This window comes from Petromyzon marinus, chromosome 15 (genome assembly GCF_048934315.1).
Source record: "Petromyzon marinus isolate PM22_M1 ecotype Great Lakes invasive population chromosome 15, UKy_Petmar_22M1.pri1.0, whole genome shotgun sequence".
Lineage (NCBI taxonomy): Eukaryota > Metazoa > Chordata > Hyperoartia > Petromyzontiformes > Petromyzontidae > Petromyzon > Petromyzon marinus.
The window spans coordinates 12,942,544-13,014,632 of record NC_133681.1 but is presented as its reverse complement, the minus strand read 5'-3'; the positions used below and the strand labels follow the sequence as shown (position 1 = coordinate 13,014,632).

Sequence of the window (72,089 nt, the reverse complement as noted above, 5' to 3'; positions counted from 1 at the left end):
AATTGCCATGACTCACGCGCTAGATGCGCTCGACAAACGCACGGGGCTTACGGCAGACGTGCAATTTTAAATACCACAGACACGATAGAGTAGCACATTTTTGTACAGTGTGCGCTGGATATAAGCAGAGATTATATAAGCACACATTATTTGGTGACGCTGCTGTGTTGGCAGTGCTGCACAAGCACAAATAACAAAACCTAAACACCCTCGTCAATAACATTGTGGCCTTGAAAGAAATAAAAAGTACAGGGGCTCCTCTAGCTACGAACATTCGACATGCAAACTTTCACAGATACGAACAAACCTGTCCGTATGTCCAGTTGCCTGTTCGTACCGAGAGTCGAAAGTTAAAACCACCGCGCAATAGATGGCGGTGGTGGTGGCATCTACATCTGCAGAACGTGAAGAACCACCGGCATCTACAACTAAAGCCATTCACCGTGTTTAGTGTACACGCCGTACAAAATGTTTGGAATCGACAGGAGTAAAGTTAGACTTACGAACAAATCGACTTACGAAACAGACCTCTGTAACCTATCCCGTTCGTAAGTAGAGGCGTCCCTGTATATAATAGGTGACGTTTCGGGCAATGACTCTTCTTCATAGCACATACAGAGGCCAGAGGGATTGAGTCGGTAAGAGTTGGAGTGCACCCTACACCATGGGGCCTGATAAGAATTAGCTTCAAAACGATCCCAGATGAATTCTAACGATTTATATGCCAAGTAAAAAAAAAACTTCATCAGGAAACATGCTTGTAATTAAATCGCATCAGGCCACATGGTGTAAAGTGTCCAACCTTTATGCACTCTGTCTCTCTGGCCTCTCTAATTACGTCCGATGAATAAGGGCCACTGCCTAAAATGTTGCCTATTATAAATTGTTTTCGTCTTCAAGGCAACAGTGCTATTGACGAATGTGCCGAGTGTTCTGATATATACGCACAGCGCTGATGTCCGCAACACAAGCTTACGCTACACTGGTGGTGGGAAGGCATTGCTCCCAAGTGGTGTGCTTTTATCCAGCCTCTACTGCAATATAAATTAGTAAAATGCAGATTTTTTTTTTCAATCCACTGCTGCATGAAGGGTTCTCCATGCCGTGTCGGTCATGGGGGTCATTTGGGCCATACTTCACCGCGCTGATCAGTATGGGTGGGTACAAACGTGTATTTAACGATGTGCTTATTTGTTGAACATTAACAACGTGTGCGGTAATTTACATTGAATGTGAAGCACCGTGCCGCTTTAATCCGCAGTTCGAAGGGCATGCGGCTGTATTGAGTGGCAGTGCGATGGTTACAGAGGAGACTGCTGGAGCAAGCGCCCCTGGAGGGATCCGATGTGTGCCAAGACATCGCGGGCGTGGGTGGCGCGGTCAGCACCGTGCCCAGCCCCCCTTACAAAATGTTCACACAGCACAATAGGCGCTTACTCCTAAACTTTACCAAGTTCAGGAGTCCAGGAGAGGTTGAAGGACAGCTTTCCACTGATGTTATTCGTGGCCCGGAATTTAAACTGAATCACCGGATTTGTAGCGTGGCGTGCTAACCACTTGCGCCACCGCTCCCCACTCGGGCACACTACTCGCACTCCCGCTCCTGCTCTACCGTCTTCTCTCGTACGGCGAGGTGACACTTGTGACGTCAGAAGCGATTGTTGGGGTGATTAAGCCATTCAGTAGCCAATGTGGAGGATTGGCAGGAAGCAAGAGACACTCCTGTTAGAAGTGTCTCTTGATCAAGACAACGCACAATCTGACAACACATCGGCTACCGGACATCGACCCATCGTCGTACGTTCAGTATGAATAGCACGGCATACATGTGCACACAACCAAGGGAGGGCTTTGCCTGCCACAATGAATCCAAGCGTCCTGACAGAATCACTCACAGGTATCGCAGATTCTCCAGCTCGTCAAACACCTTCCGTGGTATTCGCCGAAGCTCATTGTTGTTCAGCAGTCTGAAAACGCACGCAATAGTCGTGAATTGTTAAAAACAAAGGAGTCAAATGTTCAACATATACGATACAAGAATAAAACATAATTGAATCAACGAAACCATGTTTATTTTTTATTTTGTCAGCAAAATCCCACTGAGCCATGGAGCTCTTTTTCCGAAGCGGCCTGGCCACAAATGACAGCTCAACAAAGTCGCGTATCACGTGGACATTTTCAGCAGCCAAATACTCTAAACGGCTGTTGATTCTAAATGTGGAGGGAAAAACTGTAAAACCCGGAGAAAAACCCACGCGACCACGGGGAGGACGCGAAAACTCCAAATACACAGGCGTCAGGGTCGGGATCGAACCAGGCGTGGTATTTAATATTTCGCCATCGTATTTTAATTAAAAACCATGCTCAAATAAGCATTTGTCACTTCTTGTCTCCATTCCTATGGCAGGGACCAGCCTATCCATTGTACAGCCACTGCAGACTTCCCCCAAGGTGGGTGAAGCCTCACCAGGTGGTACAAATTTTACCCACCCCACACGGACGATGGAATTCGTTATCAAAGTAATGGGGCCCAAGATGACCGTGGCCTGGATGTGAACTCGCATTCTCACGACTCGCAAGGCTCTACTGCTCCAGCCGACGGTGCCAACTTGTGCGACCGTTGAAGCAGTCGGCAAAAATCAAAAATACGTCAAAGAAAAAGTCCCCGAAGCCCTGCCAAAAAAGTGGGGTAAAGCATTTGTGGGGTGAAGCTGGAATTGCAGCCACTGCCTACATTCGTGGTGTACGTGGTGGGAATTTAGGTTTTTTTTGGAATTCAACAGGCGTGCTGTTGTCATCTCTGCGGCAGGCAGCTGCGCGCATTTGTCACGTTTCCTGCCGATGAGCGTCGAGCGAGAGGCGGGCCAGGAATGTCTTGTGCCCTCACTTGCCGTTTGCTTTGTGGCCTCGTCGTCTGCCACCGTGAAGGGACACCTTGTCCGAGATGCAACCACCGGACCGCATTTTTTAACACAGACGCGTAGCCTATGCATTTGGCAGCAGCATGATTGAACAAAAATAGATAAATAAATATATGAGTTTAAAACCACTTAAGTGTAATTACATGGGCCGGATACTACCCACGGCTTCATTTCATACGGCCCGTCGCCACATTGATGCCTTCCACATTGATATGGCCCGCAAACAATACTTATCCACCGCTGCGATCACCTTAGATGTCTGACCGTGTACGAGAGGAGGATATTTTCAAGCTAGCAACTCTGTGCTCATAATTTGAATGCAGTCACGTATGAATATTTGCCTTAATTATTATTTTCTTGTTGTATTTGCCTCCGTACAGTTTAACGTTCTCTATGTGCTATGTGCGTGATGTCCCCCTATGTGCTCCCTCACTATTTGTTTAACACCTGATGATGATCGCTTGTGTTGCGTTCGAAACGTCGTGATTTATTATTTTAATATAATTTTCAACATACGTGACTTTACCGAAAAAAAACAATGAGTATAGTAATTTATGCAGTCACGAAAGCTTCAATTCTATATCATTAAAAGTATTTTGGGTGGGGCAGAGCAGTGCAGTGGTGACACTTGTGCCTCACAGCAAGCAAGGCCTGCATACAATTCCCGACTATGGCACCGTTTTCCGTGGAGTTTGAATGTTTACCCCCTGTTCTGCATGGGTTTTGTGCAGGTTATCTGGCTTCCACACATAGATAAAATGAAACAACAAAAATCCGACAATGTAACTGCTTTTGGCCCAACATCTCAATGCTAAAATATTTCCATGCAAATTGCTTAATTCAAACTACAAATTGCCACATCGTCTACACTGCGAAAACTTGGCAGGACCCTCCTCAAAAAATAATCTTGAGACTCAGTGAGGCTTTCCTGGGTAAACAAGCGTAATCGTAAACAATAATAATGGTATTCGGTAGTGGGTAAGGGAAATATTCCACTCCCCCTGAATGAAGCCAAAATTTCAAAAAAATTAATACAAGACAAACACAAGTAATACAAACATATCTAACACGGCACCACGAAAGAAAAAATGCCACGGCAGCATCAATTCCACGGGGATTTGAGACAAAGCCGTAAATACTTACGGCATAAAGCCGCCACAAATAACCGCATTGGAATTATCCCAGCAGCCCCTTGCGGTCCCTGGCCCGTCCGCTTGCCCCTGTGAACGGCCACAGCTCATGACCCTACATTCCTGCCAGGGCCACCGCTAAAGATTATTAATGAACCAGGCAAGCGGCCTGCAGCCAACACGGGGTCAGAGGAGAGGGAAGTGCGGTGCTCCCCGTCTTCTGTTGTCCTCGTGCGAAATCCACTCCTGCGAAAGAGCCCCCATTCGCGCGTCTGTATGTGTACGCTGCAGTGTTCAGTTAGTCCGCAATTTTTATGTTTATTCGTAGCCGTAGTCTACGACAACCCGTGGGATTTGAGTCAGTTCTCATTATCTCAGTCAACGAAAGCAGTCAAACGTTCAGTTGACTCAGTTGTGAAAATGTTGGTGTGAATAGTATCAGCTCAGCCTATCAGTGAACTCAGTAAGATGTTTTCATATGGATAATATATTTGGGAATGGCCATGTTTGGTGTTCCACGGTGCACTGCAATCTCTGATAACGTTTCTAAATGATCTTCGTGACCGTGTCTCCATTCAGACTCGTTAATTTCGTCTCAGCATGGTCGTTTGCGCTTTTGTCTCCGGCTGCCGTGACTGGTCGTAGTCACCATCGCGCTAAATTATTTTCATCCACTCACGGTCGTCGCGAACTAAAATTAAAACATTTCATTGTTCACTAGGAATATACGCACGTCACTTGACGAACGTTTGCGTAAATTACTTTTGTCAGCAAAGCAGCCGTGCGCGTGGCCAACGCGGCCGTGCGAGGCAGTCGCTCGATGCTTGGCGGCTCCACAATTCCCGTGGTGGGGAGCTGATCTCATCACAGCAAGGACAACGTTAACTTCCCACGTCGTACTCATTTTGTTTATTAGCGACGGAGGAATGGTGAGCTGAGTTGGCGATCATCGGGGATTAAATGTTCACTCCGGATTTGAAGCTCTCGTGACTGCAGGAATCCCTACTCTTTGGTTCTTCCGGTAAAGTCACGTTGATTCAAAATTATTAATAGATCACGACGTTTCGATCACAACACAAGCGACCGTCTACATAAGACCTCGTTCCAGCAGCTTTCTCTCTCTCACCTGAAGACGGTCGCCTGTGTTGCGATCGAAACGTCGTGATCTATTAATTATTTTCTATCTACGCGACTTTACCGAAAGAACCAAATAGTATAAATGTTCAATCTTCATATTGCGGGGATGGGGCACTTGCTACAACGCTCCCGGACCTGGCCTCATAGATACACAGAAAATCACAGAAATGCAACCACGTCTCAAGATAGTGTGCAGACACCGTGGGCGTATGTCAGAGATAGAGAGAGAGGTCAGCCTCGAGCAAGCCCTGAGCCTGGACTTGAAGAAGAGCAGGGAGCCAACAGCACGGGTGGCTGGTGGAATGGCGTTTCAGTTGACGGGGGGCGGCAGCAGAGGAGGATGAGCGACCTCCCACTGAGCAAAAGTTGCGTGGGGGTTTCGACAGAAAGCCTTAGTGTTGGGAAAAGCAAGAGTCTACGGATCGATGTTGAACTTCGTTCGCACCGCACGTAGCCAACCGTGATCATGATTATCGGAGTGCGTGCCGGGAGCCAGGAGAGTGTAGATGAGGGGGGAGAGCTAAGCAGGGGGGAGGGTCCTGGAGGGTCTTGTAGGCGGTGAGTGCGATCTTTACAATGTATTCGGGGTTGGTATCGGGAGCCATTGGGCGGGATGTGCGTGAGCGGAGGGATTCTACGTTGGAGCAACGTGGCCTCGTTCATGGGTGTGGGTGAGGAGTCTTGGCGGCGACATTTTGGAACAATTGGCGTTTGGAGGTGAGGGATTTGCGATAGACCACAGAGCAGAGAGTTCCGCTCGTTGAATCAGGATGCGACGGAGGCACGGATGAAAGCCAACATTTGTAGAAATGACGGAAAACATCATGTGGGTTTCACAACGTGTCGGTGAATTTGCAAGAATTCCTCGTACGCATTGAAAAAAAATGTGAAAAGGCAAGCTGTCCAATGAAGCAAACCACCGTTCGCAGTCCACGCGTATTGGTGAACGTTTTCACAGAATAACATCCACCCGTGAGCACGACGGTGGAAGACGGTCTCGCCGCACTGCGCGCTTTCAGATGCGCTTCTGCGGCCGTCTGGAACGCTCTTCCTTCCGACACTAGGAATCCACTGGAGCTATGCACAATTGAAATAATCTAGGTTGAAAACTCATTTTATTCAGAACTGCTTGTTGCTGTGTTCAGTTTGATGTCCGTTGCCCCCGCATCCCCGATGAGCACGGTTGGCTACGTACGGTGACGAAAGAAGTCCCACGTACGTACGTACAGTGATACAGAGAAGAAACTCGCATTCCAAGTTTGAAACTGCCACAGCAGAAGGCGAGCAGTATTAATGCGAAATGGTTCTGTGCTGCTGAATCTTAATGAGCAGTGTCGTGTGCTTTGGCTGGCTCTCCTGCTACGAGCATTTTTGAGAACGCTGAAGGAATGTCTGTCGGTGTGTGTGTCTGGGTTTGTGTGTCCATGTGCCCACGTGTCCGTTTGTGTGTGTGTCAGCATGTGCATTTAACGGTGTGGGGAGCGGTAGTGTAGCAGTCAGCGCGCTGCGCTACGAACCCAGCGACCCGGGTTTGATTCCCGCTCACGGCCAACACTGGTGACGATTATCTGAACCGGTCCTAAGCCTCCCGTCGGTCGACTCAGCCTCAAATGAGTACCTGGTGCGGTGTGTAAACATCGCCACTGGGGAGACAAAGGCGGTCGGGCGTCGTACTGGCCACCCATAGGGTGGCCAGTTGCCCCAACAATCTGTTCAAGGTTATAAATCATAACACCCGTAACACCTGCATCTGTCCCGTGACCTCCTGCCAGTGAGCCTCTGACATTTCAGGTGGCGTCAAGACGTACCTAGCCTGGCACAATTGCTGCAGTGGTGTCAACGTCACTTACTTGCTAGTGCCAAATGTTGTTGTTGTGCATTTAGCATAGCCTTAGTAAGCAAAGTCAGAAGTCAAAGTTATTTCTTTCTCAAACGAATAGTGGGACATTGCTCATTTGCAGCTCTGATACAACCACTGTTGACTTCTCCACAAAGTGGTACTCACTTTATCGACCCCAAAAATGATGATGGGCTGAGTCAACCCCCAACCAATGTTTGAACGTGCAACCATGCGATTGCAAGCGATTGCTCTCCTACTGAACAACGAGGCCAGTTAGCATATCCTGCCCAGGACTCAACCTTGCAATAATAAACGGGCGCTATCTCGAGTCCATTACAGTTACGGACCTGAGTCTGTTTAAATAAACGCATCAGCTCGAGCTTATCAGCAGGACGCATGCATCGTCGTGGCTGATTATGTCCTCTGCGCAACGCAGGCATCGTTGGTGAAGAGCGGTAGGAGGCAGGGACGCACAGGGTGGTGAGGTTCTTGAGGCCACGGAAAGTCCCCGTGGGCAGCTCCCTGATTCGGTTGAACCTCAGGTCTCTGGAAGCGGAGGCATGGGGGGGGGGGGGGGGGGGCAACAGAGCATGGCAAATGTTTACTCCACAGCAACGGGGAAAATTAGACACGAGCACGAGCTATGGACACACACACAAAAAAAAACACGAATAACAACACGACCGCAGGATCGGCCCCGAGGCCTCCACCACGGTGTGTGACGGTGTCAGCAACGGACGCTTCGCTTTGCAAAAAAACGCAAGGTCTCTCTTCAATGTCTCGGAAACTTTTGCATTGTTCCCATGCCGTTTGTGTTATCCACGGGCTTCTTTTGCGCCGATGTTGCTGAACTAATGACCACGTTTAGTGTACGTGACAAAACTTACTAATTGGCTGTGTCGGGTGTTGGCGGATTTAACGACACATTTATATTAACGAGATCTAATAAACCCCCCCCAAAAAACCCCTCTATAATTCATAATATTTGTCACGAAATCCTACTACGTGTTGAGCTGGTATTGTAGTGGTTGGCGCACTACCCTGTGAACCCGCCAGCCTGACTCTGAATCCCGGTCACGGCTAACAGCAATAGCAAAGCGACATCAAACCCAAACTGACCAGCGCGGTGAAGTATCATCGAACCTCTCCGAGTGAAACGGCATAAGAATGGCTTTCATGCAGCAGTGGATTGGTAAAGGGCTTTTAAATGATTCTAGATTTGAAGCTTGCATGACTGCAAGGATTCATACTTTTTATTTTTTTCGGTAAAGTCACGTAGGTAAAATAAAATTAAAATTAAAAAATCACGACGTTTCGGAGGCAACACAAGCTTCCGTCTTCAGCTGGAACAGTCACAGCAGAATATCTGTGTCAAGTGCACAGTTCCGAGATGACTTGGATTATATATAGGTCAGGGGGGGGGGAGCCAGAAAAGGACGTGGGTGGGTGGGAGGGCTGAGTTAAGCCGCCTTTGAAAACCTGAAAACAGTACTGGCTAAAGGACTAAATTTTGCTGTCACCCCTAAACATATACCAGTAGAGGATATCATCTCTCAGGTTGATGTAGCCCTCAAAGGTATAGGACACATCCAAGCAGACGTTGCATGAGCTGAGATAGCCACTATTCTTAAAATGCTAAGAAACCCACTAGCAACATCAGTAAAAATGAGTGATCTGAACTCGTGAATTTAAAAAAAGAGAGATGATATAGTCATCCTCTCGGCCGACAAAGGCAATGCCACTGTCATTATGGATAAGAACTCATACAACAACAAAATCCAGTACCTACTCAATGATGGGAGTTACTCAAAAATGAAAAATGATCCTACTAACAGCCTAACGATAAAAACCAACAAGATCATCACTAGTTCGACTTCCCTAATCGAACCAACCAAACGTCCCTCCCTAAAACTCTCCGCTGCAAGACCTCCCAGATTCTACGGTCTTCCCAAGATCCATAAAGAAGGTACCCCACTACGACCCATCGTGTCCACGATCAACTCCCCTTCCTAAAATCTAGCCCGCTTTCTGTCAGATACTCTGCTTCCCTTCACTGGCAAGACCACCTCAGCAGTACTTAACTCAACCCAATTGGTTTCTATGGTCAAAGACATTGTCCTATCTCCTGACGATATCCTCGTCAGCTTTGATGTGGTCTCTCTTTTCACCAAGATCCCAGTACCTGATACCATAACAATAATTGAAGATTTGGTCCAACATGGACTGAACCCAGAGGTACCTGCGCTGGCTAGGCACTGCCTCACCAACACCTACTTTACTTGGAATGGCACCTTCTACAAACAAAATGAGGGTACCCCTATGGGCTCTCCCTTGTCACCAGTGATAGCCAATGTTTTCATGGAGAAATTTGAATCAGATGCCATCCAAACATCCACCCTTCGCCCTTCCCTATGGAAGAGATATGTGGATGACACTTTCGTTATTTGGCCACATGGCCTCCCAGCATTGAACCATTTCCTAGACCACATTAATTCCAGACACCCATCCATCAAATTCACCATGGAAGTGGAGAAAGATGGCAAGCTGCCATTCTTGGATGTTCTGTTTGAGAGGAGAACTGATGGATCTTTGGGACATTCTGTTTACAGGAAGTCTACCCACACAGACTCCTACTTGAAGCCTGAGTCCCACCACCAACTGACTCAAAATAACTCTTTCATCAAAACGTTATACCAAATGGCCCATTGCATTTCGGACCAACACCACTTGGCCAGTGAATTAAAACATGTACATCTGGCCCTCAAGATGAACGGATGCTCTGACCGTACCATCTGCCAAGCTGTTTCTCCCACCATACAGAAACAACTACTCGTGACCCCGATCAAAATCATCACGTTACCATACATAGCAGGCGTTACTAAAGAGATTTCTAAAATTCTTAACAAACACAAGATCCAGGTCCGGTTCAATACAGTACACAAAATCCGTGATCTGATCCCATCCATGAAGGATGTCATCTCTGACTTACAGTACCCCGGTGTTTACAATTGAGTTGTACCTGCGGTGACTGCTATATCGGGGAGACGAAACAACATATATCTGACCGAATCCGCGAGCACAAATCAGATTTGAAACACGGCAGAACGAATTCTTCGGCCGTGGCTGATCATTGCTTCAACACAGTGGGTTCTCATGACATTGTGTTCTCTGATACCAAAGTTCTCTGAAAACCTCCCGGTTATCACCAAAGATTTGTCCATGAGGCCATCCAGATATACAAACATAGACACAACTTCAACCGAGAGGATGGTTTCAAATTGAGCAACCACTGGAAAGATGTTATAAATCAAGTCAAACGTTAGCTGCCTTTTAATTGTACAGCCATTTCCACTTCTCAATGGTTGTATGTCAACCTTTAGCTACCTTATAATTTTACAGCCATTTTCTTAGCTTCCATTTTAGGTTTCCAAAAAAAAATTGGTCTGTACCTGATGTCTTGCATCGCCTCCCCCCGGAAAAACCCCGCCGCCAGAAAACCAAAAGCGTTGTCTACCCGCTTTTGTGCAGATTAACAAAAGGCGACTTAACTCAGCCCTCCCACCCACCCACGTCCCTTTCTGGCTCCCCCCCCCCGACCTATATATAATCCAAGTCGTCTCGGAACTGTGCACTTGACACAGATATTCTGCTGTGACTGTTCCACCTGAAGACGGAAGCTTGTGTTGCCTCCGAAACGTCGTGATTTTTATTTTATTTTACCTACGTGACTTTACCGAAAAAAACAAAAAGTCGGCTTTCAAATGGTTAATTACAGCATGTTGCATTATATTTTGTTAGTGCCACCCATTGCGAATGACAGGTCTCACTCGCAAAGGTTCTCATTGCTTTCGCTGGGCACTGGCTGAGTTTATAAACCAAAGGAGACTCGCCAAAGAGGAAACGGCTCCTTGCCGCCACAACCCGCCCTGAACAGAGTTGATGAAGAATTAATCAAATAGCTCCCCCCGCTCTCCACGACCCCAGCGCGACCGCGACGAGGCTCTCGTCCAGCATGGTGCAACACGACGCGTAACGGCGTAACGCAAAGGAAACGCTCCTTTGCGTTGTGAGTTGATCGCTCGTCACACGGGTGGGCAGGTCACACACATTGAGTTCCGCGCGAGTGACCTCCCCCGGAGTGAGTATGTGAGTGTGTGCACATGGGGAGCGATAGTGTAGCGGTTAGCGCACTGCGCTATGAACCCGGCGACCCGGGTTCGATTCCCGCTCACGGCCAACACCAGTGACGATTATCTGAACCGGTTCCGGGCCTCCCCTAGGTCGACTCAGCCTCAAATGAGTACCTGGTGCGGTGTGTAAACATCGCCACTAGGGAGACAAAGGCGGTCGGGCGTGGTGCTGGCCACCCACCCCCTCGTGTACCGTTCCGGCCTTCATAGGTGCTCGCTAACAGCACTTGCCCCTACAGTCTGTTACGGCTATATGGGGGATCTTTGTCTTTGTGTGCACATGGCCTGGCACAAGCGTCGTGGTGACGTCACCGCCACTTAGTGGCGATGGCGGTTGATGTTGTTGTTGTGTGAGTGTGCGTCGTGAACACAGCACACGCCGCTGGGCGCACCTCCGATTAGCACGGCTGGGGCTACGTAAGGTGCGAATTAATAATCATTTAGATTGTTTTTCTGCTCTACATTTCCACGTGATAAGCCACTTTGATGAGCTATCATTTGTGGGACACTTCAATGGGTTTAACCCGGTAAGATATAAACATTGTTTAGCTTTATTCGTGTATATATTTGTTTTAATGTGATTTGTTTACCTTTCCTATACTGTGCACTCCTATCGTGTTGTCGTACTGTTTGTTGTTGTAACGTTCTGACCCGCCCCTACTGGACATCTGTGAAAAAAAGAGCTTTATAGCTCATCGGATTTTTCCTGCAGTATAAATAAATATCCCTATTTCTGATTCTGACTTGTCTTGACAACCAACAGATGTCGTATCTAACCTGTGTACGACCTCTAATCCACGTCTTTTTTTTCCAGTCTCACCGTGACAAGAAAAATAATATGAAAAAGGGTATTGATAATGCGTCACTTTGTTAAAATTCTGTATAAATATTCTGATTCTGAAATAAGTTCAACAGACGTACATACAGGTGGATATGTGAAGACGTCTTACCACCAATGGGTGCTCCTCAACTTTCCCCGGTACAAGGACTCAGAGATCACCCTCCCGCTCGCCACGCCATGCTATAACCCTCTATACCCAGGGCCAGATTATCCTAGTAGCAAAAGTACCTACATATGCTACGGGACCCGCACTTTCAAGCTATCAATTCCGGTCCAGTGATTCTGCATTTGCTCTATCGCTATAGTACCTTCAACTCTTATGAACGACTGGGTGTTTCAGTTTAGCGATATGTCGTCTTATCTGGCTGTATAGTAAATTAAAACATACAATTACTTTACTATGCAAGTTACAAATTTCTGTTTTAATTTTTGTGGGTTTTTTTAATTTAGTGCCCCTTTATAACATATGTTACAGGCCCCGCACTAGCTTCATCCGGCACTGTCTACACCTCACATGTCCCTGTTGTTTTGTTTTCAGAGGCGAGGGCGACCATACAAAGTGCGGGTGATGGCAAATTACTCAAAAGCGCACGTAAGAAGACCCTTAATTTACCCATGGCTTATCAAACTATTCAACTAAACTATTATTTTGTTTACCAGGTAAAGCCCCCTCAGCTATATAACTCTTTTTCAGAAGCGACCTGGCCACATATGATAGCCCAACGAAGTGGCCCATCATATGTGGAAATTTACAGGAGCCAAATGTTTTTCACGAATGTTTATACATTTGTGGGGGGGGGGGGAATGGGAGGGCCCGAAGAAAATCCAAGCTCCAAATATACAGCAGCAGGCGTCGAGGTCGGAATCGGGATCGTGATCGAACCGACGACCTCCTGCATACCATGCGAGGTAGTTAACATCTCACCACCGTGACACCCATGGAATAATTTCTGGTCGACACTCTCTCCCACCTCTCCAGTCGCTGAGACTGGCCAGGACGTAGGGATATATCTTCCGGAGCTCAACCCTGGACAGCTCCAGTTGAATTGAAGCCCTACCCCTGTGCGGGGGGGGGGGGGCTGTGGGGATGTTTGTGTTTTTGTTTCACTCGCCCACCTCAGAGCGTGAATCGAGGAAGCTCTCAGCTACCCTCGTTTGTACGTGTGCATGTTGAACTTCTTTCGCACCGTACGTCACCAACCGTGCTCTCCGGAGGTGCGCGTGGGCTGTCCCCTTCGTGTCCTCTTTGTGCAGTTTTATTTTCAAGTGCTCGTATAAAGGCCTACCGGCTAAAACAAAAACACATTTTTTTTAAATACCCTTTTCCAACTACTACGAAGTTCTTCCCCGGTTCTCGGTGGAAATTTTTGTTTGAAGCAGCCTCAAATGTTGTACAGTACTGCTAAGCAATGCTGACCCCCCCCACCTCACCACCACCCTGTTTGCTTACAGCTGTTTGTCACCGAAAGTTTCCCACGAGATTTGTCGCAAGCCGCGCCGATTCAAAGCGGGGGCGCCGCGTAATTGACACGGGCGGCGGGGGGGGGGCACGGGAGACCCCGCCACCTCCACCCTCCGCGGGTTCCTCCTTGAACGTGGGACCTCGTTACACGGGTGACGAGGTGTGTGTGGCCGCCGATGAAAGATTCGGAGCCTTGCAGGCGGTCAAGAGTGGCCTCCATCCCACCTCTCTCTCTCTGTGTCACGCGCGCCTGGCGCCTCTGCGATTCGTCACTTGGAGCCACCGCCAATAAACCGTCAAAGAGCAAAATGTCCCCCGTGTGGCATTTAACAGACTCCTATTCATTGTTTCTTTCGGTAAAGTCACGTACGTAGAAAAAAATATTAAAATAAATGTAATCAACTAAGACGTTTCGATCACAAAACAAGCGTTCGGCATCAGGAGGATCGTCATTCATCGGGAGGATGATGACGATCGCTCGTGTTGTGATCGAAACGTCGTCATTTATTTTATTTTATTTACTTTTATTATTTTTTTCTATCTACGTGACTCGACCGAGAGAATAAAAGAATATGAATGTCTGCAGGCACGAAAGTGCCGTTCGCGAGGTGCACTGCACCCAGCACCGGTTCAGACTTCAGACAATGCGTCACTGGTGATGGCCGTGAGCAGGAATCGAACTCGGCTGGCCGGGGTCGGAACGCACCGCGCGCTAACCGCGACTCCAGCACGCGACCGCTCCCCCGCTATCAGTAAACAGCCCTCCCACAAAAATACAAAGATCCCCCGCGTAGCCTTAACAGACTGTTGGGGCAAGTGCTGTTGGCGAACGCACGAAGGGGTGGGTGGCCAGCACCACGCGCGGCCGCATTTGTTTCCCTAGTGGCGATATTTTTACACACCGCACCAGGTACTCATTTGAGGCTGAGTCGACCAAGGGGAGGCCCAGGTACCGGTTCAGATAATCGTCACCGGTGGTTGGCCGTGGAGCGGGAATCGAACTTGTTGTCGCCAGGTCCGTAGCGCAGGGCGCTACACCGCTACACCGCCGCTCCCTGCCACGCACACAAACAGCCGACGCCGCACATCTGCTAGCGATACACACAACTAGCTAAGGTAGACGCAACGCAACCTCTGTGCACACACGCCCCCCCCCCCCCCCCACCCCCAAGTGGTGTTTTCAGAACACGAGGAAATCCACAAACCCTCTGTGAGAAGGGGTGGCGGTTTCGTGAGTTCAGCCTCCCTCCTCCAGTGGGCAGTGACAACCCCTTGTATGTTGAACTTCTTTCGCACCGTACGTGGCCAACCCGTGATAATCGGAGGTACGGGCTGAACCCTTGCGCCGCCAAATGAAGCCCTCGGCGAGATTTATGTTTTCGTTGCTTGCACTTTATTTTATTTGCATCTCCTTTTGTCATTTATTTTGGTGACCCAGGTCACACTGAAAATGAGACTCATCCTGGTCTCCTGAGGTCCCGCCTGGTTAAATAAAACATAATCTTGAAACTCAGCGTGATGGTTGAAGGTTTTACCACTGTACTGCTCAATTGATAAACTTCGTTCTGGTTCTGGATGTGTACACGTGAGACCCTGGGTCACCCTTGAAACCGAGACTCCTGGTCTCGATTTATTCTCTCTGAAAATATCAATCGTAATAATAACAACGACGACTTACTTCCCTCTGTAAATCCACTGCTGGATGAATGACGCAGCGTGCCTTCTCAGCAAGATGTGTCATTTTGACCATACCTCAAATGAAGAACGTCAGGGTGTAGAGAGTGCCCAGCATCCGTTCACATATCACTCGCACGTTCATCGCGCAGAGTCAGCGAAGGACCGCTGCGCCAAACGTGTGTGACCTCTTGCGAGAGGGCATTTGCATAAACCGCTCTTGGCTGCCGTACAACGGCGTCTCGAGTGATTTGTTTGATTCTCGTGTCACGGGGGGGGTGGGGGGTGGTGACCACGGTGGCTGTGCTACTCCTTTGAGGGTCGCAGTCCTCAATTCGAACGTCGACCGCCACCTGGAGCGAGCGCGATCTGCTGCTGGGGGTTTGCGCATCGAGACGGGGCGACGAGCCCACAGAGTGACAGCAGCCGTCTCCCTAGAACCAAGCTACAAATCACTCGCCACTGGCGTTAGCCACATCGGGAATTCAACTTCATGTCGCCACGTTCACAGCGCGATGCACTCCGCTCAGCTCAGCTCCTCCCCAATAATCACTGAATGATAATTATACATTAAGACACGTCCTCATTTCCGTTTCAGCACGTGCACGTGAGATAGAGACGTAGAGTCTCTTGCCTGATGAGAAATGAAGCTATTTGTCCGGCAAATGAAGGTGGAGCTCAAATCTTACGATGATGAAGAAGAAAATGACTGGTGCCAGGTCTGGTATAGTTCGTACAAGCAACCGATAAGGCAAAACGCACGCTCGGAGTTTGAATTATGTGCAGCGAAACGTGGGCGTAAATATTCGCCCTTGGCATGCCATCATTGCGTTTGAAGGGACCCACAAAGCCCAACATAAAATCCACATCTCAAGTTACCAGCGTCGACCGATATAAAGTGAACGCTCACTCGTGCCGTGTATGGAGCACACAACCAATCTGTGGCCAATAGAAACAGGCACGCACAGAGACACACATCTCCCGTAAAGCGGTTTGCAGACTCTCGGGGCCAAGTGCAGTTAGCGAACATTTATTGAACCCAGAGCAGCACACAAGAGCGGGGGGTGTAGGTTTGGCAACTTTGTCGATGTTTACACACTACACAATATAGTAATTTCAGTCTGAGTTAACCTAGAAGAGGCCCTGGACAAGTTAAGATATTCGCCACTGATGTTTACCAGGAATCTAAACACAGGTCGCTGGGTTCTAACCAAGTATTCTAAACACAGCAATTCCACTCTCCACACACATTCACAAAGACAAAGATCCCCCGTGTAGCCTTAACAGACTGTAGGGGCAAGTGCTGTTAACGAGCACCTATGAAGGCCGGAACGGCGCACGAGGGGGTGGGTAGCCAGCACCACGCCCGGCCGCCTTTGTCTCCCCAGTAGCGATGTTTACACACCGCACCAGATACTCATTTGAGGCTGAGTCGACCTAGGGGAGGCCCAGGTACCGGTTCAAATAATCGTCACCGGTGTTGGTCGTGAGCGGGAATCGAGCTCGGGTTGCCGGGTTCGTGGCGCAGCGCACTAACCGCTGCGCCTTCACTCCCCACACACAGACACTCACACACACACAGTGACACACACACACAGTGATACACACACAGTGACACACACACACAGAAGCATTCAAGTGTACACACGCGTGTGCCAAGCGACACGGATAACTTTCGCCAAAGTAGAGCCGTGTGCCGATTGTCTTGCGGTTTCTTTGCTTCCGGTCCAAATTGAGTTGTTTGTGGGTCACGGCCGTCTTCGTGGATGAATCGTATTTTAATTATACAAACGGATAAAACGAGAGAAAGGACAACATTTTGTTTCAAAGGCACCCCGATGTGGCCCGTCCCGACCTCAGCTACGAAACGATGGTCTGGAGGAATCGAACAGCCTGTATCAAACTTGTTCCTCCTAGGCACAAACGTTCATGCCCCTGGGAAACCAATGTTCAATAATAATCAGTAATATTGGTTCGGCTTCTGAATGTTTGTTTATTATTATTGTAAAATGTTATAATAAAATTGTATTTATTTGCGAACAGGTCTATATCCATGCATTTTCAACTAAAACCCTGACTTTCAGAGCACTTGGCAAACGTATCTGTAAAACAGATGATCTACATGCTTGTGCATTACAATGGACCCACATGAACATGCCACCTAAATGCTAATCGATCCCTGTACTGGCAGGACAGCAAACAGGTTTAACTGACCGATGTTGTTATGTAATTGTAGGCAGCACCGCCCTTGTGTGCAAGAGGTTTCTCTCATCACTCCGCCTTCACCCCACATGGATGTTCAATCACCAAGGAACTAACCGAATGTCCCAATGTATGACCCCCCCCCCCCCCCCCAATGACCAAAAAAACCTCCCCAGTTTGGACTCAGAGATGATTTCCTTGTTTAATAAAAAGGACAACTTATTTATTTATAAAATTATGGGTACATCCTGTCCTGGCACATTCGATCTGAAATCACGCACACATTGCTTCCATCTGGCAGTCGCAGAGGAGTAACATCAAAACACGCAAAACTCTTTAAAAGTAAAAAAAACTTGTAAAAGATTATACCCGAGCAGATCTCAGAAAACCCACGGCGTTCAATAAGAGGACGAGACCCCTTACATGTGCGGTGCAGTTGGGGAGCGCAGATCTTAGATGATCCAGAGACATCCGCACGGCTTGATTAAACCATAATGTGGCGGCGTGTGATTTTATTTTCCTGTGTAATTTATAGCTCCAATAAGCGAGTCATCGCTTGGACGTGGTGGTAGTGGTGGCGGGGGAGGGTCGCCTTGCGTTTCCAGGGAGACGTCAGACACAAACATGCGCAGAGGGGCTGATCTGTTTGGAAATTAAATACGGGACGGAGAAGACTCCTCCGACTCCGACGCTCGTACCACAGTGACAGCGGCGAAGCCTCAAGGGAGCAAGGCGTCTCATCTTCGCCGCTGGGCCTACACATCCCTTCCGGCCCTGTCAGAGAGCGCTCGGAGGAGCGGAGGAGCTGACAGATGAGCGCTCAAATCTTGCGCGTTCATCTCAAGCGTCGAGTTCGGCGAAGGCGGCTCCCTCGTGTCCCCCTTTGTAGGAAAAGACAATTATGAAATCCCTAACAAATCAGCCACTTCAGCTTGCACGATGTTGAAAGTGGCATTACTTGAAAACTAGATTCTGTTTCTGTGCTTAGTAACAGCTTACGAGTGTCAACTCTGTTTACACAAACATTATTACGTAACGCAACAGAGCGTTTGTGTATACAGGGCAGTATAAACACGCATTTTTTTTCTCAAAATCCACCGCCGCATCGCTTTGGCTCGAGGTTCCAGCACCATTGGTAACACGTTCGAACGCTTAATTCCATAGAATTTCCAACTTGACACAATAGGTTGCATTTCTTTGATGGGAGGTTCCGACGGTACTGTGCTCTCTCTGTAGCGCTTTTAATCGAAAAGCAAACATGAGAAGCTTTGATGATGGTGGTGGCGGGTTTGTTTGTGTGTGTGTTCGTGTCTCCCTCGGGAAGGGTTACCGTCGAACACCAGAATTTCGGCGAACATCGATTATGGCCGAACCCCGGTCCGCTTGCCGCTTGCCATTGTGCTGCCAAACATTAATGCTCCGAGTTATACGACTCCGACTGGGCGAACCACGTGTTTGTTTTACGATAACGTCGGCAAAGCCAATGCGCAGAGTGGTCTGCCTGGACTTGGCTCATTACGTGTTGTGTATTTCCGTGCCACAGTGTAGCGTCAACGCGGTAATACGGCGTGTAATTTCAAATTCTGGCACGTTTTTTTTTTCCCCTTCAGATATGTTTTTTTTATTGCCAGCCTTTAGGGCTCGAGATTGTGCACGGAGTTGGATGCTGACGCTTTAACGCGTGCGTCAGCTCGCGCTCTGCGAACAGACGAGGCAGTAACTTCTACGTGTGCTGTGTTCTAGACGCACAACACACACGACAACAACTATCCCTGGCGGCCCACAAGTCCACTCCGATGAGCCGATTGGAAACTGTAGAGTGCTACAGAACATTAGCAGGAACATTGTGTCATGGGCCAAAACGGAAAATCAGCCAGGCTAATAGATGTTGCATGTTTTACCATAAAATAATTATTTACACAGAGCAGCCTCCAGAACTCTTTTCGTTTCTGGAGAGCCAACTGCGAGACTTTTTTTTGTGAGCTCATTACCGAATATTTCTGCCTATGGGAAGAAACGTGAGCATACATATAAGGATATACTTTTTTAAAATGTCCACTTACAAGCTATCAACAACCTATTTTCTGGGCTACCTCTCACAGGTAAAGTATACATTGTGATTAATGAGACAATGTAATTATTTTAGAAATTAGACGTATATGTACTCATGAGAATGTAATTCACGTGTTGGAAGTGGGGAGTGGTGACAACGTGGTTAGTGCAATACGGTTATGAACCCCATTATCCAAAGTTCGATTCCTGGCAACTGCTAGCATCAGTGGCACTTGATATCTGAACCGTTCCTGGGTCACTAACCCGCACTGACCAGCGTGGTTTATAGCATGGCCCAACAACCCACATGCATGAGCGACACTTGCGCGGAGGGGAAGCCTTCATCCAGCAGCGGATTGAAAGAAAGAGCTGTAAAGTATTATGATTGTACAGTGAAGAACACTGCTAAAACACTGCCTTTTGTCCATAGCTAGCGAAAAAATAACACTAAAAGAAACTGAAAGCGTTTAATCGTAATTGCTGTAAGTTAATATCGGCACATAATACAGCCTTCCAAGCCAAGATTAGTCCCTTATTTTTCAAGCTGTAAAAGCCATTTTAAAGCCGAGGGCAGATTAGCCTTTTTAATTTGAAGTAACGTGGAAATTCAAGACACAATTTGGCAAGATTTATAGCGGGCTTATGAAACGTAAAAGGCAGAATCGCTTAGAGACTCATGATAAATGCTGTAAACATGGGTTCTGGGAACCAGCCTCGTTTGAAAACATATTAAAATGAATTACAGTGATAAATGACAACCCCTTGTCATTCCACTGCTACATGAAATCCTCCCCATGTGTGTTGGTCAAGGGGGTTGTTTGGCTATTGGTCACTGCGCTGCTGGTCAGTGCAGCTTGGTAAGGCGGGGGGGGGGGCATGTAACATTCCAAAGTTGGAAAAAAATAAGAGTTTGAATGATTGCGTGTGTTACCTACTGTGGCAAATCGATCCGAAACATAGACATTGACAAAGCTGGAACAAGCTGAGAAATGTGCAAAGAAGGGTGCGGAGAGGTTCGTGTTTGAAATAACACCGAGAGATGGAAAGAGGACCACTCGGGCAGCAGGGTGTCACAGGGCCTAGGTTGGATTCCACTCGTGGGTGCCATACGTGGAGTTTGTATGGCCTCGTCTTGTTCTGCTTGGGTTTCCTTAGGGTTCTCTGGTTTCCTCCCTTTACAGTAGAGATAGAACCAACTTTATACGAAACTGGCATTGGCCAAACATCACAATGCAACAGCGATTGCATACAAATGACTCAAATTGTGATTGTCACGAAGCAGAAACATTGCCTCCTGCGACAGCTTGCTTGGCAAGACGCTCATGACAAAGAGTATTGAGACTCGGTGAGGCTTTCCTGAGTAAGCAATCGTAGTAGGAATAATAATGACATTGATCAGAGAAGACCCACAAACTAGAGACGTTGAATTGTCCGTCAAGAAAAGTGGAATATAGGAAGGCATCGTGGCATGTTAGTTTGTTGTCCTTCCCTACACCTCCGATAAGCACGGTTGGCTACGTACGGTGCAAAAGAAGTCCAACATACATATAGACAATACACACTATACACTACACCACTGTACCAAGTTGCAAACTCATTTCTTTAGAACCTGCTTTTTTGTGTTCAGTTTGTTGTCCTTCCACCGCAACCTCCGGTTAGCGCGGTTGACAACGTACGGTGCGAAAGAAGTTCATAGGCACTGCGCCATACAACACAGAGGCAACAGCGCGGGTCGAGGTTCGAAATGACCGATCGCTGGCCACCGGAACACGCCCTGGGTGGGAGGGAGGGGGGTCACGGTCACCAGAGGAAGTCAGCTCACCCCACACATTCTTCTCAAATTCACGTTGTTTATGCCGGTAAAAAAAACAACAACTTTGAACGTAAAATAAAAACAAAACGAATGCCACCCTTAAGACAAATATCACCGCATCACCATCGTCATCGTTTCCCCCAACCTCGTAAGCTTAAATGTAACTTCCACAAATCGAAATGTTTGGCTAATTAATGCATTCAAGGAGCAGAGAGTGAGAGTGTATTCGTCGCACAGGCGGAGGGAGTGACTTCTCGTAATTCCGAGTTGGACTCGCAGTTGTGGGCGTGGGAACAAAAGAGACGGAAGGGATTTAAACTTCCCTTGCAGCTTATGAACAGTGACGGGGGGTAGGAGGAGGAATCGGTTCCTGCTCAATTAAGTCACAGCCCCTTCGGCTATTCAACATGCGCCTTCCCTGGCTAGTTCATCAGCAGCAGCAATTATCCATCTACTGCTGGATGAAGGTTTCCCCAAGCCGTCGTGATCTCTCACAGTAATCCGGTGAGCATCCGCGCAAAAGCCGAGTTCATCAGTCCACTTGGATCTTCTTGGACGTGCTCCCTCCATTGGCTCTCGTTAAAACCTCTCGATCACTGGACCATCTGACCACGTCTATCGATATATCCTGTCCAAGCCCACTTACTTTTCTTCACCGTCAATACGATATGGCTGCTTGCTCCCAACCTCCCATATTCGGAATTATCTCCACGTGCTGCTCCGTTGGTACGCGGCTCGGTGGCTGTGGGAGTCTCTGGGGCTCAGTGAGTCAGTGACACACGCGTCTGTGTGTGTGTGTGTACGTGTTGTACTCACAGGATGGTGGTGCGTGGGTCCACACGGGGCACCGTGTCCAGTTGGAGGTGCATGCACCTCACTGTGGTGCGAAAGCACAGGCAGCGGCTGGGGCACGCGACAGCCGCTGGAGACCATCCGAGCAGCAGCACCATCACCAGCACCGCCGTCATCATCTTCATCATCTCCGCCATCATCATCCGCTGATGTCCCTACACCGGCTCCACTCACTCGAGCTGCCACACTCTCTCTCCTTTCTCTGCCCTTGCCAACACAAATCCCCAGTTAATCCATCCACGTGACGAGGCAGGGGTGCAATGATATGCGCAGGTGAGCGATACCTGGGTTGCGTGGCACACGGCGAGACACGTGCGAGCCCACGGCTGGTGGTGCTGGTGGTTTAGTCGTGGTGCGTTTGCAGGAAGAGTGAATTTGCCGATTGCGGAGGCTGCCCAAGCAGCCGCGGGTAACCACTCAGTAGAGGCACTCCCCACCCCCCAAATCATTCCCTCCTTCATCCCTGCCCTGCCTCCCATCCTTTCTTCCCTCCCCGTGGCCTTGAGGAGGAGGCGTTCCCCATCAGTGCTGGTGTTGAGTGCGGGGGTGGCTATTCGCGCAGCCTGTAGTGCAATACCACGACCATTGATACACGTGCAAAGACAGACCACGTGTTACAACAAAGACTCAAGCACGTGTTGTCGACCAACGAGGTGGCTCTCGCACGACCACGTTCCCTTGTTGATGTACATGAATAGAGAATGCAAACCTTTGTTTTTTTTCCACTGCTGAATGAAGGCCATACCTCGCCAAGCTTGTCAGTGCGGGTCCAGGACCGATTCAGATATCACTCACCGCTGGTGTTAGCCGTGTATGGGGAGTCTAATTTGGGTAGCCGCGTTCGTAGCGAATTACACGAACCACGACGCTACAACCCCTCCGTATCGTTGAATGAATATTCGTTCGCCTTGCGCGCGTTATAAACACAATACAGCACGTGTATGCAGGCTCGGAGCGCAGTTGATAATGACCTTTGTATAAGATTAGGCTAAATGCATGACAGTAATGCCCTTTTGATCGTGGAAAGCCTGACTCATTTTGAAGACTCTTTCAAGCGGGTACTGTATTCAGATTATTTTTGGCTAAACCATTCATGAGTGCCATTATCGCCTGTTGTTTTTACGATTTATTGCAAAACTACGGTGTATGGTATAATCCATGTGTGTGTGTGTGTATGCACGACTATGTATATACTATATACCGCACTACACTGCATGCGTATGTTGTCTCCACAAATCTGGCTCTCGCCTGATGATGCTAGTTGTAATTACTGGCGAAACGTCGTACTCAGTTTGTAAATGTTGTGGCTTGGCTCTCCAACACACCGGTGTTGCTGTACTCGTGACGAGTTGGCCACGTTCTGTTTACGTGACAACCCTTACTAGTTAGCCGTGTCGGGTGGTGGCGGGTTTTAACGACACACTTATATAGTTACGCGATCTCACCGAAAAACACCGATATTATGGATATTGGTCGCGCAAGCCTACGTGTTAAAATGCCGCATATTGTCTGTATGATGCACTTCTTTCGCACCGCACGATGGCAACCGTGCAACGTGTCGACATAACACCAAATCACCCGAAGTGCATCCCACCTCGTCGGGTCTCGGAAGCTAAGCAGGGTCGAGCCTGGAGAGTGCCAGGAAGGGATGGGTGAGCACCGTGAACCGCCGAACACGTGTTGTCGTCTGCTGCGGGTTCTACGTGATGGGCAGTACAGCAAGATGGAGTATTGCACCGTACGATGTTCCAATTCTGAGCTCCCCCGCCTTCACCAAACACGCACCGAATGGCATCGTGTAGTCTTGGTCTCACGATCCCTCCCCATGACACCCGTACGGCGTGGGGAGGTCCCCGTCCAGCAGTCGACGAACAAACGACTGAACATGTCCACAACAAATATACACGTGGCAGTGTCGTTCTCTTACGTAATTGTTTTACACCTTCCTTGTTAAAATAACACGCGAATGAGTCTATACACATTTACGCAGTAATTTTATATACAAAAATACAGTACATAGATACCCATGCGACAAGTATCAATTTTACACGCTATGTTCCCGAAGATGTGGTATTTATGAAAACGGAGACAAACACGCCTCTGTCAATGCTCTTAAAATTCCCCGTATTTGTTGAGTATTTACCACTACCCCCTCCGAGTTATTTAAATTCGACAAAGGATGGCATTGTGCAGTCTTGATACGGGCAGAAGTGCAGAATTTGCCAACGTGTGCAGTTATTCATGGAATTTTGAGATGACTTCTACAGTAAATTGGGTGGAGTTGATTCTGTAAAGGAGTGTTCGTGCAATTGGATCGTTTGGAGGAATATCTGGCCAGGTACTTGAGTGGGTATGCGTGTGCCAAGAAAATTGTAGTGCCCGGAGAAAGCTCACACACGTGCGAGGGGGTACCGCACATCACAACCTACTTCCTGTGCTGTTTTCGACGAGAATATGTTCTGGTATCATTCATGTACACGGCCAATACTTGTGACACTCCACTTTTGGATGAGGGCCTCCCAACGCCTTGCGGGTCGCGTGGGTTTGTTTGACCATACTTCACCACAATTATCATTGCGGGTGTAAGAGACATTGGGAGCGTTTTACATCGATGGATATTGCCGCAACATCCCTCTGCTGCCCAGAAAGATACTAGATTTTATTTTGCAACTATCGGCTTTTCATTAATTTTATTTTTAGATAACCGAGTGACTCGGATGTCAAGAGTGCTGAGCTGGCACGGCTGAGATTCTGGGTTCAAATGCAGATTTCAGGCGTCCGTGATTAAACCAGGTTCTCAAATGTAGTGGGTTTATTGCGTCTCAGATGTTTGGATCTTATTGTAGTCCTTTGCTGCCCACTACATAGTCACTGCGGTTATGCACGTTGGTCGCCCATCCAAATATTATGTAGCCACGTTATGGTTAAATCTGTGTAATGGACACCTATGCGTTGCATTTAAATTGTAGGGTCAAACCAGACTGACAACACTCAATTGTCTGTGGATTTAGTTTCGCGGTTAAAAAAAAAATCTCTGAAATACAAATCCCGAAAAGCAAACAATTGACAATGTTCACAGGCTTCTCGCACGTGTTTAAGAGGCTAGCATGGATTTTTTTTTTGCTAAAGAGAGTGCCTCTAAAAGCTCTGGGTATAAACTGTTCTCACAGACGTTGCCTATCGTATTGTTTGTTATCCTTGTTGTTTTAGCGTGAGAGCCACTGACGGAGGCTTGAGGTGGGTGGGGGGGGGAACTCTTGTAGAAAAAAAACGCGGCATGGAATTTGGGATGAAAAGCACTGGTAAGGCACGGATAACGGAAGCACCTGCTCTTTAAATGCAGAACCCTAAGCTCTCCTGGTTTTCAAATATACGGCCCTTTGTCAGTCAAAGCACTGCCGGAAGAAGGCCCGACACTAGCCATGTCGGTTCATGGTCTTTGTTTGACCACAATTCGTAACGCTGGTCAGTGCGAGTTGGTACGAAAGTTTAATAACGTTTTTTTTAAGTCAGTGCTCATTGCCACTATAATATACGGATCAACAGCATGGTGCGCACTCAGGACCAGCCACTTATGTTAGCCGTAGCCAGGAATCGAACTCGGGTGAGCTGGGTTCCAAGCGCCGTTCTCTAACATCTGTGCCACCGCTCCAATCTTTACAAATCTACAACACACCTTAATTCATCATTAGACCTCCTTTGCCAGTGCCAAAATATAATAATAGGGTTTTTCCCTTTTTTCTGGCAACAAAACTGAAACCTTTTTACAAGGATTCATGTCTGCATTAACCACAATACTTGCAGTCAAAATGCAAACATAAAACATACTATGATAATATATGATGCATTGTCCTTGAAACTGATTGGTCCACACCATGCATATATTATCATAGTATGTTTTTTGTTTGCATTTTGACTGCAGGTATTGTGGTTAATGCAGACATGAATCCTTGTAAAAAGGTCTCAGTTTTGTTGCCAGAAAAAAGGGGAAAAACCCTATTATAACACCTTAATTCATATTACATATTGATGAATACACACATCGTGTATATTTACATGGCACTACATTAGCATAACGCTATAAGTCAGCCCTAAATCATTCGTGTAATGAATAAACTGTGGTTTATCTGTGGACTCCTGTTTCCTACCAGACGACAAAACTAAATCACAAATCTATTTGGCCAAACGACCCAGCAGAGCCCTCATGAAAAGGATTATAACCAATTGAGGCTTTCTTTGGTAAACGAAAAAATGACATTACAATACCAAAGGGTGACCAAAGTTGAATTCCAGGCCACGGCTGACATGTGGTGACACCTCAACAAGTTGTGGGTCCCCCCTTCGCCAGCGTGAAGTATGGTCAAACAAACCCCATGACTCAAAAAGTGCACAGTGGCCTTCATCCAGCAGTGGAACTTTACACAGGCTCTCGTTAGCAGTTGCATTCGAAGTTAATGTCCGGTTATGCTAAATCGGTCAGTTCACGTTGCCCTGTTAACTTTTATGCCCAGTTTGCAGTATATGAAGTTCAAACACTTGGCACTGCGTATACCTACCTACCTACAGTATTTATGTTTTTAAACGACAAGCATCACTCTCTAATCGAGTGGTTTCCAGCGTGTGGTCCGCAAGGCCGTGAGAAAAGGTCCGCAGAACCGTTGCAAAATTTTTTTTTTACAAAACGCCAGATTTTTGACCGCACGGTGATCCGCGAAAATGTTTCCGAGGATTCCGAGCGGGTGGCCAGCTGGTCCGCAAATATTGAGAACCCACTCGTCTCGGGCGAAGCTACACTACCACCTACTGGACACGATGCAACATCATCATGAGCGTCGTGGAGAATTTTAATTACTAGCAGACGTCATAATTATACCTCCGTCTCTCCACATAAAACATTTTATTTGATATTACACTATCATTGGCCCCACTGCCTTTTAGGCGTGAGTAATTTCCCATAAGGCCGTGGGACTAATGGATTTGCAAAATACTGTAGTGTATTGATGTGGACACATGAATGAGACGTATTGTCTGCCAAGCGATTGTATACGCATACAATATAAATGCAGCTCTTTGTTAATCCACTGCTGGACGAAGGCCTCCCCACGCTATGCCGGTCATTGGTGTTGTTTGCCCATACATCACCTCAATGGTCAAAGTTGGTTCATGAAAAACCGAGAACCAGCCCAGATGGCACTCATCAAGTACGCTAGCAGTGGCCGGGAATCGAGGTTAGGTCGCCAGGTTCATAACGCAGTGGCGACCACTGCACCAGCTCTCCCCCAAGAGTGAATTCAGGAAACGGTAACATTAATCGACTGTATATTGCATCACCACGCAGCTCTATTCATTGAGCATTTGTTAGTGGAATGCTCAGACGAACTGGCGAGGGACTGTCCACGCAGGTCGTTCCATGCTCATCCGACCGTGGGCACATTTGACGTGTCTTTCGCACCGCGTTGTGCAAACAAGAAACATAATTCGTCGTCTCGGCCACCTGGGCCGGGCTGTGTGCGTGCAACTGCAAACACGCGCACCTGTAGACAGTTCCCCAGAGGTCACACACTGCCGTGTTGACAGCATTAGCACTTTTTCATAAACACATCTGTCAAGTGAATCCTGAATACCTAAAGCCACCAACACAAAGGAAATACTGGTTCTAGAGAGCGTGTGCTTTGCACACAGGCCACAGAAATATTTTAAAATATTTTTTTATTCACAGAAACAAAAGTAAACATTTCGAGTTGACAGGTAATAAAGGCGAAGACTTTCCCATTGGCAACTGTGCAATGGTCGTTTACAGCTATCAGCACTCATATTAAAGCGATGTTTTCAAAAATATCGTTTTGTAGTTTATACGTGGGTTTTGTTGACAAAAGCCAAAGGAAACAGGGAAGGGCCCAATCTATAGAACTGTTTCCAGCATAGGTGTTCATGTAATGAAGTTGAAACTTAAATGTAGTCCTTTACCTAACTAAAATATATTTATGCAAAAACTGTACAGGAGCAACTTGTATATTAGTAGTTTATACTTTTGTGATCAATGCAAACATGACCCTAGCAATTCGATACAACCAATCGAAATTCGTGGTCTCCAGTTTTTTGTTAATTGTTCACAGAATTGTATAGTGATCGTTTTTAGAAAGTAAATTTGCCGCTTCATGCAATGTTGGCTTGAAGTAGTCGTTGCACAAACTTCTGCAGCCAATTCCAATTTTGTTTCAATACTCCTAAATTCCTCCATCGCCACCTTTACAAAAAAATACATGACCAAGCTGGTACAACCCAACATCAATCACCCAATAGTCTGGCACTTGTGCATTTCCAGGCTTGTATTTTTACTACAAGAGGATAGATGCAGCCTCGGCCAACACAAGTTAAATATAGCAGGACAAATGTACACGAAAACAATATACATGTCTTGACATTTGCTTAACTGTTAAATATTTAAAAAATGTGAGTGTTGCTAACTTCCGCATGAATTTAGATCAGAATGCAATTCCATTACGCTCAATAAAATACAATTTGACAGGCATGAGATACAAAAAAGTTTACATTTATACAACTGCACAAAATTGTGCCAAAAACCCGGAGGCAGTCATTTACCGGTTACATCATTATTTTAAAACATTAAATCCGACATTTATTTGAATTATCAGTTCAATAAATACTTTGATCTGAAAAAATGTTCCCAAGTATCATACGATGGTCAATAACCAAAAGACGTAAATAAAGGCTTTTCGCACGCACAGTTCAATAGGTTTTTTTTTTTGCTCCCAGAAATTGCATTCACATTCAGAGCTCCTCGTTGCGAGTGCTGACGGCATCGTCCATGCCGAAGAAGGATGACGGCCGCCCGTGTACGTCTCTCTCGCGCTTCACGAAGGCCGTGAACGACGAGACGCAGTTCCCGATGAAGTGGTCAGCCTGGCTCAGCACGTACAGGTCCAGCTGCGCCACGTCTGGCTTCACAGCCACCACTTTCACCTTGGCAAGCAACACGATGCACAGAGGTTGTAGACAGATTCCCCCACTCGTATAGAGGGCCGATCAAGCCTACTCCCCCTGACAAAAACTACATTCACTTTGGCACACACAAGTGTTGAAGATTTAAAGCTTTCGTGACTGCAGGGATTCATATTCTTGGTTCTTTCGGTATAGTCACGCAGAAGGCAAACAATAAAATCATAAATAAAAAATATTAAACAATAAAATTCTCACGACGTTTCGACTGCAACGCAAGCAATCATCATCGGGTGTGAAAACCACAACAAGAAAATTATTTTATTGTTTCCCTTCTACGTGACTTTACCGCTTTACCGAAAGAACCAAGAATAAGTGTTGAAGAGTAATAGCTGTTGGCTTTATTTGAAATGCAATTAACAGACGTTTAATGCAGTTTTCTTGTCACGTCTGAAAAAAACATAAGTATGTTAAAAAAGTTTTCGCACCGTACACAGCCAACCATGCTAATCGGAGGTGTGGGGGAAGAACAACTAAACATAAAAATAAGTTCTAATTACATTTATTTTAAACCTAGATTTAAAGGTCCAGTGGCTTCCTAATACAATTCAGTACATGGCCACGATTCACAAAAGTGACCCTCTCAGCTTGTGTAGGTTATTCATTTGTATTATCATTACAGTGCGCTACAATGTATAATATATATATTCCCCTATTCAAGCCCAGGCTCAAGACTCTTCCCTTCTTCTTTGTTTACAACTGGCCTTGCTCTTATGAAGTACCTTCATCATCTGCATCTTTACCAAACATTCATCTCATTCGGCCTCACTGCAGCTCCCTACCGCCTCAAATAAATGAAATGTTCCAATAACAATTTAGCAAATAATCTCTACTCCATTCCAAACCACCCTCGATGTACATTACTATTTTGTACAGCGTCCTGAGACGCAGCCACTATAACATGCTTTGCAAATGCAAAGTGTTCGTGACTAAATTACCCCAGAATTTACTTGATCTCGTCAAGAGCTTGGAAGAAAAATCTGGGTCAAACCTGCATAGTGCTTGAATGGGCTAGCACCATGCGTGGCCACGAGGCCTAGCACTTCCAAACGGCCCGCAAGCAATATTTATCCGTCACTGCAAGCCATTTAGCCACAATTATCACGTTCTAGATGGGAATAATTTTGACCTGATAATCACTTCTTAGCATAGTCATCAATACATACAGTTCGAGCAAGATCAAAGTTTAGCATTAGCTAAATGGTAGCCTGCCAAACAGAATTCTATTCATCCCTTGGTACAAAAAATGTTCCTCACCCCCGTGTACATGGAAGCAAACTGCACTGTATCTGTATATTTACGCGATCTAACCCAAAAAAGAAACCTCTATTATGGGTAATATTTGTCGCAAAAGCCTACGTGTTAAACCGCGTTGTATCTGGGCTGCACCGACCTGTCCTTGCAGAGCCTCGCCAATCTCCTCGGAGTAGTCTTGCGAGTCAGTCGCGACGTAGACCGAGCGCGCGCCGATGCGCGTGGCCCAGGCACGAACGGCGCGAGTCACGTCCGTCACGCTCGGCAGGCACATGGCCAGGGTGAGGGGCCGCGCCGTTGCGAGGTCGTCGCCCACGCACTGCGGCGACGCCATGAGGTGCGAGCCCACCTTGCCCTCGCGCAGGAGGGCGCACGTGTTGTGCTGCGTCAGCGCAAAGGCGAGCGTGGGCACCGCGCGCAAGACACAAAGGATTGAGACGCGCGGGGGACTCTCATTGGTGCTTGATGCTTTTGAAACTCGTGCTGAAAGCGTTTGCGCGTGGAGCTCTGTCAGTCTAAAATAAGTCGTTGTACTTCGACGCACATGGTCGAATGGTGAAATCAAAATTAGCGGCACGCTGGTTGATGTCAGATTCAATATTAAGTCACACGATGCCATTTGTGCGCAATTAAACACTAGCTTCACGTTAAATGCGTCTCCTGGATTACGTATTGACATTCATAGTTAGATGATAAAATTGGTTATATTACAACCTTGTGGGGCTACTTTGTGAGCAGCAGAAGGCAGTGCAAACATTGTTGTATCGTACTATAATCCAATATCTATGCTCTCAGCCTTTCCCAATTTGCACTCTCCAGCATGGTGAAGTATGTTCAAATCACCCCCAAGACATGTACAGTGTGGGGAAGCCACCATCCATCATAGATTGACAAAAGACCTGTGCATGTGTAAACTTGCACAGAGGTGTCTCTGCAACACCACTGGCTTTATGAATCCATTGCAGCAGCAAATCTATTTTGGGCCAAAGCGTCGTAGGCAAGGTCGCCAAAAGCGATGCTACCTACCCAGTCTGAGCCGACCCGCAGGTGAATGGCCAGGTAAGGCCTCGCTAGTCGATCGCTGATGAGCCGATTGCCCTCGGAGACCATCTTGTGTGACCACACGACGTAGCGTTGGAGGCGGCGATGCTCAGGGAGCACGGGAAACTGTGCCGGCGCACCGGGCAGCGCGAGCACCGGGTGCTTGTCAGCCGGGTACCTGCCCCGAGATGAACAGTGGGCTTGAATCAACATGCAATATGAAAGGCCTTGCATGGGCATAGTTCTTGAGTACAAGTAATGAAGGAGATGTAATGAAGGACATTGAACAAACGGGTGAGAGTGTGACTGCAGAAGCAAGGCTGGTTAAATGAGAAGGGAGAGTGTTCATTTGACCATGTCGTCGCTCCTGCGCTGGAGGGAGGGAATATAATAAGTCTGGCAGTGATGCACAAATAATACAAAATAAATATTACATTAGGATTATCATTAATGCTGCCTTGTAAACTACATAATGGGCTGCTTTAGCAAATTGCCCTTCTAATCTGAAGGACGAATTAACATTTAAGAAGTGCCATTGGCTGAAACGTTTGACTATTACATTTAAATGAGTGTTAATGCTGACTGTATTTTTTATACAAACTGTAGGCTTCCATATTACAACAATACCTTCTGGAAAGGTTCCACATTTAAAATCTGGATCTTTAAGTCAAACTGTTGACGAAAGGCTTTGGAAAGCTTAATATTAAATTAAGTGTGTGCACTGCAGCACATAATAACCTGTGATATTATGCAAAGACTTTAACCACTTCAATGTGCTTTCTAAATACTTTTTAACATGTACATTATTTTTAGCCTACACATTTTAAATACGACCATTCCCACTTGCTGCAAATACAAGGGATACATTGTTTGGGCGTTGGGCAAATTAAATGAACTCTATATGGAGATGCCTTTATCCAGCAGTGGATTAACCAAGGTCTGTGAAGGATGATTATCATTATGTAATTGTAGTACTTGATATTTGTTCACAAGTGGGCACTGTGAAAAAGCCAAGCTGCTTCATTGTTACCACTCGAAGCAGAGTTTCAGGCGTACTTGTCAAGCCAGCGCTGCATGCTGTGTGGATGGTAGGAGAGGCTGTTAAACACCTCCGAATGAACAAAGTCCACTCCAAACTGGTCCCAGAAAGGCCCGAAGGGGTTGCCGTCCTGTCACACACACACGCGTCGCGCACCAACAATTCACTTTAAAAAATCAGCGTGAACATGCGCCTACGTATGGCTCCTGTACATCACCAAGCAGAATTTGTAGTTTTGTCGGAAAGCCCATATCTGGCAGCTATGTGCCCAGGGATACCGTATTGCTAAGAATAGTTTTAATGTTTCTTGATCACCAATTATATCTCAATTGTTCCATGAGAGCCTTGGCATGAGATGATGAAATGTCCTTCTAGTTCAACTACAGTTCAAGAATGGCCTGCAAGGATAATACACAAAACTGGCGACAATTCAAAAGTCTTCTCCATCCATACAATGACTTTCACTCTTTCATACTCCATAACGCGTGGTTCACAACATGATATTCATTTGACAGATTTAGCTTAATTGCTCTCCAAATTGGACGAAGCTGGATTAATTTCACGTGCACCGCTGTGTTGCCTGGACTGAGACCATAAAACTCGCTGCACTTGAAAATCGGGTTTAATCGCGGTTTGCTTCCGAGATTTCAATCTTAGCTGTGAAGGCTGTGTTCTGCCATAACCAGTATGAGCTTCCTGAGCCACACAGCCACATCAAGCATGTTGATTTTTTTTTAGATGTAATCTTTTCTCGATATTTTATCTCAATTGTGTAATCGGCACGATTTAATTAAATAAAGAATCTATTCGAATGTAGAAAAAAAAACAATCTGAATCCGTCACAGAGCAGGGTTAAGAGAATGGTCTGCAGAAGCAAAGGGAAAGGGAATGGTCTGCAGAAGTGGAGATCACCTAACACCGAGATTTCTTTATGTCACCTGTTCCACACAGAGGATCGAACTTTTCGGTGCATGACAGTCAACCCCACATTTGAGCTGTAATTTATCCAAATTAAGTGCAGAACCAAATGTATATCTTTTCATGTAGACCATTAATTGAATACAATTGAGGTCCAGTTTAAATTGCAACTTAGTCTATGTCAGTTTATGGGTCTCGATGTACAGTGAGGGAAAAAAGTATTTGATCCCCTGCTGATTTTGTACGTTTGCCCACTGACAAAGAAATGATCAGTCTATAATTTTAATGGTAGGTTTATTTGAACAGTGAGAGACAGAACAAAAAAATCCAGAAAAACGCATGTCAAAAATTGTATAAATTGATTTGCATTTTAATGAGGGAAATAAGTATTTGACCCCTCTGCAAAACATGACTTAGTACTTGGTGGCAAAACCCTTGTTGGCAATCACAGAGGTCAGAAGTTTCTTGTAGTTGGCCACCAGGTTTGCACACATCTCAGGAGGGATTTTGTCCCAGTCCTCTTTGCAGATCTTCTCCAAGTCATTAAGGTTTCGAGGCTGACGTGTGGCAACTCGAACCTTCAGCTCCCTCCACAGATTTTCTGTGGGATTAAGGTCTGGAGACTGGCTAGGCCACTCCAGGGCCTTCATGTGCTTCTTCTTGAGCCACTCCTTTGTTGCCTTCGCCGTGTGTTTTGGGTCATTCTCATGCTGGAATACCCATCCACGACCCATTTTCAATGCCCTGGCTGAGGGAAGGAGGTTTTCATCCAAGATTTGACGGTACATGGCCCCGTCCATCGTCCCTTTGATGCGGTGAAGTTGTCCTGTCCCCTTAGCAGAAAAACACCCCCAAAGCATAATGTTTCTACCTCCATGTTTGACGGTGGGGATGGTGTTCTTGGGGTCATATGCAGCATTCCTCCTCCACCAAACACGGCGAGTTGAGTTGATGCCAAAGAGCTCCATTTTGGTCTCATCTGACCACAACACTTTCACCTAGTTGTCCTCTGAATCATTCAGATGTTCATTGGCAAACTTCAGACGGGCATGCATATGTGCTTTCTTGAGCAGGGGGACCTTGCAGGCGCTGCAGGATTTCAGTCCTTCACGGCGTAGTGTGTTACCAATTGTTTTCTTGGTGACTATGGTCCCAGCTGCCTTGAGATCATTGACAAGATCCTCCCGTGTAGTTCTGGGCTGATTCCTCACCGTTCTCATGATCATTGCAACTCCACGAGGTGAGATCTTGCATGGAGCCCCAGGCCGAGGGAGATTGACAGTTATTTTGTGTTTCTTCCATTTGCGAATAATCGCACCAACTGTTGTCACCTTCTCACCAAGCTGCTTGGCAATGGTCTTGTAGCCCATTCCAGCCTTGAGTAGGTCTACAATCTTGTCCCTAACATCCTTGGAGAGCTCTTTAGTCTTGGCCATGGTGGAGAGTTTGGAATCTGATTGATTGCTTCTGTGGACAGGTGTCTTTTATACAGGTAACGAACTGAGATTAGGAGCACACTTTTAAAGGGAGTGCTCCTAATCCCCTCTTAATCATAAAGATTTCTGGCTCCCAGGTGTCTTTTATACAGGTAACAAGCTGAGATTAGGAGCACACTCTTAAAGGGTAACAAACTGAGATTAGGAGCACACTCTTAAAGGGAGTGCTCCTAATCTCAGCTTGTTACCTGTATAAAAGACACCTGGGAGCCAGAAATCTTTATGATTAAGAGGGGATCAAATACTTATTTCCCTCATTAAAATGCAAATCAATTTATAACATTTTTGACATGCGTTTTTCTGGATTGTTGTTGTTATTCTGTCTCTCACTGTTCAAATAAACCTACCATTAAAATTATAGACTGATCATTTCTTTGTCAGTGGGCAAACATACAAAATCAGCAGGGGATCAAATACTTTTTTCCCTCTGCAAGTCTATGGATTTCCATGCAAGTGGTTCTGTCTGAGTCTCTATGAAAGTCTATGTGTTTCTATATAAATCTCATGGTCTCCATGTGAGTTTCAGGGTCTCTATGCAAGTCTATGAGTCTCTCTGTAAGTCATTCGTTACCAGGCTGAGACATTAACCCACGAAACCTCAAGTAATTTGACTTCAAGACATGTGTGTGTGTGTGTGTTTGAAGTGAGAGATCCACAAGCAGAGCGAGACTGAGTGACCCTCCGGCCCTCACCTTCATGGGGCACGAGCGCTTATCGGGGCTGCGTGTCGCAGCCGCCTCGAAGCAGTAGGCGGTGCGGGCAGCCGGGGGCCAGTGGTCCGGGGCAAGGTGCTCCATGAAGTGCTCCAGGCTCACGATGCGATGGAACTTGCTCAGAGCCTCCAGTTGGAAATACTCCGCGTACGGGACGTGCGCCTGAAGACAGAGAAAGCACAGGCGCAGGCGCAGCACCCACCGTACCCACCACCGTGGTAATAATTCCACGTGCGGACAATTCACTAAATTATATTGTTACGCTCACGGTACCGTGCATAGAAATTTGCATCCAAGAATTGGTTATTTACACGAGGCTAATAGAATGAGTTTGCGTTTAGATTATTTGGCTGCTATAAATGATCACATGATAAGCCACTTTGTTGAACTATATCATGTGGCCAAGTCGTTAATAAAGAAGCTAATAGCTCAATGGGCTTTACCTGGTAAAATAAAAAATATAGTTTAGTTGAATTTTTTTATAATTTGCTTACCTTTCCTATACTTTTCACTCCTATCGTGTTTTTTTTCGACTGTTTGTTGGTGTAACTCTTTGATCCGCCCCTATTGGACAAAAGAGCTTTAAAGCTCATTGGATTCCTCCACTATAAACATTCAGATTGGCTCAAAGGCGTGCATATGGCAGTTGAAACTATACTCTTTGGTTTTTTTCGGTAAATTCACGTAGGTTTAAAATAAAATAAATCACGACGTTTCGGGCACAACACACCTGATGACGGACGCTTGTGTTGCGCCCGAAACGTCGCGATTTATTTTATTTTATACCTACTTGACTTTCCCGATGAACCAAATAGTATGGATTCCTGCAGTCACGAAAGCTTCAAATCAATAATAATGGTATTCGTCACTGATTAGGAAAATATTCCACTCCCCCTATGCCAGCGGTGTCCCAGGGGATACGGAGGTGATTTATAAATGTGTGAAATAATATCATGCATGAGTCATTTGTGAATAATCATGTATCAATCTGCCAATATAAAATAACTACGATAACATTTGAAACCCATATGGTAACCGGCGGTGTGAGTGGGTTGGTGAGTGGGTGAGTGGGTGGGTGAGTGAGTGGGTGGGTGAGTGAGTGGGTGAGTGAGTGGGTGGCTGAGTGGGTGGGTGAGTGGGTGGGTGAGTGGGTGGGTGAGTGGGTGATTGAGTGGGTGGGTGAGTGGGTGAGTGGGTGGGTGAGTGGGTGAGTGGGTGGGTGGGTGATTGAGTGGGTGATTGAGTGAGTGGGTGGGTGAGAACCCAACCCGTTCCGTGCCATCTCTCCGCTGCTGGCCTCGAGAGGGACTTACGTTGGTGTAAGGCGGCGTGTGGTGGCGATACTCCACCCAGGGGGGCACGGCCAGCGTGCGGTTCAGCATTCGCGCGAACGCCAGCGAGCCCAGGAACTGGTCGGCCTGGTTCCCAAAGCGCCCTGCGGAATGCAGCAGCCACCACCGGCGCACGAGACAATCCACCTGGGCTGATGGGGGGGATTGCGAACCCCCCCGCCCCCGAGCCTTTTGGGGCAATGCATCGAATGATAAAAAAACACGGGCGATGAGTCGAAGACTTCGGCCAGACGATTGATTTAGACAAGTTTAAGAAGGAAGATAAAAAAAAGATAATTTGTACCACCTGGACGTTGAAATGCGGAGCTGTAGCCCCGCATCTTCTACTACTGCATGAGCCGTATGCACACCGTGTCAACCCACACTACGGTTTACCACGTGTTATTGTACAGGTAAAGTTGAGTGTTCTGGTTCATACGGTGTACAGAGGCGTTTCAATACGGGCACATTTTGTCTATTTGTTTGTGTTTCTCCCTTGTGATGCGGCTTTGTAGGATGAACGTTGAGATTTATAAGTGGGCACGGGGTGACCAATAAGGTCTGAATTGGTCTGTAATAAGGTAGGACACTGATAAGGGGTTGACAGGTTTGTGTGTGTGTATATATAAAGTGAAAATGGACAGATGAACAGAATACACCTTTATAAAACGTCGGCTTTCGCGACCAATATTACTCATAGTAAAGATTGTTGGGTTAGATCGCGTTAAGTATAAATGGGTCTAACCCAAAATAATAGACCTTCTTCCACGCGTTCCCGTCTGGTTTAAGTACTATTTAAGATAAAGTGATGTCTAATACCCAAAAGGAATCTCACACATTTAAAAACCACCCCCTCCACCCCCCCCCCCCAAAAAAAAGCAACTCAACACATGTTTAATAACAGTGCCTCGAAAAGGGGAAACAATGAGGCAATACTAGGTACAAATTTAATAAACTAAAACAAAAATGAAAAACTAAATTAAATCACGACGTTTCGGAGGCAACACAAGCTTTTACACCTGACGAAGGAAGCTTGCGTTGCCTCCGAAACGTCGTGATTTAATTTAGTTGTTTTTCATTTTTGTTTTATTTCATTTCATTTTTATTTTTTTTACCTACGTGCCCTTACCCAAAGAACCGAAGAGTTCGCAGTCACGAAAACGTCAAATCTAGAATATGAGGCAATGGTTCGTGTTAACAACAACAGTAGCAGCAGCTACATCCACCGATTGGCTTCGCGCGCCGCCTGTAAACCGTGCGCGATCGTTAATGTTTACGACGCTCGTGTAACTTAACCACTCGCGTGGACCAGAGAGTTGGCGATGCGTCCGTCGACGACGGTCTACAACACGGACAAGCGAGTCGAGGCGACATGAACCTCCCCGCTCACCCATGCAGGGGCAGTAGAGGACGTAACCCGCACGGTCCCACGCCTCGCCACGGGCCCACGCGGCGACAAGGGCGACGAACGCCAGGCGAACGGCCATGGCGTTACGCTAAACGCCGTCCAGTGATAATCAACAACAACAAGAAGACGAAGAAGAAGAACGATGAAGGCGGTTGAGGGATTAAAGCGCGAACAAAGTTGCAGAGAGCCAGGGACCCGCCAGGGATTTCCGGAACAACCACCCGGCAAAAAGGGAACTCAGGGGCGCGCGGATACGCGCTCGCGATTGGCTCACCGCGCGCACGTGGCGAGCAACGCGCAATCCGATTGGATAGCTGCGACCGACTTATATGGTAATTAACATAATATAACCCCACGATGAAAAATTTACATAATATAACGCAACGATAATAATTTACATAATATAACGCAACGATAATTTACATAATATAACCCCAGTGTAATTAACATAATATAACCACACGATTATAATTTACGAAATATAACCCCACGATAATTGACATATAACCGCAGTGTAATTAACATAATACAACCCCACGGTGTAATTAACATAATATAACCCCCACGGTGTAATTAACATAATATAACCCCACGATGATAATTTACATAATATAACCAACCCCACGATGATAATTTACTTAATAAAAACCCAACGACGATTATTTACATAATATAACCCCACGATGATAATTTACATAATATAACCCCACGATGATAATTTACATAATATAACCCCACGATAATATGCGAATTATAACCCCACAATAATTGACATAACTCCAGTGTAATTAACATAATATAACCCCACGGTGTAATTAACATAATATAACCCCACTGTGTAATTAACATAATATAACCCCACGGTGAAAAATAATCTGCATATATCACCACACCATTATCCAGTGTTGGTTGATGTATTATATTCATACATCGACGTGTAACGTTTAACACAATTCGAAACATAAGGACGCTGCCGTAGTGATGCAATGATTTTTGTACACTGGACTTGCAATCCAGGTCACCGATTCGATCACCTGGCGTGGCAGTTCTCACAATGGATGTTGAGAGTTGTGGGTTTACTCTCCGACACACCGGTGTGCTGAAGTAACTAATTGGCATGTTTGTTTACGTCACAAACCTCACTAATTGGCTGTGTCGGGTGGTGGTGGCGGGTTTAACGACACATTTATATATTTACGCGATCTAACCCAAAAACCTCCATTATGAAACAATGGATGTTTCTTAAATCCTCACCCAACCGCTTTTGTCCAACAGCAAACAGTAATTTGGTGCACCAGTTAGTCGATCGACATGTGTGTGGTGGGGTGAAGTGTGGGTACTCCCTCCAGTGTGGAAGATTAGGCCAAAATATCCTCGAGCTCCCTCTAATGGGGGGGGGGGGGGCACTTCCCGAGTGGCGCGAGCAAGTAATTTGCAGACTTTGAACAATTCAGGTCGCTGTAACATTTACAGCAAATATAACATGCACGGCTTGTTTGTGCAAAAATATATAGAAATAATGCGGTGTAGTCATCAGCAGCCATGTTCTGTCCACGGCTGGGCGTTGCCATCCCTGACAAAATCATCAACAGAGCGGAATATATCATCAAGCTTTTATTCTGTTGGATTTCATTCGTACAAAAGAGCATTTAAAAATGCAACGAACTGCATAACGGACCTCAAAATTACAGTATGATTCCTGAAAGGACATTTCATTTTTAACGCACGGCCACTTCCCACCAATTTCAATCGCACATTTCCTTTCAACACTTAACCACACTGAGCCAACCCCACCTCACTAATCACCCCCCCTCCCCCCGCACCTGCATGTAACGCGATTAGACGCGTGACGACACATCGATTACAATCGATAACCTATGCTCAAGGCGCACGGAACACTGCGAGTTATGACTCGGTTATTCTTGATTCGTATATGATGCCAGTGGCGGTGCTAGGCATAACGAAAATAAGCAGAAGTTTATGATCCCAAATAGCTCAAGAGTCTCGGGGATTCAAAGAACAAACTGGAGAACACCAAATATCAGCTTGAACGGAGATCCTTATAAAAACATAAAAGGGCATCACGCTATTGACACGATAACAAAGGTAATTTATTTGTAATTGTTCTATTAGATTGGTTCACATAACTGACAAGTAGTTTATCCAGAATTTGTTTGTTGTAATGATGCACCCCAAATAATTTCCATAGAGGGCTCCTAATAGACTGGCACCACCACCGCATGTTGTTACTGCTTCCCGCACTCGTAATTTTGCATGAACCAGAATGATAGACGAAAGAATCAAATCAAATTAGTCGCGACCCCGAATCGTACCAATTCATCGTTTTGTGATGGCATGAAAATCGTAAATGTGCTCAAAAGCCACACTCAGGGCATCAAGTGGCCAACAATGCACCAACGTTAGACAGCCCACGAGTGATACGTTAGGATTGACTCGCCCGATTGTAATGAATAAAGGCGCAACCTTCCAATTGATCGCTCACACCACTGCTGGTGGAAGTCCTCGGCTAGAGATAACTCCAAAGAGAACCTCTAGACTCTAGAGGGTACTATGACTGCATTCATTTGTTTCATAGCCTACCGTGAGTTGGTTTTCACTGCATGGAATGCTTTTCCCTTTTTGGGATTTAGCTCAGATTGTATCCTAAATATGCTACTCGTGTCATGAGGTGAAGAAACATCGTTTGAGATATTTTCCAATCAGTCGGGCCTCGAATTACCATGCCACAATATCTATAACTTTTATGACCACTTTAAGGACACTTCCATTGACAATTGATGCTTAATCATCTGAAGTGTCAAATATACAATGTTATTTATCAAAGCTTTGCCCCAAAATTTCCAATGATCCAGGACCATGGACCGCGAGTACATTTTAAGCTTAAGTTTAGTTGCACTGAATGTTTTTTTTGTGTGTGGTCATTAGTGAAGGAGCAAGAGGCCATCAAATTCACTACACTTGAAAATTTGGCTAATCACGGGTCGCTAACCAGATTGGAAAGCTTCTCAGTGGCATTGGCTCAGTGCTTCGACATGGCCATTGAGGCTCCTTCGCCACCAGGCCACCTCATAGTAACTGAATCTTTCAATACTTATTTCTGATTTGACCAGGGCCATTCCAAGCGATTTACTACGTTGTTCGTCACAACACGGGAAAAAAGTGCACTTATTCAAACCCTTTTCCCTCTAAGCCGGTATACAGAAAGCATTAGCATATTGTAGTCGTAAAAGCATTCTTTTTTTGCCTGCTTTTGGTTTAAATATGCCGCACAAGCAAGCAAATAAACCGTACCAACATTCATATTGCCTCTAGTGGGCAGTCTAAACATTAATTAAATGGACTTCCGATTACCCATGACATACACCAGTGTAAAGGCTGGTATACTTTACAAAAAAACTGAATGTTCATTCTACCGAGTAAAGCTTGGACAGAGCTTGCTTCAAACACAACTAGTGTTTAAATAATTTATGTCATTGAGCTGTGGGTCTGTTGTCAAACACTTATTAACGTCTGAACACAAAAACGCACAAAAGCATAGTGATACCATATCGGATGAGCCAGTGCAAGAAAGAGGGTACAACAATATCCTGTGTAATGAGCAAAACAAAGTTTTGCATTTTCGGCCCTAACTTGTTTCTAAATTGTACTCTCTATCCCCAAGTACATCGTAAAGGCTCATATTAACTTCCATCTATTGTGGCATATATTTGAGATTAATTCAAATATTTATTAATTTCCCTTAACACAAATATTTAAAACCAACTTTTTTTTCATATTTTAATTGCATTGTCTCTTCGATATTTGCAGAAGATCTCCCCATTCCTGCGTTCAGAATTTCACATCAACAAGAAGTCGCAATGCACACAAATGCGAACTCGTGAAAATCAAGCCATGAAAAAGAACACAAGGGCTGGATTTTTAACAACCAACAATTCTCTACATCCGTGTTTCTCAATCTCTGGTCCTAATGACCTCCCCACGATGCAGCATTCTGCGATTACCATCTGTGCAACGTGTAACGGCTCGAATCAAATGTGAACGGTAAAGATCCATAGCCAAGTAAAGCTGCACCATAGTGGGAGGAGTCGCAAGGACGAGAAACATTGCTCTACTTCACAAATGTGTCGTCTGACATTTCTCACCACTAAATCACCCACCACTTAATGTCAAGCATTCCTTTGGATGATTTGCAAATGCATCAAGACGCCAACCCGACACTCGGGTCGAGAGTGGCTCCTGTCGCTTGTTTTGTGCCGTGACGACGGACATTCAAGTAACGAGTCGCGTTAAAACAGTAGCGGTTTTACAGTGATGGTCACACTTTGCATAGCACACTCTGCGGCTGCAACACATTTCCTACACGTCAGCCTTTGCTTGTGAAGTGAGCAGACGCCCAATACATTCAGCGATGCCACTGCCGCCACATGGGCACGCAACGTGGTTTACGGGCGCGTGTACGCTCACACACAAGTGCACTCTTCAGGCTCCAAGAGGCTGCTTTAAAGAGGGGACAGGAAGCGCAGCAAGGCAGCCATAGGCAGATGCATAAAATATTCTTTGCGGAGGGCCGAAATATTTTTTTGGAAGGGGTTTTATATATATAATTTAATAAATGTTATTATTTTGTATGTCGAAAAATGTGACCGCGCAAGGTTGCCACTACCATAGCACATCGTAGACTGACATGTTCCAGGACATTGGATTCACCGATTGCGTCAGTCTGGAGTCCATTCCATTGGGTCTTATGATACAAGCACGATTCTCAATTGGTTCGTAGCTCCATATTTCTACAAACGCACCACGTAATTCACATCGTAATTTTCATGGCCTGCCGTTCGGATGCGGGTCAGGTCATGACAAAAACATGACATAATGAATATGACCTGGGCGGCAACCGAAACGGCAAGCCGTAAAAACGATCCGATGCAAAACTGTCAGTCAACCACGTGCTCTGATCGTGTTGACCTTACGCTCTGTCAGCGAGCCGGCCTTCAAGAGGGTTTACTGCACAGGCTGTATTTGAATGCCACAGCTGGTAAAAAGGTTTGCCCAGGCTAAACCCTACTAGACCTAGCCACTCGCCACTTAGGATTGCAGTGCATCCTGCAGCCTCTTTTAAAATGCCTGAAGGTCATGATACTCTCGGGAAATCACCGCCTGCGATCGTCACTAGCAACGCAATTACTATGCGCAGCTATAGTAACTCGGTGCAGCAAAAGCACAGTGAAACAGTTCTGCCTAGCCAATTGAACCAGTTTGTTGAAATATGTTAAGTGAGCAATAGGTCTATAGACCACTCAAATTTTGGTAGTTATGTGACCTGTCTGTAATCTGATTGGAAGTTACTATCCTGGTTGCTCACTACAAGGAGCAGCAAATGTGTCCAGATTTTGGCAACGAAATGGTGTGACTACTATTTCCAGTGACAATGCCATGCAATGTCCATAGTGTATCATAGCCTTGAAGGAGCGCCAAATCAAGTCAGTACCTCAGTAGCAAAAGAGCACTCGCAAGTTTTGTCCATAGTCACAGTACCAAGTCATCTTACAGACACATGCTACGGAAAGGCAGCTGGTGCTACAAGGGCATTGGTACCACATTTTAAATGATTGTACTATACTATATATATTTTAATTGTTACATGCATACAAAAATTAACTTATATAATACTTATTCTTGGTTCTTTCGGTAAAGTTACGTAGAAGGGAAACAATAAAATAATACAAATATAAAACAATAAAATTCTCACGACGTTTCGACTGCAACACAAGCAATCATAATGATTGCTTGTGTTGCAGCCTTTCCGTAGCATGTGAATTTTATTTTTTATATTTTTTATTATTTTATTGTTTCCCTTCTACGTGACTTTACCGAAAGAACCAAGAATATGAATCCCTGCAGTCACGAAAGCTTTAAATCAAAATTATATAATACTTGTTTGATTTTTTTTAATTTACCACTCTTTAACACCAAAAGCATAACACGCTGAGATGATTGACGTCTCCAGATGGAAAATATTAGATTGCATTTAAATCACGAGCATACTTTGAAAAAACTGAATCAGCCATTGCCATGAATACTTAACATTAATTACGGGAGCTGATGTTGGCTCTTTTGACCATTCAAGCTTAGGGTCAACTAGGATAAGACAGAAATGTTTATAAAAAAATAATATAATTTTTTAGCCAGCAGATATAATATGCACCCTTACGTTTTAAATATGGGCCAACACTAACCTTGATATTAGCTTTGTGATACAACCATGATTCTTGTTGCCCGATAAAACAAAAATTCCTGAAACGCACCGTTTAATTCTCATCAGCTGCCACCAGGTGGCCTTAATTGAGATTGTTCTCCCAAGGTCACCCCAAAAAGTATTTTAGCGTATCCATCGCAATAAAATTATTCTGTCATTAATGAAGCATGTCGCAGACTCTATTAACGTTCGTTATTGAAGATGCATTCAATTTGGCATGGTCGGCAAGCAAAAGCTCTTAAGAGCATCACATTGTTAAAAAAAAACCTTGTCGCAGGCGCAAATTAGCTCATCAGTTATATATGTATGCAATAGCATTTAAAAAAGGGTCACTTTGGTAAGAGGCAGCATTCTTATATACAAGTGCAAATGGACAAATTCTTGCTGGTATGTACTTGGAATTAAATGCTAACAAATATATACACATACAAAGAAATCCACTATCATGCTATGAATAAAACGAACTCTCAACACAATCAGCAAATTGTTTCCTTAGCCCAAGTCTTCCAAATCATGGCTATTAAAATCAACTCCAAACTGCTCTCAAACCCTACAATTCCATCGACTGTGTTACAATTGCCATGCAAAGTTTGTAAAACCTAGGACAGTACAATTTTATCATTTGGTTGGAGTACAGGTCCACACTGATAATCACACTGATGGAACAAAATAATAAAATAAAAACACTTCGACGAGTACCTCTTGGTGACATTTAAATAGTGCGGCGCACGTTTTGCAACAACCTGTACGCACAGCGAAGCGCGTACGTGTTAACGAGAGCCGGCGGCGAGACAAAGAGATGGACCTGCCGGCTAGAAAGACAATGGCAGCGATGTCACGCGGCAGCGCGTCCGAGACGCCCGGTTCGGGGCTCACGCTCTCACTGCTGCAGCATAGCCTTAATCTGCTTGGAGGTGGTCTCTTCATTTAAATGCTTGGTGTTGTACCTGGAATGGACGAGAAGCACGCACGTGATGGATTTCATGGTCAAGACATACCTATAACATCCCGATCCCGTCAGATCTTGGAAACTAAGCAAGTTTTGGGCCTGGATAGTGCTTGGATGGGCAACCATCTGAGCCCTACCAGCTGCACTTTTAAATGCAGAGGAAGATCTGCTGTTGTACTGTACACCTCCCACCTTCACCAACCCGCAGTGAACAAGCGTGGTAAAGTATGGTCAATTAACACTCACAACCTGTGCGGGGCATAGGTAGGCTCTCATCCAGCAGTGGATTTACAAAACTGGTTGTGCATGTATTAAAACACAGTCCACTGTAAACAGTAGGCATGTTAACAATTTACCACTACCCACCAAGTAGTTCAATAACTTGTCCTGATTTGGCATCGCGATTCAAGTCAGAAGTCAATTATCTTTTATCAACATGTTTATATACGTCATTTTTTTCTCCGAGTTGTAAAATTGTATTTTTTCCATTAGCCTAAATGTAACACTAGCACCTTTTCTGGAAAATGGGAAATAAATGAATTAACTAATGCAACGGCTATGCACCACAACAAACAGTGGAACACATCGTTAAAAATCTACTTAAATTATTTCCATACAAAATAAGAGGGAAATATTATAATTTGAATACATTGGAAGGAAATCTAATCACAAACTCACATTTCGATGCATGTAATTTGAATGTAATGTTGAATTGATGAATCACTGCACCATTGCATGTCCAATTGTGTCTGTAATACTGTGCCAATAAGCTTTAATATGGTAAATAATGGAACAGCTGCCTTGCAAAAAAGACACAGATCCCCTGTATCGGCTACACGAACTGTTGGGGGAAGTTAGCGAGCACCTATTTAGGTCAGCATGGTGCCTGAGGAGGTGGCGTGACCAGCACCATGGCCAGCTGCTATTGTCTCCCTGGTACTGCTGTTCACACGCCACACCAGGTAAAAATTAACTTCATGTTTAGCCACGGCTTAATATCAAACCCAGGTGGGCCGGGTTCGTAGTGAAGTGGGCTAACTACTCCACTGCCACCACCCCCCACAACGAACATTCACACATGCACTCACGATCAAGGGGAAAGAATGAGAGAATAATTAATTGGGGTAAATTACATGATCGCTAATAGCACCTTACTTAAAACTGTTCCCAATCAGAATGTGTGTGGTCTCCTCTTTTCAGGACTTCCAGTGACCGGTAACACAAGAAGTCTGCTCTGCAACTTGTACCGTTTATGTGCTGGCAGCAATGGAGAAGTAGGGGATGTGGAAATGTGAAAAATATATATTTTTAAACATTATAAACATGGGTGGGCGGCCAACAGGAAGCCTGACTGTCTTCGCTGGCAATTTTCCCACGAAAATAAAAATAATACAAGAATGCAGCAGGCGGAACGCTGTACGACCGTGCGGGCGGGGCATACAAACCTGAGCGCGTTCAGCAGACCCTCCACGCTATTGGCTGGCTGGTCCTTTAACACCTTGATGCAGCCTTTCATCTGTTAAAATCAGCACACAAAAACCCCCTTTAGAAGGTTAACATGAGCATCATCACAAGATCAAACAACTCATATTCATTCAAGTTCTTACAATGTTTAAAGTCAGCAAGAGATCACTGATACAACAACTCCCTTTCTGGAATGCAGACGTGAGAAGTATTGTCCTTGGATACGGGCAAAAGGGTTCACAGGGAACCGAATTGGTGTAGACATTAACCATGTATAATATTAAATGCAATATTTAAAATAATATAATTACTTATACGTAAAATCACAGCATCAACAAAACATTATCTTGAACAGGTTAAAGCCCTCTAAATTAAGGTACTGCTGGTAGTGGTGAATCAATACAAATTTGAAATACCCACAACGCTCATTGTTTAACTATACCTTTCTGTTAAAAGATAACGTTAACCCCTATCGGCATTACAGTTACAGAAATAATTTATCATTATAAATATGAAATATCTGCCTAATGAATGAAAACTAATTATATTATAAAGGCAGAGCTTCTGGTGTACAACAGTGTTAATGATGAATGTGGTCATCTACAACCAACATAACTACCAAAACACTATCAAACACTTGTTTATTAACAGTAAAGCTCAGCAGTGAGATTTTGCTTGTGCAAGTGTGGCGTTATTCCTTCTATTAAAACTTTGTTTACACGAGGAAAGGAGTTGACGTGGGACGTGATGTGAACAGAATTGATCAAGCGGATTTTGTTCACACGGTCCCATGTAGAATCCCTGGCAAAGTTCTGCCTCTTACACTCCACAGCTGATAAAGCCCAACTAAACTTCCCTTTTTCGTCATTTCCACTTCAGATAGGAACTCGTGTACCAAGCCAAAACTGTGCCAATCACAATTTAAAATTAGAAAGCAGCGAAATACAAAAACACATGAAAACGCTTTACAGCAAAGATTTACATTAAGAGTAATAACAATAGGGGCCATCCATTCAGTACATACGCATGGAGGGGGGAAGGGGGGGGTTAACCCAAATGCGTACACTTGCATATAGGTGGTCTACTGACAATGTACGTACGCATAGGAAACTGGGGGGAGGGGAGGTGAAGCCTCGATAATAATTTGTCGACATTGGCCTTCAAATGAGCCACAGTTCAGTTTCTTTAGCTGTCAGATGACAAGTACTACCGGGAGAAGTAGGACTGTGGGAGAGGTGTCACTTGTATGCCACCATACCCCTGACTGCTAGCTATCACGCAGCTCAGCAAAATAAGCGGCCAAGGTACGCAACTTTATTCTTTAATGCAGGCGGCGGTGGACTATCTGTTAATATTATTAATCCTTGATCGTTTCTGCATGAATTAAATATCGTCCATTCTATAGGATTCGAGGGGGGGGGGTGGGGAGGGAAAGTACGCGTGCGTACAGCGAGGGGGGGACGGGTCAAGTTTTGACAGATTTTTGCGTATGTACTAAATGGATGGCCCCATATAATTGTTATTTAAAAACCCTTCATCAATCAACGACTGGACGAAGACCTCTCAAAACCGTTTGGTTTACGGAAGTTGTTATACCATACTTCACCAAGCTGGTCAGTGCAATTTAATGAAGGTGGGGGAGATTTAACCAGTTTAAATATCAATTTCCACCTATGATAGCCATGGCCTGGAATGGAACTGTGTTCACCAGGTTTGTAGCGCACTTCATTGCAGTGATGAAAAATGTATAATGTTGCAGGCCATTTTGAAGTAGTAGGCCTCATGTGACTGTGGGCCCTATGATATCGAGTCACGAGAGGCATACACCGTGCGGACCCGCAGGTTCCCATCCTCGCTGTAGATGCTCACGAGCAACAAAAGCGAGTGTGTAACATCTTTGAGCGCTACATTTCCACTCGGGTGCAGATTCAATATAGAGGTGAACCGCTCGACCTTGGCACAGGGCGACACACAAAGCGTTTTCTTTCCCTCGCACCCACGCCATGGTGTGCTCTTGCGTGAAACATTGAAAGGCCACGAGACTTTTGGCACGATCCTCTCAAATCTGCGCAGTGTGAATGCGAACACACACAAGCCTGCATGCATGTGTGGATGTGTGTGTGTGTGTGGGCGTCCATGCAGATTAAGGATTTTCCTGCCACAAAGTCTCTGATCTTGCACAACTGTGTGCGTGTTTTGAACTCGTTATAAACTCATAGAGATCCAATGGTGTAAAGCTATTTGAAAAGTCTTGACAAAACAGAATATCGTAGTACGAAAAAATACTTGACAAAAATCTGAAAAAGACGATCTTCTAAAGGATCCTATTTTTTCTATACTTAAGATTGAATGTAACTAATGTTTAAGATAATCTGTTCGAAGCATTTTTTACTATTTAAAAATGTATCTAAAGGAAAAAACACCCTGAAGATGAGGAGTTAACTATAATAAAAATGTAACAATCATTTTTTCATATCAGACGTTATTGTTCCCAAACGGAAGCGATGTGCACATACATGTGTGTGCATGCATGGCGGGGGAGCAGTGGCTCAGTGGTTATCCCACTACGCTACAAAACCAGCAACCAGAGTTAAATTCCCAGCCATGGCTAACATCAGTAGCAAGTAGTATCGGAACAGAGTCTGGGTTTCCCCTAAACCAACTCAGCCTAAAATACATAACAAGTACCGTGTGTGAACACCAGCACAGGTGAGATAAATGGCGCCAGGCGTAGTTCAGACCACACCACCCCGTTGGGAGTCACCACTTGCCCCAAAATGAAATTAAGCTATACAGGGGATTTATTTGCTTGCGTGCAGGTGTGCGGGCGTGCGTGCACCGTACGTCGATTTTGGAAGATTTGGCGAAGGCGCCCACAGGGTGCACGTGGTCGTAGAGTATGATGACGCCCACCATAACGCGCAAACAGAAAAACACCGTCTCTTCGCTCGCAAAGCGCTTCCTGTACTCCCTGCCGGCAGTGCATACAGACACAGACAGCGATTGCCAACCAAGCCGGTGTGTGTGTGTGTTACCAAATCAACTCAAAATGTGCCCCATTTCATCGCATCTCAGAAGCAAAGCAGGTTTGATTACAGATAGTGCTTGAGTGGAAGACAACCATGCATAGAAAACAAGTATATTGTATGTTGCTGCAGGACTACATCATCAATTCTTAAGCAACATATATAAATTATTACGCTCACAATACACGCATCTTTCAACCCCCCCACAACAAATTAGAATTTAAATTCACACCCAGTAACCCAGCTTCAATTTATTTGCTGAACCAAAACACTCTGTACATGGCCAACACCCCCACTATGTTGACTCATGCTCAAATAAACACCTTGTACAATGCTTCAACATCAAGCAATGGCAAGGCAATGACAACATGATGACAACCCATACCAGGTGAAACAAAACAATGATGAGACGCTGAATGTCAAAACCGGTTAAGTGTGCATTGTTGAACCAATGCTGTTGAAATTATCCACTCCAGGAAGGCCGTGTGGTGAATGTGTAAAAAAAATTATAATGTATGTGGAGGGACAGATATGGGAAGGAAGCATACTGTTTGCCATTAGATATTTTGATACCAGGGACTGACATTGGAGCAGTTCAGATAATGAAGTTCATGCTGAACGTACATGCAAAATTCCACCTGGAGGTGCATGGCTAAAAATTGTACCCGAGGTCACTGGAATTGCTGTGCTGCGCATTAATCACCACGCCACTACTGACTGTTGGTGCAGCGCCACATGAATACCAAGATCGCCGTATAGTCATACAAACTGTCGGGGCGAGTGCTGTTGGGGGTGGGCCTATGATGGCCTGCATGGCGCACGAGGGTGTGGTGTGGCCAACACCACACCCTTCGTTTACCCAGTGCAGATGTTTACATGTCAACTATGTGCTAATTTAAAGCGCACGACACACCACAGTCACATGCGGTCACAGCGCGAGACTTACGGTGTCTCCAGCATGACTTTGCACACCCTGGCCATGGTGCTTAAGCAGTCTGTCGTATTTTCCAGGGGAAGTGACTTGTGCTGAAACAGAGATGAACATTGTACACATTATTAACTACCGATTAAACAAAAGAGCGTGAATCAAACAAAAATCCCAGGGATATACGAATAAAACATTTGAATTTGAAATGTTCGCCATGATAAACGTAGATACATTTGAACAAGTTGAGGCTATTAATGCCCAGTGATATAAAAAAAAGACGTGATGTTGTGTAAACGCTTCCAAATTGAGGGCTTGGTAACCTTTCACTCGTGTCTATGGATCATCTGCTTTGGCCTGTATGTCAGGCTGGCATTGCACTGTATCAGTTATCATTTGTTGGCCCAGGCCTCCCCTTGAAATAGGAACTAGCATTCTAAACGGGTTCTCACCAGCTAAAATAAAGTCCATGAGCCAATCGCCCATATCTCTCCACCCAATTAATGTTGTATTCCATGAACAGTATCAAGTATGAGTGGCTGTTATTTGGTAGGGATTTGCCATAATTTTTCAAACAACTTATAAGGCTTCCCTGACGCTGTTTTCAATAGTCACCAATTCCATGTTACTGTAAGAACCTAAAAACTCATGTTCGTCAATAACACCATCCTAAAAGGAAGAATATATAATAGATGATGTATAAGGCAAATGGCCCTTCGTCATAGCACATAACGAATGTGTTATTGACTAATGTTTTACATTTTTGTTATTTATGCACCACTGCCAACGCATCATGAGCAAATAATTAGTTAAATTTTCTCTGAACCCAGCTTGCCTGGTCACGAAACCACACTAAACACAACTCGTAGACAAGAGACAGTTTGTCCTTATCAATCTCTAGGTGGATAATTGCGACTACTTTGCACAATAAATGACCTGTAAGCCAAATCGACTTTTCTTTACTATCATTTTCAATAGCAAACCACTGTCAATGTCAAATTTGTCTGACCTCGGAAGATCTCAGAAGCTAAGCAAAACTCAACCTGGATAGTGCATGGATTGTTATAGGCTGCGGGACAATATTGTGGGCAGCAAAGGGCAGTGCAGCAAAATAAATATTGTTATACTGGAATATGCTCCCACGGAAATGCTCCCCATCTTTACAGACCCGCACTGACCAGCGTCAAGTATGGTCAAATAACCCCATGCAACATGCAAAGCGTGGGATGTGCCCTCATCCAGCAATGAAATTGCCAAAGGACTGCACATGCACAACGCACATGTTGCCTCGTACTTACGTACCAGGCAAACCAAACTAATATGAGGCCAGAAGGGGGCACACATCCTGTTAAATATTCTCCAGAAAGACCCCAAGCACGGGAAGAAGAAACAAGAAACTGCGTACGCCACCCCCCCACTGTTACCTCCTGCACAAACCGTGTGGTGCCATCGCTCAGCGTTTTCAGCATTGGCGTGGCTTCCGCGTAGAACAGGGACATGCGGTTCGCCATCTCGTTATTCACCTCCATCTCCACATCGGACTGTGGCGAATGCAAAAACGGCAGCAACGGGAAAAGCGCATGAGCCTGCACACAACCCCACGTGTTTGTGTGGGCAACGCCTCCCGCAGCCCCTATACACTGCTGAATGAAACATGACGAACCAAGAAAATGTTTCACAATGTTCCCGTGAAAAGCAGTGATGGAACAACTAAAGTCAAGCATACAGCCAGAAGACATGTATTGCTGCCATGATTCACCGAACGGTCACAATTTGGGATAAATATTTTAACTTTCTTTTTTACTCTTTTTGTAGTGCCTGTTTTTTTATGTTCCGGTCTCATTTGTTATATACCTTGATAGTACGACATTTCAGAAGCGTATCATCTTCATCCTTAGATGTGTCACGTGTACATACTTATTTTCATGAGTAAATATTTTTTACATGTTAACATAAAGTAATACACTGTTTAACTGCATACCCATAGAGGTCACTATGTGTCGATGGTGATTAACTGTGAGCAGACAATAGGTACTGAAATTTTTGTGCACACAAAAAACGGCAGGATGTAAAGCACAATGTGCACGCATAATGTGCATGCATAATGTATGTTGATTACCCTATGAATAACCCAACCTTCTATTTAAGAATGAAACAGGAGGATTCTCAATCTAGATTTGATTGAGGATTCTCCACAAATGTGGCTGTCACCTGATGATGCGAGTTGTAATTACTGGCGAAACGTTGTACTCAAATTGTAAATGTTGTGGGTTTACTCTCCAGCACACCAGTGTGCTGTTTCGTTTTCGTGACAAACCTTACAAATTGGCACACATTTATATTTATGTGATCCAACCCAAAAAAACGTATATTACGGATCATATTTACATGCCTAGTGGGCAGTATCATAAACAAAGTTTGAGTAATGGAATGGGACTTTTCTGCTCGTGTTTCCAATGTGCAGGGGTCAGCAATCTGCGGCTCTGGAGGTGCATGTGGCTCTTTAAGGACTGCTTCGTGACGTTATTTATTAAGGACCGTCTCGTATTCACGTGCATTGCGGCTCTTGAAATATTGAGTTTTTTACCGAATCCGAGAAAAAAAGGCTGTTCTTGTTAATTTGGTTGCCAACCCCTGACCATGTGGGTGGATGAAGTCAACTTCATATACATTGCAGAGGTGTATGTACAGTAAAACCTTGGATTGCGAGTAACTTGGTCTGCGAGTGTTTTGCAAGACGAGCAAAATTTTTAAATAAATATTAATTTGATAAACGAGTGAGGTCTTGCACTCACTCGTTTGTCTGCCGAGCGTCACGTGATCACAACTGATATACGAGTGCTTTGATATACGAGTGCTTTGGATTACAAACACGTTTCCGGAACAAATTATGCTCGCAATCCAAGGTTTTACTGTATATGAAACTTCTTTCACACTGTACGCAGCCAACCGTGCTAATCGGAGGTGCGGTGTAGGAGCATCTCAAACTGCCTTTAGTGGCTAGGAATCAAACTCAGGTCATCGGGTTCACAACGTACTGCACTAAACACTGCATCACCGTTCTAACCATTTTCATTTTTAATAAATAAGGCAAATACCAGTAATGCATTGAGTTAATCCCAATGACAAAACGATACTCAAGCAACAAACACTGCAGCCAACAGAAACTTGTCAAAGGTTCTGTTTTTACTTTTCCCAAAGAGGGTGCGATCACATACGCAAGTCATTGGTGTTCAATTTACACTCTCCAAAACAATATTTTCCAACGCATTTTGAGCAGTGAACACATTTAAAAGGCAGATGACAATTCAACAAGGCGAGCTCTGACAGAAGGCAACGATTAAGGAATTGACATGCAATTGCGCTATTTTCAACGTGCGGGAAAGGCGACGCATGCCCAAGAGTCACGTAAATCTTCATCTGGAGCCACGTGTCCCACACGTCAATGTCCTTGTCAGCCCTGATCTACGATGGCAGAAGCTGGGGGCTTTGACAGGGAGTTTGTCACTATCTGCAGAGGTACGCGCTTCGAAACCGGCAGTCCGCTCTCTTAATAGTCCCTTCTGCATCACACTGGACGTAAAAACAAATCATATGACGTCATTGAAAAAGAGGAAGCCAATGTTTTTCAACGTCATGGTCCAAATTTTCCCAATTGGAAAAAGTACCTGCATATTGGGGTAACACAAACCAACATCCCCTCGTACTGCGAAACTACTGCAGACAGTGTCGGTGAAACACAGTGTCTTCACGATAGCCGTGTGCAATAAGGATGGCGTGAATACCAAATGTTCTAATGATGCGAGTTGATTCAGTTCCACTCACACCCATGTTGTTGATGCGCATGCGGCTCAGCGTCCGTCTGTAGTAGCTGAAGTCGTTCTGTATGGCCGGGTTGGTCATCTAACCAGGGCAGTGAGCACAGGGAAAAAAATGAGACAAATAGCTCACACTGGAATTAACAAAAACATGGGATTATAATACAAATATAAGACATACAGCTAAAATTGTAAAACTAATTATTAGATACATGTAACAATGCGAAGATGAAAATCAAACTTTAGCTGACAATGAATGTGTTGAATGTGCATGTAAAAATCCACAAATTATGAGAATTTGCCACAATTATGCAGACCCAGGGTCAATTACATTCACAGCAGCATTGTTAGCCACAAATACAATTACTTTGTGACTCCAATTAATTATGGATGCCATGAATACAATTGTTAATGACCCCAGGTCTGCATTTAGGCTAATGGAACAAATTGTAACTGATCATATGAACCAACAATGAACATGAGACAATTTACACAAAATATAAATTATTATTGTATAGAACTGTGAATGGCAATCGTGGCAATTGGTCGAGTTTGTGGATGGTAAATCATCAAACACCTACAGATTATCCACAGAAGGTATTGTCCATTAAGCCTGGATAATGCTTAGATGGGTGACCACATCCCATAGCAGCCAGGACTACATTGTCAGCAGAGGTGAGTACAGTAAAACCAATTGTTACATTGTACTATGCTTCCCACTTTCACCAACCCACACTGAGCAGCATGGCGACGTATGCTCAAATAAACACTACGACCTGGATGGTGTCGAAAGGCCCCCATCCTGCAGTGGATTGAGGAAAAGGGCCATACATTTAATGTAGGGTCTGTTAAACTTACATCCAATTTTCACAACCTTGTGCGTTTAACATGCTGCCTCTCACTGAATCAACCGGCCCCGTTCCCTGGTACCTTGAGCTCGTCGAACTGCAGTGTGAAGTGCAGGATCTCTGCAAACTGCTTAGCGAGTGCCTGCTCCCGCTCCAGATGCTGCATGGACGTGAGCGGCGGGCAAGTGAGCGCCACCAGGAGGCTCTGCAGAGCGCGGTCTGACAGGAGCACACAAGACAGAGACAAAGCTCAATTCCCATGTAGACTACACAGGCTGTTCGGGCAAGTGCTGCAAGTGAACGCCTATGATGGCTGGCACGGCGTGCAAGGGTGTGGCCAACACCACGCCCATCCACATTTTTTGAACTTATTGCGGATGTCTAAACACCCACCATGGGGTACTCGTTTAAGGCTAAGTCGATGTAGGGGAAGGCCCAGGGCCAGTTCAGGCATGAACCCAGGTCCCCGATTCATAGCAGTTCATTAACCACCATAACACCGCTCCCCACGTACACGCACGCACACGCACGCACACGCATAAGCACACGACCCAGCTACCACTGGGCTGGAAAACACTTACCCAGACGCCAACTTAAAAAAGCATGCTTTTATTTGCTTTCATCATTTTGAGCAAAACCATAACAGATTATTGTGGGAGCACATACATTTGTAGCCAACCATGGTATGACTTAAGGTGCCTTAGGCTCTACATTAATGTTGAACATTGGTACAAAGACATTGTTAGACGCATATCCATTTTTTCCGCTATGCTCTGACAATTATAAGAGTAAAAAATAAATCAAATACGAAATCAAGTTAGAACATTTGGCAGCTGTTTACTTTCAAGCATGAATTTCTAAATTAAATACCTTAAATAAGATTCATACCAAACTTAAAGAACTATGTCCATATATTCAGCTGTTTCTATACCTTTTATTAAGCCAAATGACATTTCAAACAATACTAAGGTTGCTGCTTTAAAATGTCATTAGGCTTAACAAAGGCCACCGTTCACTATTGTTGGATAAGGAATTAAACTCTCCTTGACACATCCGAGTGGAGAGGTGGGTGGCACAGTGGTTAACGCACTGCGTTACAAACCCCGCGAAACAAATTTAATTCCCCGTCACAGCTACAATCAGTTGAGCAATATCTAAACCAGCCCTAGACTCCCCTCCACCTTCACCCATTCCTACTGACCAGCATGGTAAAGTATGGTCATGGGGAAGCCTTCACCAGCAGTTGACTGACAAAACGGATGCAAATTACTTTTATTATTTAAATGTGTTGACACTTTAAACTCCCTAAGCTCATGCGTTGGCAAGATAAAGCACAGAGATGCACGTCACATGACCGGACGCCTCACCGAGGCGCTGGGAGAACTCGAAGAAGCGTTTGAGTTTGGATACGAGGGGGCACACGGCGTTCCACGCCTTCTCCTGGAAGATCTCATTCCCAGGGTTGGAAATCGCCTGCAAGAGCACAGACAAAACACCGCGATTGTTTCAGAATGTAGTTGTTGCACACACGCACAATGATGTCCCATGCGAGAAGTGGGACGGTGGTGGGAAAGTTAAAAGAAGTTTCTTCTTCTGTTAAACAATGCTGAAATGAAACCGTGTGTACATTCTTTTAAAGTCATACCCAGTGTCACCTATTTATTCAAGCAAGCCTCACTGATACTCAAGGGGTTTTTTTTTTTACCAGTCCTTCCTGCATTGGGATGTTTGGCCAATTCCATTAGTGAGTGCTTTGTGTGTGTGTGTGAAAAAGTTACACAATGGCAATGAAAGGCCCATATACAGATCGGTTCATAACCCAACCCATATTCGACTCCAGCGATCAATCACCTCACCCGGGTCTCAAATCGTGTTCACGACATTCATGCTTGGGAAATCCCACTAATTCCTTCCGGGACAATTTTTGTTTCTAAAATTATTCGCATACAAGAGACAAAACAGTCTAAACGCCCTATGGACAAGCCTGCAAGATACTCACTGTACAGCTACAGGGACTTCACTGGGGTAAACCTACCACTAGAATATGCCAAAATGACCCTAAATGAACATGATCATCAAGATCTCTGCAGCTAAGCTGAATTAGGCCTGGTTAATACCTGGATAGGGGATACCAGGTATAGAGATGCTCAGGAGATGGCAGCACAACGGATTATTGAAACTGTGTAGAAGTTTTGAGCGTGTGGGTTTTTTCAAAGGTACCCGAACTTCCTTGTACATGAAGGTAAACACTCATAAATAAAATTAACCAATCATCAGTCTTGAGATTCAGTGGGGATCTCCTGGATAAATAAAGTAAGTCCTCTGTAGATGCGTTCATGAAAAGTGCTATGTTAAGCAAAACACGTGTCAAGCAAAAACTATTTCCCCATAAATAATGTAACGATTAAATTTGGCGAGATACGGTGTAGACACACACAGATAGATGACGGGACTAATAACTCAGGGTACGCCGCCGTGTTGCTGTATCATTCCGCATACTGTATCATACTGCTCCGACATGCAGCTCAAGTAGTTCGTCGGTGACCACTCAGAAACCGCATCATAACGGTGCGCGTTCCATGTTATAATGGCGCAGGTTTCGCATGGTGCAAAAAGTGTTTCCTCATGGAAGAACCGCGTTGTAGCGAAAACGCGTTGTGTGAACACACGTTAAGCAGACACTTACCGGAAAGGACAATATTATTATTATTATGGTTACGTTAAAGCAACAGGGAGTGATCAAGTTCGTTCCATAGAGGTGGTCAAGAAAGCAGAGGTGTCGGACCACCATGTTTAGGATATGGCGCTTGAGGAAATGTGGTGTGCGCGAGTATACATCTGGGGAGTAGTGGCATGGTGGTCAGTGCACTGCACTACAAACCCCCTTAACCTGTGATCAATTCCCGTCATTAATATCAGCGACGAGTGCTATCTGAACTGGTAGATTCAGCCCAAATAAAATGCTTGGTGGGGTGTGTAAACATTAGCACGGGGGAGACAAAAGTGGCCGGGCATGTTGCAGACCTTCATAGGTACCAGCCTTTGCCACTAAAGTCTATCTAGGCTGCACAGGGGAACTTTATCTGTGTGTGCACCTCCCTGGAGTGGTAGTGCAGCGATTAGCATGCTGCACTAGGAACCCGGAAACCCGAGATCAATTCCCACACATGGCCAACACCAGTGACTATTATTTCAACCGGTCCTGGGCCTCCCCTAGGTCGACTTATCCTCAAATGAATATACCTGGTGCGGAGTGTAAACATCGACACGAGGGAGATAAAGGCAGCCAGGCGTGGGTATTGGCCACCCACCCCCTCGTGTGCCATGCCGGCCTTCAGAGGTGCTACTCGTGAGAGGATATTTGTCTTTGTGTGCACCTCTCGTATCTCGTTGCCAGCGCCGCAGTACTCCTGCAGCTCAGACAGCACGCTCCGTGTGCCCTGCAGCACCGACCCCACCGACATCCACGTCTGCTGCTCATTGTCAGTCGGCTGTGCATCTGGGCAGCGGCAGCAGCAGCATCACCAACAACTTTAATTGATGAGAGCGTTTAAATGCAATAACATCTAACGATACTATAAAAATATGATGAGACTACATTCGAGGTGAATATCAGGTTACCATGGGAGACAGCAGAAAGAGAGCAACACCCTGCCACATCCTGGGATGGCATAAGAGGGGCCCAGCACGAACAACAACAATGAACCTCAGGGGTAGCTGAGGCAGCCAGGGCTGCACCTAGAGGTCCCAGAGCATCCTCGCTGTGGGGGTGGGTTCAGGCCCTCCAAGGAGTCCCAGTGATGATAATGAGTATGACAAAGTGTCAATAATGATAACTGTTGGCAATGACGAATTATTGACGATGATGCTAATGATAATTTAATCATTATTAGCCATTGATGATCATCAGCAGCATCAACATCAGCAACAACAGCATGTTCTAAAACACGTAAAAAAGTATTTTTGACACAAGCATTGAGATCTGTGAGGGACAGCTAGATAAACAAGCATAGAGGCAATTCCCATTCTCTCATGGATCTATATGGTCAATTTTTAATTTTAGAAGTTGAATTAACATCGGACCACACTCCACCAACACTTTGCAGTAAGAAACAGGACGTTTAATGCATTCTAATAACATCTATTTATTAATCATCAATTAGTAAAGCAAATTTTGTTTACATCTTCCCCCTTTTTTTACATCAGTCAGCACTCACGAATTACCACAAACTTTATCACTCGTCTTGTTTCAAACCGCTTGGGGAAATCCATGGCGAGTCGACGCGGTAAATGAAATCGAAATGTTTTCATTAAATTATAATGTAACCATCAGGATGTAGAGAACATCTGAGTCAGCTCAAGTTTCCACTGTTCAGGGCATCATGACTCATTTTGCACGGATGTGGAATTTGGGCTGAGCTCAATTTTTTGGTAATTAATGCCAAATGCATTGAACGGTAGCTACGAGGCATATCCACGACTGCAACGTAAAACCCACGTTGCTCTAACCAGGAGATGCTGTTGCGGTGTAATGGTTAGCACCCTGGACTTGCAAACCAGAGGTGGCCAGTTCCATTTCCGGTTGCATTCGTTGAAACTCAGGCCAAGTTTCTTAAACCCCACACGCTTCTGTCCACCGATAAATGTAAGATGAGGCCAATTACACTTGAGAGAGGTACCCCGGAGCTCCTCCAGCTAAGGCCCTTCTGCAAGCAGTGATGTCAGAAAGGACATTGCAGGGCTGCACCTTTGCCTTTTTACTCAAACTACGTTTATACCTTAATGGTGAAGTAAGCCAAGTATTTATCAAATCTTTACAATCGGGGGAGAGGGGTTTCATGACATTTAACTGAACTCGTATCCGCATCTCCAGTTTTCTTCAGCCTCCTAACCCCCAGCCCCGCGGACTTCCCAGCCCCGGCATTTGGCCGTACTGGTGCTCGCTTCCTCCAACTCGTGCTCGCTTTCTCCTACCCCCAGCCCCGCTCGCTGCCTAGCCCCGGCGCCGTCGTCGTGCAGCACCCCATCCCCCCTACCCCACACCCCCCACCCTCTCTATCTCTCCTCCCTGGCTCCGCCCACCCCCCCCTCTCATACCTATATAGCCTCTTGATACAAGCACCCCTTTTGCCCACTTCAGCAATTGTTTCTTGCTGTGGTTGTCACACCTGATGACGGACGCTTGCGCTGCGCCCGAAACGTCGTGAGACAATTTTTATTTGTATTATTTTTATTCCTACGTGACTTTTCCGAAAGAACCAAAGAGTATGAACTCAAGTCTTAATGAAACAAATTATGCACTACGTTAATTGACGGGTGGCTCCATCGCTTACTTTCAAAGTCGAGGAAGAAGTTTGGTCCCTGTTCCAGGTCAGTGCACGTCAGTACTTTAAGTAAGTTGCCCATATTGCGATCACCTGCAAAGGGCAAATGGAAATAAATTATGTAATGCTTGAGCTGCCCTTTTCAAAGCTTTCAACGAGAGACTTGGTCCGCGATATTCTCGCGAAGAAGCCAACCTTGAAGTACACGCAATGAACACAAATGACCGTGTTACAGCTACCAAACCACGACATAGTAGTATTCTGTGTTATCATATTAATGCTCAAATGAAATTGAATTGTATAGCATGAAGATCAGCATGAAGATCATGAACAGTAGTGTATGTTACCCGCAAATACCCATCTGTGAAACAAAGCGGCTATGTTTTTTTATTTTATTGTTATATTTATGCTTGTTTACCCAGTAAGAGACTCTTTTAAGCAAAGTACTGTCAGTTTTTTTGCCACCGAGCTCGATGTTGTCCTAATCGAGTAGTTTTCAGGTAATTTTTACAGCATTGGGATGTTCTGGAGAATACCAGTTACACTGTATGCTTTCATAGAGCTACGGGAGGAAACCATAAAACAGGAAACCCATGCAGAACAGAGAGGAGAACATACAAACTCCCCACAGAAAGGGCCCAGAATCAGGAATCGAACCCAGAGTCGCTTGTTAATGTGAAGCACAACTGTTACCACTGCGTCACACTGCTGCCAGAGAACCTTGTGCTATGAGAATGTCGCAAATACCAAAAGGAGTCATTATTTAAGACATTTATTCAGATACACAGGGTTCGTGTTCCCTGCAAGCCCGATCACATTACTCAGTCGAATACCCTTGTATCTACGTATTCATTTTTACTTTAGTAATTTGGCCAAATCGTCATATTTGTTTTATTTCATATTTTTGGTACGTGACAATTGTGCCAATGGAGTCAGGTCGCGAGGCAAAGGCATGCATTCCAGACTTATGGCAGCAGAACTAAATCTTCACAAAGGGAACAACCATAGATGAATAATGCCTGGTGACTCCTCAATGAATCTCTCTCACCCAGACACCAGACAGCGCTTCATCTCTCGCTATTTTTACTGAAGACTTTGCAAAACACATGCATTACCTGTCAAAATGAAAAAAAACCTGGTCGAAACCATCAACTTGCTACACCAGGATTCATACTTTGGATCTCAGCGGTGTGGGCTCAAAGCTCACACAAGACCATGTTGAGCCCCATTAGCCACATGACTATCTTGACAAAGCGTTTCCATTAGAGAACATAATGCGGTCTTTTTATTTGATGAAGTAGCACTAATTAAAAAAAGAGCTGCCTAGCAAACATCAAGCAACATATTCATATTTACTATAACTTTACAGATAACTGTAAATAACAATTTACAGCCCTTTGTAAAATCCACTGCTGGATAAAGATCTCTCCAGACCATGTCAACCATGGGAGTTGATTGACAAAACTTCACCATGCTGGAAGGGAACATCGATTTCGGATCATTCATTACAACAAAGTGAGCCTTTTTTTTGTTCATTCCCTTTAAGCACAGCTGAGAGCTCAGCGGAGCATCGGTTATCTCTGCAAGTGAAAGCTGTCACGATAAACAATGGTGAATAAAAAAACATAATAACAATTCACCATTAAAAAATTAGAACAGGTTTTTTTCCATTTCTGGCCATAAAACCTATTCTGATTTTTTCATACTTTAAAACTGGCAAAAAAGTCCCATTTTAAAGGTCCCATTTTAATAATTAGCTATGGCTGGGGACCAACTCGAGTTTCCAGGTTCACAATGCAGTGTGCTATCCGCTGCGCCACTACTCACAGTGCACTCTACACAATGTTACACTGTACATCAATATGGCAAACACGAGACGAAGCTGCTCATAGGCACCCATAGACTAGAATCTGATGGTCAAGACATGTCACTTCCTTCTAAGCACTTCCCAAACAGAATTTCCGGTTTCAACACAAACTCTTGCCAAGACTTTTACATTCAAGGAAATGAAAGCCTAAAACAAAATTATAATTACATTCATAATAAACGTTTTTGGGTTCGATCGCGTTATTTATAAATGTGTCGTAACCCTCCACCACCCGACACGGCCAATCACTAAAAAAGTGTCACGTTGACAAAAGACAAATAGTTCACTACTTTAGCCTACCGGTGTGTTGAAGAGTGAATCAACAACATTTACAAATTTATTTTTTTTACTCAAAAATTGTAAATGTTGTGGATTCACTCTTCAACACACCGGTGGGCTAAAGTAGTGAATTATTTGTCTTTTGTCAACGTGACACTTCTTTTTGCTGATTGGCCGTGTCGGGTGGTGGAGGGTTACGACACATTTATAAATAATGCGATCTAACCCAAAACCCTTCATTATGAATATTGGTCGCGAAAGCCCACGTGTATAACTACATTGTATCAAAAATATCTCCTGCCTTAAACTAAACGCCACGGTCATATCAGTACAATATCCCCAATCTGTGTAAAAACAATCAATTGCGTCTACTTTTTGAACAGATAAAGTTACATTTCACCTTACCCAATGGCAAGCTATCAGTTTTGTTATTAATACTCCCTAGCATTATAAATGATGGTATCACGTTTGAAAGCAGATTAAAGCATTCGTACTGGAACGGGGTGGAGTGGTAGCACGGTGGTAAGAGCACAGGACAATAAAATCAACCCATTGAGTTTGATTCCTGGCCATGGCTAACATCTGTGGCTAGTGATATATTAAATGGTCCTCGGCACTACCCTTCACAAACCCGCAAAAGCCCTGCATCGTTAAGTATGGCCAAACAAGCACCAAGGCTGAATGATAGGGAAGGCCTTAGTCCAGCATTTGGTTGAAAAAAATTCTGTAATTCAAGATTTAATTTCAATTTACATACTAAGAGGACAAGACTCACATGGAATTCACCCTGTTCATGATGAGTGGTTCAGAACTGATAAAGTGAGCTTACCCGAATGCTTAAAAATGTGGAGGTCCTGTTCAACGCTTCGGGCTCATTCGAATTGAACAATTTGCTCAATGACCACTCGGATAACCTGGGAATAAAAGAGCGAAAAAGTTATCAACACCATCCAACTTTTTCATCTTTTTCCGGTACCCATAGTCCCCCAAATGAGCACACTCTTGTGGTAAAATTGAGACATCTTCCATATTGGTTCTCATTATAGAACACACATTAAAAAAATGGCATTTCATCATGGCAGTGTAGATGGTATAGGCAAAAGCAACATTCACAAGCTTCCTCATATGCCACCAACCGACCACAGCACAGTGCCCGACATTGGCATGCACGTCACAAATTATTCAGCCATCGGGCTGGCACAATTTAAATTCAAACGCAGCATACAGCCACCGTCCATCCACGCTACACCAAGCTACCTTTTCGCCAAGAGGTGACGAGTTTTATCGGCACACCGTCGTGCAGCAGCAAAAAGGGGGAAATCGGGCGAAACACGCATGGTTCTCACCACATTTCCCATCAGCCACTGGGGCTTCCCTGAGAGGGGCGATCGGCCCTTTTAAGGGCAGATGCGGTGTGGCCACACTTCCTCCTGGCACTGTGCTCACGTGGCTGCCCTCTTCCAGCCCCAGTGAGGACATTATTTTTTTCCACAATTAAAAAATATCACCCTGCAGGAAACTTGAGTTTTATTGTAAAAACATATTTTCAGGGTGATCCCGGTAACAGCACCACCGCCACGTCAATTAATTAGCTTTTCTCGCAATCAAACTACTTTTATTTCAACACAATACAGGCACAATGGGCTCTTCCCGGTCTACAATTTAACGTTTTACACCGATTCACACTCGCACTGTTTGGTATAAACATGCATCTTCGAGTTATATTATGAATAAAAATGACAAATTGCTTCAAGTAATTTGTCTCAGTTCTTTTTTTATTGCGTGTGGGCGGAGGTAGGAGTATTTGTGAACAAACCCATTAAGTTGTCAAGTGGAACTACCCTAATCAAAATAGATGAGGCAGCGCACCCAAGAAAATAAGTGGCAATCTACGATGGTAGTGTCTCTGGTGTGGCTGCGGGGGCGATGTAAACCAATTTAATTCAGCATACTTGAATCAAAAATAACTTATTTTTACATATCTGATTTATTGCATGTATTGTTAATGTAATAATCAATTTTAATTGATTAATCAATGCATTGTAAAACACCTTATAACATTCCCTCATGGAAACTGCCTTGGCACTCCACATAATTAAATTAATCAAATGTACATTTAACCACGTGTCGTCAGAAAATGACAAAGTAATGTAAAAACATCACAGAGCTTCATACAGGATGCTGTGGCTGTTTTAAGTTCTGAGCGTGTAAAATCACTTTTATTTGCTTTGCAATACTGTAGAAGAAGTATCTTTAAGTACAACAAATGTTGTACACCGATTAGCACGGTTGGCTTCGTACGGTGGGAAAGAAGTTCAGCATACATACACACAAATGTAACCTAAGATGGAAGTGCATTTTTTAGGTTGATAATTGGAAATCCAACATAGGAATGATCTCGGAACTACAATTTAACAGAGACTTTACTGGAAATTAATGTGAAATTAACCCCAACTACCCTAAACCACAGTGCAGGAGCAGCCGCACACTTTCAATTCCCGCTTCCTATTACTCAACGCAAGAAAAATTGCATCTGGTTTCAGTACCTCCACCTTCTGTATATCCTTTTCCAAAAATAGGTCCAAGGGCAGAGTACAAAGTGTATTCAAATACAGTATATATAAATTCTTAAAATCAATTTAAATTATCCAATAATGAAGCCGATTACAGTTTATGTAATATATCTCCATTCAGCCAGTGAGACATCTGGTAAGGCTTATGCAAAATCCTAGAGCAACAAAATGTTACTGGCATCGAGAACTATAAAAATCTAATAATAATCACCTTAGCATGGTATATAGTGATGATGAAATAATAAGGCGTACAGAGTGCAGGTTTTAGTGCTTGTTGGGAAGCTGAATTTGAAAATGAAAAGGAACATACCAACGTCCCGAACGAAGAAAGTTTTTATTCACGGCGTACAATGTCCTATGACACATATGGCTCAGAAACATGGTCATAACCACAAAAAAATGGAACAAAAAAATAAAAGTGCACATAGAAGCATACTTGGAAGAACGCTGAGAGACATAACAAGAAACATTTGGATTAGAGGTCATACGCAGTTTTAAAGATAATTGAAATTGTTAAGAAATGTTAGTTGGTTTGGGCAGTACATGGTGCGAGAAGGGATGATGGCCGATAGTGAAGAATGAATGAGTGGCAGCCAACGAATGGAATACATTTGAGAGGATGTCCGCCAAGGATATGGGGCAATGAAAATAGCTCGTGGATTATTCCATCACAGGATCGCAATATATGGTGGTGGGTTGGGAAGGCCTTCATCCAGCAGTGGATTGACAATGTCTGATGATGATAATAATATGCTGTGACGTGAGCGGGAGAGCAGTGGTGCAGTGGGTAACACACTGCCCGATGAAACCGGCAACCCAAGTTAAATTTCAAGTCACAGCTAACATCAGTGGCGAGTGGTACCTAAATAATTCCTGGATACCCATCTTCACCAATCCACACTGACCACCATGAAGTATGGTCAAGAAAACTCCCACAAAACAAAAAGTAAAAACATGACAAAAATCAATTATTGAAATTACAGTAATTGCATTACAACCTCTGGATGGTCCCAAACAAATGTATAAGAGCTTTGGACCCTTATGTACACGTTTTAGATGCTAAAAACATGACATATAGAGAGAATATTCAAAGGTCAGTGATTTCCTGCTCAATGACCATTGAGACGGTGTTCATGTCCTTTTCACAAACCTGAGCCAGTGATGGAAATTCCCCATTCTTATGGCAGGGGGCAAGTCTAGCCATAGGACAACCACTCTTGACTTCCCAGCAAAGTGGCATTCATTTTATCTACCCCAGAGGGATGATGGGCTGAGTCAACCCCCAACCAGGATTTGAACTCGAAACCTTCAGACTGAAATCCACTCATTCTCCTAAGCCAACAAACCAGATTTATTTTGGAAAACTGACATTAATAGTGAAAAGCAAGCGATCTAAAGAACTGTAATACAGGTACAGTATTATTACCATGCCGTGATATATGGACTTGAACTTGGACATTGATATTGAGTTTATGGAATAAGCCCAAAAGTGTGTAAATCGAAGCAAGGAGGAAAAAATGTGTATGATGGATTAAACATAATACGTATGTTTACAGACACCAAATTTACACGAAAAAATTAAGTGGGCTTTGGCAGCATACGTCACTTGGAAGTATAATATCCAGTGGTCATGATTAACAATGGAGGAATTTTACCCAAGAATGTCCAACAAGTAATATAATTATTACCATTAAGTGACAATGACTGGGTGACGTAAAATAAACAGCACTGACAATGCTGTTGGGTAAGCTAAAAGCACTGTATATTGCACTACTAAAATAGCTTGGCATTGTAGCAGTCAACCACAAAACTTGCCAACAGGTTACCAAGAGATATTATCAATTAAACAATCTTTGCATCCGCTCGAATGGGGGATCAATGGAAATAACCTACCAGCCCTCTGGTTGATGCTGCTTTTAATAATAGCAATACGATCAGCAGTTGGTTCTAATCGTTCATGTAAGGGGTTTGCCGAAAGGGTCCAGCTAAGGGCTGAACCTGTAGCATTAAACTGCAATGATTAATGTAATTATACGACCAAAATTACCTGAAAAGCCCCGATCTCATCAATTCGTGGAAACTAAGCAGATCTGAGCCTTGATCGTGCTTGTATGGGCGACCACCATGCATAACAAGTGTTATAGGCTCTGGGGCTACATTGTGGGCTGTACTGCTATGCCAACACATTATGTCCCTGGGCCTTCACCAACAGGGTGAAGTTTGGTCAGAACCCCCACGACCCGGACAACATAGGAAGGCCCTCATTTAGAAGTGGATCACCAAAAGGGCTGTACATGTACCTCTACATCACCTAAACATAGTCTAAAGTGGGTTTATATTAAGGTTGGGTTGGCATTAATGTGTACAATATTTGTAAATAGCTGCCGCACTCTTCCTATAACCTGTTTCTTACCAATGTGGGCTGCAGAGTTCATGTTGCCTCTTGCCTGTGGCATCCAGGCATCGCCACATGCTATGGAATTTGTATTACCAGCAATGGCTTGCTTTATGATGACTGCTAAGAGCAAAAACCCATTGGTGGTTTCTTGTGGTGTACACCTGGAGGCAGAACATACTGACCTTGAAAGGCATTATTGGCTGAATAGTTTCCTAATCTTTCCCTTTGGCATATAAACTAGTAAACCTGACTCTCAAAGGTCACAGTGGTTGCACACTTTGCTCCTAACCCATCAACCTGAGTTTGATTTCCAGCCATGGCTAAAGTCAGTGGCAAATCGTATCTGAACCAGTTCTGGGTCCCCTCCCGACCCTTCACCAGGATGTTATGGGGAGGCCTTTCACCGATCTGTTTATTAATAAAGTGTATAGTACTATATGTTATTAAAACATTATACTACAGAGTGCAATTCAAGATTAATAAGGGGCACAAGAGGGCAGTCTTAAGTGTCAATCACGGGCGTCTACAGCCTGGATGGACCCTTCTGTGATGATGCTCCAAATTTAAAAGTGACCACGGAGAGGTCCACATTGATGTTTCCCTCCTGGGAGCCCCAAAAAAAGCCCTCACCACAGTTGCTCAAGCAGCCATATGGTGTGTGTGTGTGAGATTCACTCTAGCGTTTCAACAACAGCAGCATCAGCAGCGGGGAAAATACAGTACTGTACCGGCTTTATGACTGCATTATCACATGCCCCATAACCTTCAACGCTGCCTTAAGGAGGCACCACTATTCTTTGGACTTTGCCCGCAGCACAACTCAACGTGGAAACCTCACCAACTCTCAAGGGGAGTGTGTGGGGGGGGATACGGGTTGGGTGTGCAGTCACTCAAAATGCTCGCCTTCAAACCTCCCCGAGAGAAAGGGGGACCCACTATACGGCTAAGAATCACTCCATGTAATGACATTGGTGTTTTTGAAGCGTCGCCTTTCATGCTACCGCGTAAGCGATGACCGGCAACGTTGGCATGTGTGACCTACGCGATGTTAAAAGCACCCCAATCCCCCGCCCCATTCACAACCCTCTCCACAAAGATCCCCCCCGTATAGCCTGAATGGACTGTTGTGGAAAGTGCTGTTAGCGAGCACCTATTAAGGACGCCACGGCACACGAGGGGGCGTGGGTGGCCAGCACCACGCCCGGTCGCCTTTGTCTCCCCGGTGGCGATGTTTACGCACCGCACCAGGTCCTCATTTGAGGCTGAGTCGACCTAGGGGAGGCCCAGCACCAGTTTAGATACTCGTCACACTGGTGTTGGCCGTGAGAAGGAATCGCATTTGGGTCGCCAGGTTCGTAGCGCAGCGCGCTAACCGCTGCGCCACCACTCCCCCACACACAATTGCACAAACACTCGCAGTCACTTTAGAAAAGGTCAACTTTAAAAAAAAATGTCCGTGGTTTTATGCCCGAATGTGTGCGTTAAACAGCACATTTCTACATAACGGTACAATGTAAACCGGCAGTGTAAAACGCAACAACACTCGTAGGCTGTTGCCGTATGCCGGTCAGCACATTGCACGGCGCGGAAGGCTCGCGTTACAGTTCGGGGATTTGATGAATCACACCGAGCGAGATATTTAAGCGCCGAGCAATGTGAGCATTTACGCTCCGCTGTCGCGCAACCAATTGGGTGTAATACGATGCAACATACAAATGTGCCTAAAAGAAGCAAGCCGTTCAAAAAGTGTTCACCACCTTACTGTGACATCAGGTCCAGAGTGGGGGGAGAAACAAAACCGAAGGACATTTTTGAGCGTGGGGAGAGTAGCGTGCTTTGAAAATACACCCGAGACAGAGAGGAAGAAATTGATTAAATAATGTCATAGCCGTCAACCCATAAGGTTAACCCGTGTTCTTGTACGGGGAAATTGAGTTAAAAGAACGTGGTTTTTTTTTTCTATATGTTTGTGTTTCTCCCTTGTGATGGGACTTTGTAGGATGAACGTTGAGATTTATAAGTGGGCACGGGGTGACCAATAAAGCCCGAATTGGTCTGTGATCAGGTAGGACACTGATAAGGGGTTGACAGGTTTGCAATTGTGTAATAATACGATGCAAAATACCAACGTGCCTAAAAGAAGCAAGTCGTTCAAAAAGTGTCCCACTACCTTACTGTGACATCAGGTCAAGTAGAGAGAAAGAGAGAGAGTAGCGTGCTTTGAAATAACACACCGAGACAGAGAGGGGAACAAATGGATTCAAGAATGTAGGCATCGTTTAAACTGTTATGAAACGCAAGTGATCATGATGATGATGACCAAGGCGGTCGAGACTAAATGAAGGAATGGTTGTCAAAGTAGGGAACGACGTTTACGGCGGAGATGGAGCCATAAAATAAGTTGGATGATGGATCGATAACATCAAAATACCGTGATGTGCGGAATGATGACTTTGGGGTGGCCTTCATCCAACGGTGGATAGATCAAGGCTGGTGACACAACCGAGGGTTGTGAAACAATTTGTGCTAACGTGTTTGTTTTTTTTTTAATACGCGACAGGTTAAATCTAATCGGTGGCATTAAACTGATTTAGTTTTACTTGAACGGAACTATGTTGTCGTAACCAAGTTAATCTCCATTCGATTTGACCAAAACGTTTCAAGAGGATCAACTACTTCCTTGCGAAAGGGGGGGGTTACAAAAGTAATGTAAATAGTTTCCGCGCGAAGTATGTGTATGATAGGTGCATGTCTTATTTATATCGGGGTGTTACCTTCTGCATTTTTTTTACCTTCGTGAAATGTGGGGCTAGGGTAGCGCATAGCTTGCGTGATCAACAACATTTATCGATTAGGTCAATCCGTTGGTTTTTTTACCGGAACGTTCAAGAACAACCCATCTCCTTCGATGTGAGTTTCACCTCATAATTTATAACTTTCTAATTAAAAACAAGGCAGTTAAGCTGGGTTTGTTATGGCGTAGTCAAATCGGTTACACTTAAGCCCGCTTGGATGTTCACCATCCCCGTGAAAAGGGAGGCTCTGTAAACCCGTTTAGTTCACCCACTTTACACTCAAACCTTTCACCTCCAGTTGTTGCGCTCTATAATATTTTTTAAAAACCCCACAAAGTAAGAGCCATAACATAGTCCGTTAAACACACCGCGATTAATGGTAACAATGACAATAATAACGCGTGTCCCGTTAACTCAAACCACTCGCTCACCATACCGCCAGGCCCATTACCGCCCGCGGGAAAGCCACGGCCTCGCCTAGCGCCGCTACCGGCGACGACTCAACTCACCCGGGGGAGGGGAAGAGCGAGTCCGGGCCTCCCGGTCGGTCTTCCCGCTCTTCTTAACGGGCTCGGGGTTCGTCAGCAGACGCAACGAAGCATGTCCCCAAGAACTTCCCTCCCCCTCCTCCTTCTCCTCCTTGTCGCCTTGCCCTTGCGTGCGCGCCTCAATAAATCGATAAAGAGACGCGAGGTTTGGAGGCTTTGTAATTGACTTTCTCTCTGTCTCTCTGTGTGAGTCTCTCTCTCTATCCCGGCCGCAAGTGCGCAATTCGCACGTGTGAGTGCACCGACTTCTCCGTTTCTCTGGCCAGCCAAGGAGGTTCTCTCGTTTAACGTGTCCGCCTCTTCCTCTCCTCTTCCCGTTATCTTTGCTGTCATCATCAGCAGCGGCTACGCCTACCTCGCCACCCCCTCCTCCACCTCTTTTGAATTTCGCTTTATTTTTTATTTTATTTAATTCCCGGGTAGTGAAGCCAGTTTTAAATTAAAAAAAACACTTTTCGTTAATTGAAACAATTGAGTGATGTCAACTGCGTTGATAGTGGTGCACAATTAACGGCAACTCAGCTTTGTCAATAACACTGCGGTCTTAAATGGAACACATATATTAGGCGACGTTTCGGGCAATGGCCCTTGTTCATAGCACAATTTCATTCATGTGCTATGGAGAAAGGGGGTGATTGCCGAATGATTAAGTGTGAAAGTGGGG

At 45.0% G+C, this 72,089-nt stretch overlaps 3 protein-coding genes across 4 annotated transcripts in view; all 3 read right to left on the bottom strand.

Moving 5' to 3' along the window:
* The window catches only part of LOC116942683 (peroxidasin homolog), an 84,190-nt gene extending 61,640 nt beyond the window's left edge, over positions 1 to 22,550 (bottom strand). Inside the window, exons 1-3 of the mRNA XM_032954907.2 lie at positions 22,079 to 22,550; positions 7,503 to 7,574; positions 1,896 to 1,967 (exon numbers count right to left, since the gene is read on the bottom strand). Of these exons, the coding sequence (XP_032810798.2) occupies positions 1,896 to 1,967; positions 7,503 to 7,574; positions 22,079 to 22,257 (323 nt within the window). The 5' untranslated portion in view covers positions 22,258 to 22,550. The remainder of the gene's footprint in view (positions 1 to 1,895; positions 1,968 to 7,502; positions 7,575 to 22,078) is intronic.
* Positions 22,551 to 27,806: 5,256 nt separating this feature from the next.
* On the bottom strand, positions 27,807 to 38,609 carry POFUT1 (protein O-fucosyltransferase 1). The gene is made up of 7 exons (XM_032954906.2): positions 38,317 to 38,609; positions 36,909 to 37,030; positions 35,575 to 35,757; positions 32,486 to 32,598; positions 31,415 to 31,607; positions 30,528 to 30,770; positions 27,807 to 29,098 (listed from the first exon to the last, which is right to left on the bottom strand). The coding sequence occupies exons 1-7, from the start codon at positions 38,411 to 38,413 to the stop codon at positions 28,907 to 28,909; spliced, it is 1,143 nt and encodes a 380-aa protein (XP_032810797.1). The 5' UTR covers positions 38,414 to 38,609; the 3' UTR covers positions 27,807 to 28,906.
* A 1,326-nt stretch (positions 38,610 to 39,935) lies between these two features.
* LOC116942681 (CYFIP-related Rac1 interactor B-like) lies at positions 39,936 to 71,785 on the bottom strand. 2 transcript variants are annotated; one of them, XM_032954904.2, is made up of 12 exons: positions 71,387 to 71,785; positions 63,941 to 64,025; positions 60,975 to 61,058; positions 59,019 to 59,140; positions 57,009 to 57,114; positions 55,724 to 55,860; positions 54,801 to 54,878; positions 52,400 to 52,516; positions 50,997 to 51,076; positions 49,869 to 49,995; positions 47,006 to 47,076; positions 39,936 to 45,558 (listed from the first exon to the last, which is right to left on the bottom strand). In XM_032954904.2, the coding sequence occupies exons 3-12, from the start codon at positions 61,045 to 61,047 to the stop codon at positions 45,492 to 45,494; spliced, it is 978 nt and encodes a 325-aa protein (XP_032810795.1). In that variant the 5' UTR covers positions 61,048 to 61,058; positions 63,941 to 64,025; positions 71,387 to 71,785; the 3' UTR covers positions 39,936 to 45,491. The 2 variants fall into 2 exon arrangements, with proteins under 2 accessions (XP_032810795.1, XP_032810796.1); XM_032954905.2 differs by lacking the exon at positions 71,387 to 71,785 and adding an exon at positions 64,369 to 69,132.
* Positions 71,786 to 72,089: the final 304 nt, after the last annotated feature.

Bases quoted from the DNA above. Each gene is read 5' to 3' on its own strand.
- POFUT1 (XM_032954906.2), bottom strand. From the start codon at position 38,413: ATGGCCGTTCGCCTGGCGTTCGTCGCCCTTGTCGCCGCGTGGGCCCGT. The intron at 30,771-31,414 runs GTAGGTAGCATC...GCGCTGACGCAG, and splicing joins TGCGGGTCGGCTCAGACTGG to CACAACACGTGCGCCCTCCT. The intron at 29,099-30,527 runs GTCGGTGCAGCC...TTGCTTGCCAAG, and splicing joins GCGAGGCTCTGCAAGGACAG to GTGAAAGTGGTGGCTGTGAA.
- LOC116942681 (XM_032954904.2), bottom strand. From the start codon at position 61,047: ATGGGCAACTTACTTAAAGTACTGACGTGCACTGACCTGGAACAGGGA. The intron at 54,879-55,723 runs GTACCAGGGAAC...TGCCCTGGTTAG, and splicing joins TGCAGTTCGACGAGCTCAAG to ATGACCAACCCGGCCATACA. The intron at 49,996-50,996 runs GTAAGTCTCGCG...CACTGCCGGCAG, and splicing joins AAAGTCATGCTGGAGACACC to GGAGTACAGGAAGCGCTTTG.